We start from the raw sequence: 63,308 nt of genomic DNA, 5'->3' as shown, positions 1-63,308 counted from the left end.
TTTTAATCTAAGTATTGCATCAAATCAGTCAAACATGTGGGATACTGATCTGTTCAAGTAAGTAAAAGACAGGGTTTTTAGTCAGCTTCAGCTTTGGTGTTCATGAAATTAACAACAGATGCACTAGAGGGGTAACAATGAGACAACCCCCAAAACAGGAATGAATTTATCAGTGAAGGCCACTGACATTTTTTTCCTTCCTAATCTTTTCTGACTGTTTTTCAATATTTTTGCATTTGGCTAGTGTCACTGTCACTACTGATAGCATGAGGCAATACCTGGACCCTACAGAGGTTGAAGAGGCAGCCTAACTCCCTCACAATGTGCCATAACCAGAAGGTTTGCTGTGTTGCCCAGCACAGTCTCAAGAGCATGGAGGAGGTTCCAGGAGACAGGCAGTTACTCTAGGAAAGCTGGACAGTCTGCAGAAGGTCCTCAACCCATCAGCAGGACAGCTATCTGCTCCTTTGTGCAAGGAGGAACAGGATGAGCACTGCAATAGCTCTACAAAATGGCCTCTAGCAGGCCACTGGTGTGAATGTCTCTGATCAAACAATCTGAAAGAGATGTAATGAGAGTGGTCGGAGGGCCTGACATCCTCTAGTGGCCCCTGTGCTCGCTGACCGGCACCTTGGAGCTCGGCTGGGATTTGCCATAGAACACAGGAATTGGCAGGTCTGCCAATGGTGCCCTGTGCTTTTCACAGATGAGAGCAGGTTCATTGTGAGCACATGTCACAGACATGGAAAGGTCTGGAGAAGCCATGGAGAATGTTATGCTACCTATAACATCGTTCAGCATGACCGGTTTGGTGGTGAGTCAGTGATGGTCTGAGGAGGCATATCCATGGAGGGACGCACAGACAACGGCACTCTGACTGCCAATAGGTAACAGGATTAAATCCTTGGATCCACTGACAGACCCTACACTGGTGCAATGGGTGGGTTCTTTGTGGTGCACGACAATGCCTGGCCTCATGTGGTAAGAGAATTCATGCAGTTCCTGGAGGATGAAGGAATTGACACCATTGACTGGCCCCAATACTCACCTGACCTAAATCCAATACAATGCCTTTGGAACGTTATGTTTTGTTCCGTCCAACACCATCAGGTTGCTCCTCAGACTGTCCAGGAGCTCAGTGATGCCCTGGTTCAGTTGTGGGAGGAGATACCCCAGGACACCTTCCATCGTCTTATTCAGAGCTTGTCCTGATATTGTCAGGCTGCATACAAGCACATGGAGGTCATACAAACTACTGAGTACCGTTTTGAGTTGCTGCCAACGAATTTCAGAAAATGGACCAGTCTGCTGCCACATCAGTTTTTCACTTTGATTTTGGAATGTCTTGAATTTAGCCCTCCTGAGGGTTGATAATTTTCATTTCCATCAAACAATGTGGCATCTTTTCATTTCTAACACATTAACCAGTCCATATCAATGTAAATATCCAGTTTGTTTTCTTCCCCGCATTGAAATATGATGTGTTTTCAAAGTGTTCCTTTCATTTTTTGAGCAGTGTATGTGTATGTATATATACTATATATATATATATATATATATAGTATATATATATATATATACTGTGTATATATATATATATATATATATATATATATACTGTGTATATATATATATATATATACTGTGTGTATATATACAGTGTATATATATATATATACATATATAAAGAGAGAGAGATTGTAAATCTGACAATATTTAATAATAATATTGATACAATACTGTCAACATTCCACCTGTATGTAACAGCTGAATTATCCATTTGGTAAAGCAGCACTACTCGGGTCTTCAGTTAAGGTCTCTAAGCAGACAAGTGAGTTTCTACTACACAAAATTACGAAAACGGTTTTTTTATGGAGCTGGCTTTGTGAGGGTGACATTGCTGTATTGAAACAGAGAAGGCTTACAAGCAGGTTGTTGCACAGCTTTGAGGTGTTAAAATCAAATGTCCATTCACCTTTAGTTTTAATTACTGGGCTAAAAAAGCATAATTTTGACATTCTCCTTGGGTCGTTTCCTATGGACTTTAAAAGACAGAGTCATTCAGACACAGAGACCAAACATACATCGTTCCTATTTTCCTCCTTGCTTGTACTGTACTCAAAAGCAATCTATTTGATTCTGCTTCTTCGAGATCACATGTACATGTTTTCACCTGTAAAATGAAACTTTACAAATAACTTTACAGGTGAAATTATATTCTATGCTATTATGATCTAATCTGCTTGGGTCTACTACCTGCATGTCAGACAGTCTATGCAGATTATTTAAAGTAGGAAAAGTAACAAAATGCCAGACTCAAATCAACAACTACTCTTTGTACATAGTTACAGATAATCATTATACAGATTACACTGGTACAGGTTTTTTTTTTAATAATAGACATCAGTTGTTTGTAAAGAAGTTAATTTCACTCAGCACTGATGCGAGATTTACTTTAGTTCACGTTGATGCAGACTTTAAGACAATCAAGAGAAAAGTTAAGCTATTTCTGAGTATCACTGTAATAATAACAATAACAGTAACAATAACTACAACAATAACAATAAAAATAATATAGTAATTGTAATAGTCTCAATAATAATGACGATAACTAAATTATGAGTAATTGGAATTGGAATCTAGATGTTATAGCACTGTATGATCAAATCCAGTTAAACAAATAGATGTTTGGTCCCTTCCAATTAAACACACACATGACCACAACAAACACAACTCAAGGAGGTCATATAGGTGTCAGTGACCATGGCTTCTGTCATATGCCATCTTGGACAATGTTACAAAAAACAAAATTTGTACAAATATGATTTAATGACAAAAAGATGACAATCATAATAAATGTATCAATGAAGTAAATTAATTGATAAATTTTTATTGACAGGAAACACTGAATTATATTTTACATATCCATCCAGCACCTGGACCTCACTCATATTTTCAGTTTAAGCAGAAACAGCACAATTCCTCATGCTCTGACACTGAAAGTTTGCACTAGCATAAAATAATGTCCAAAATCATTCTGCATGAACATGCAGTAGCGCTTTGAAATATTGACTATGAGATTATTCTTAATGAACACAATTCCCACTGAAAAAATATTGTGGTGCTGCCATGGTTTTGATAAATGAAAACTGAAGTGAAATCAAAATATGCTGTGCTGTTCAGCTGGACCTGAGTTTATTTCAAGGTCCTGTCCTGCTCCAGTGTCTAAACTTATGGTTTTATAACCTTAATCTGTTCCTTTGCTTCAGGGCCTGCAAAGTTGTTCTTTTTTTTTTTTTTTTTAAATTACGTTTTATGATACATCATGAGGCCCTGTCTTGTTACTCAGAGAGACTTCAGTGGACTGCTCATCAAAATTCTCCAATGATCAGTCACTGTGTTTTATTTTAATGGTGAGCTGCATTTAGGGGCTGGACCTTGTGAACAAACAGGACAGTTTGAAAACAGTGTTTTATTTTTTTTTAAAAAAACAGTTCTTGATTTTCTCTCCAAATACACGCCGACGATGTCTATCTATCGTTGTTTTTTTCCCCCATGCAGCACATCCATTTCCATGAAAGAGTTTGGGGAACACTTGTGCAGTCCTGTGTCCTCTGTCTCCTCCTGATGTCTTTTTGTAGCTCAGTCTAACCTACAAACACAAGAGGGCGTGTTGGTGTATGTCAGTGCTGCTCCTGCTGGTCCTGGCCTGTCACCGCTCTGATTTAAGGCTCACTCATCAGCTGCTTTATGTTGAAAAACAACGCACGTCCATGTTTTCACGATGTTTTTCGTGTGGTTTCAGCACTGGACGCTCCTCTAGGTCGTAACACAGCCTAGTTCTCCCGCATACTCCCGGTTTGCCGTTCACATACATTCTTAAAATTGCGTAGTCACTGAGCCTACAACAAAAGTGTGGAGTGAGTTTCCGTTAGGTTATTTTGGTGAAGATACAATATTTAAAAAAATAAATATATCTCAGAGAAGCACAAGCCCTTTTTGACAGTATTAGTACGAGTCTATAGACAAGAACAATGCCACGTTCTTAATATGTTGTATCCCACCGTTACAGCGAGGTGTAATACTGTTTCTGTTTAGCCATGGACTGTAAATCGAGTTAAACATGAATCTGTCTGATGTGCGACTATTTCAAACGGTGCATATCGAAGATTTTTTTTTCCTGTATGGCCTATTATGAAAAAGTAAAAAAAAAAGTGTGTTTTCTTTATGGAAGTAATAAAGCAATTATTTCCTAAAGTATAACTCGCTCAGCACTAACATCAGAGAAAAAAATAAAAATAAGAGACAAAATATCAGGTCAGAAAAGAGCAAAGCAAAGCTGGAAAACAAAAGATATGCAGCAGCAAGCGTGCCAGTGTGTGTGTGGTTAGCGCTGTCCAGGGTCTGCACAGCCAATCAGCTGCTCATGCAGATGACGTGCTGATGTCCTACGTCAGCCCGCCGCTTGTCAGGATCGGAGCTCCACACACACCGGCGACTAGCACACACACACACTCCCTCTCCAAGCCGGACAGCTCAGCCCCTGGCCCGGCAGCACGGCAGCGGAGGACACATCCAGGCTTCCAGAAACCGCAGCCCGCTGTGACAGTGGACCTAACGTCGCCTTACTTTGTGGACATGGGAGACATGGGAGATCCGCCGAAAAGTAAGACACTTCTTCGGTGTTGGGATGCGATTCTGGAACTAAATTTGTCACAACTTGACAACTGACTTAGTTGTGTTGCGATGCCAGCAGTCAGAACATATTTTATGGCCTATGACCCACTGTTGTCACAAGAAAGAAAGAAAGAAAGAAAGAAAGAAAGAAAGAAAGAAAGAAAGAAAGAAAGACATTTAAAATAGGTGTCAGCACTGCAGATATTTTATTAAGACCATTAAAAACAATATCAAGACTAATAATAGGACTAATCTTGCTACAAGTAGCTACTAATATTAACAACAACTACAATGAAAACAGCAACAACAACAACAACAACAACAACAATAATAACTTTAGTCAGCATACTGGTTTGAAAGAACGGTGAATGATGTGTCCTGCTCATGCTGGTCTTCCAGAGAAGCGGCTTGTGTCTCTATGCGTGGGCTGCGGGAACCAGATCCACGACCAGTACATCTTGCGGGTCTCCCCGGACCTGGAGTGGCACGCCGCCTGTCTCAAATGTGCCGAATGCAGCCAGTACCTGGACGAGTCCTGCACGTGCTTCGTGAGGGACGGAAAGACTTACTGTAAACGGGACTACATCAGGTAGGACGGCCGACGGGACGGGACGGGACAGCCCTGCACAGGACGAAAGCTGGAGTTGCACGGCAATTGGAATTATTCTTTTGTTTTAATATTTTAAAAATATCAGATTTAAATATTCGGGCAAATTTATATTCCTCGGAGCCCATTTTCACTGGATTAGCGCGATTTTGAATATTTGGATAACAGCCATCTTTCGGCTCAACAACTTGTATACAGAGCAGTGCCAGTATTTCATAGTGTTGTTTACATGTGATGCATTTTGAAGAAGAAAAAAAGTCACAAAAGACATTTTAGCCAGACTTATTAACGATTCTGATCAGACTGCAGCATGGTAGGCTACTTTGGGAATAACATGTAGAAAATCCTAAAAACACACTGATCCTGAGCTATTTTAATGATTTAGCCAGTAAATGGCTCACTAATTTGGAGTTATTACAGCGTTTGAACTATTGCAAATTGAGAAACCCTTAAGTTGTAGTCCAACGGCAGAATTCCTTCTTAAAGTTCTTCTAAATTATTTAACAAACGGATAAAAGTATTATCTGGGAAAACGATTATATTACCTCGAGGTGTACGAAAAACAAAAATATTAATAATTGAGAATAAAACAAATAAATAATTATTAACGATTTTTAAAATAAAAATAATGGCCACAATTATTATTATTATTATTATGATTATTATTATTATGATTATGATTATTATTATTCAATTGTGTTATTTTTGGTGTACTGTGTAATTATAGTTACAGACTGTGCAGCCTACAATCAAACTGATCAAGCTGCGTGTGTCTGTCTGTGCGTGTGTGTGTGTGTGTGTGTGTGTGTGTGTGTGTGTGTGTGTGTGTGTGTGCGTGTGCGTGCGTGCCCACACGCGGACGTCCCGCAGGTTATACGGGATTAAATGTGCTAAATGCAACATCGGTTTCAGCAAGAACGACTTCGTGATGCGAGCCCGTTCCAAGGTCTACCACATCGAGTGTTTCCGATGCGTGGCCTGCAGCCGGCAGCTCATCCCGGGCGACGAGTTCGCTCTGCGGGAAGATGGGCTCTTCTGCCGAGCCGATCATGATGTGGTGGAACGGGCCAGCCTGGGCCCCGGAGACCCGCTCAGCCCGCTGCACCCCGCCAGACCGCTCCAGATGGCAGGTAAATTCCCGGGGAGTGGGAGTCAGACTATTAGGACTGTCTCTCTGGAAAACTTGATGAGAATATGGCATATCTGGCTGTGACTTTATTTCTTTTCAGTATGTTGATTTTGGCCTTACGAGCCTTAAACAGAAATTACATTTTCGCGGTGACTTTATGTGACACACCAGACCGAGATTTGATGTTGACACGTACTGCAGCTTTTGTATTTGACCCGTGTTTCAGGCGCAGTGCTCTGCCTAATGTCAGAGTGATTTACGGCTCAAGTTTGGTCTCGGCTATATTTTAAAGTAAATGTTATTCAGTCACCGATAAACTCTACTAGGATGTGGAGCTGTCCTGCTTTGATATTTGACTTGTTGGGTTATTCTGCTCCTATATTGGGATACATCTTTTTCGTAGATCATTGTCAGGTCGGGCCAGGCTCAGCAGGCGGTTAGATAGACCAGAGAACTGCTGTCAGAAATACAGCAGTTTTGTCACTGCTGGAGGAAGATTACTAAACGTTGCTGTGGGTCCGGGATGCGTTTGGTCAAATACTGTGCAGTGCTTTGAATGTTTGCCCTGGGTGAAAGGTTAACGGGTAGCTGCTGCCCTGCTGCTATTTAACGTAATGACCTTGGATTCAATGTGTCAGTCAAAGCTGTGCCGTTCTACGACATTTCAATCTAATATGGAGTGAGGCCCCGAGCTCCCGAAACCACATTAGAACTCGGAAATAATTCAGGCTGCTAATGGAATATTTTAAGCAGAATAGTAATTCTGTAGCCCTTGGGCTGATCTAGAAGCCTCAATAACGTGTACAAATTGTTAGACAACGAAGTCAGTAAGGATTCTGTAGCAGCTGGATGATTGTAATAGACTTCTGCATTCACAGAGTTAAGCATTGTGCGTTGTACGGGTTTTTATGGCTATAGTTGGAAGGGATTTTTAAAAACTGGTGGGCATGTCCGTTCACATATTTTCTCAGAATTGTTTGTGCTTGTAGCCTACTCTACTGGGAGATAAACTGATGTTTCCTTTGCTGGGTTCTTTTCTCACTCCTTCTCAACAGCAGAACCAATCTCGGCCAGGCAACCTGCTCTGCGGCCTCATGTCCACAAACAGCCGGAGAAGACCACACGGGTCCGAACGGTGCTAAATGAGAAGCAGCTACATACGCTGCGGACTTGCTACAACGCCAACCCGAGGCCCGACGCCCTCATGAAGGAGCAGCTGGTGGAGATGACCGGCCTCAGCCCGAGAGTGATCCGGGTTTGGTTCCAGAACAAGCGGTGCAAGGACAAAAAGAGAAGCCTGCTTATGAAGCAGCTGCAACAGCAGCAGCCCAACGACAAGACGGTAAGAGGACGGAGCAGCCTGCTGAGCTCCAGAAGACCTGTCACACCTTTCACTCTGACGTTAGCTGTAACACGCGCGAAAGAGACTACCAAACGCATGTGTTGTATTCTTTGATCAAAGAGAGGCCCTAAATGTCGCTACTCTGTCCTTTCTTACATAATTAATCAAGTTGTTTAACCCCTGACTAAATTTGAGGTAGCCTCTATTAAAGTGACACGACCAGTGGTTTGTAAAGTAATGAAGTCCTTTTTATTCTTTAAATCACAAATTATACATTTGTCTCGGAGTGAAAAACGGCCGCGATGTAAATGTCCCAAGGCTTCTGTTGAAGGAAATGTGTATTATAAAGTAAATGCTGGTGAAGGCCTTAAGCTGTTTAAACCGGTGGGACAGTCAGGACGCAGAGTTTAAACATGCGCCAAGTGTTCACACAGACACGGACATATATGTATTTTATGTCTGAAGTTGTTTACGTGTTTATTGATTGATTGTTCTGCTGATTGACTGATGGATTCATTTAAGAGCACCCCCTCCCGCCAACACACCCACTACACTCACTCACTCATGCGCGCGCGCGCGCGCGCACACACGCACACACACACACACACACACACACACACACACACACACACACACACACACACACACACACACACCTACCTTCATCTATAATCACCCGGAGTATGTGGGTGCTGACCACCACACATCCTCCTCTTGCAGAACATCCAGGGAATGACGGGAACCCCGATGGTGGCTGCCAGTCCGGAGCGGCACGACGGCGGCATCCAGGCCAACCCGGTGGAGGTGCAGAGCTACCAGCCGCCCTGGAAGGTCCTCAGCGACTTCGCCCTGCAGAGCGACATTGACCAGCCGGCCTTTCAGCAACTGGTGCGTCGTTTTCTCTTCGTTATTCATTAAGATAGTCACGATTGAAATGTGTAGCATATATGTATTTGTTTGAAAAGAGATCATTTCTAGATTCAGTTTCCATTCTGAACATCTGACCCGCCGTGGTTCCTCCATGCAGCACAATAAAATTTCATCTGTCTGACAAAGATATTTCACAAATCAATTTGATCATAGACGTATATGATGTTTGCGAAATTTTTGAGTATTATCTGTTATTTCATTTTTTATTCCGTGCGTAAGTTGCTTACAACAATACTATGCACACAATGTAATCTGTTTAATTTTTTGTTACTTCATAGAAAATGAACAGTTAACACTAATTGCTCTTTTTGGTGGAACAGGGACTTCTGGTTCTGGCTGTTTAAAAAAAACAAAAAAACAAAAAACAAAACTAGTATTTAGCTGCACAGACTGATGTCACTCAATATGACGGGTTAGCCAGTTTTCTGGTAGTCATTTTTACAGAGAGGAAGACCAGGTCTCTCGAGAAAAAAATGAAATAAAAAAAGTTGTCCAGTCAGGAATGTGCCTGATGTGAAAAAGTGGACACTGGGCTTTAGAGATAGATTTCATTCTCAATGATTTGTTTTGTTTATTTATTTATTAATCATAGCAACACGCACATGACACAATCTCCTGGAATCTCCTAAATAAGGTACACCATAATGGCACGAATCTGCACAAAAACTTCTTCTCCTCCCAACTGGATTACACACGAGCTGGAATATGACACGCAAGTCATCCGTTCCTGGTTTTCGGGAAAGCTGTGTTGACAAGTTAATAGCTGTAAAACAAACAAACAAACAATAAACACCCCCCCCACACACACACACACACACGCACACGTGTGTGTGTGCGTGTGTGTGTGTGTGTTTTCTTTTTCTAAATTGGATTACTGCAAATACATCTACTCTTAATCTATAAAAGAAACAACAATAAAATTAACGCAGACTGGGAACCCCATGGTGTTCACTGTGAATTATTATTAAAGTCAGACATTTGAATTACAGGTAATATCGTACAGCGTGTTTTCATAGTGCTGGACAACAATAGTTTTGTTAGTGACTAATAAATACAGCGCTACTATCTGCTACCTTTAGTCGCTGCCTACATCTTATAGAACTGAATGTGAGTTTGCAGAAATCATTGTGACACAAACTCTCCTGCGATGTACCCAGAGTTTTCTAACCGCTGCTTCATGTTTCCTGCAGGTCAGCTTCTCGGAGGGAGGACCGGGTTCGAACTCGACAGGCAGCGAGGTAGCGTCCATGTCGTCTCAGCTTCCAGACACGCCGAACAGCATGGTATCCAGTCCCATCGAGGCCTGAGCAGATGCCGCATGGACGGACTGAACTGAACACACAGCCCTGTTCATCCCATTCCTCCCGACTGCACCAAACAACCCCCCTGGTTGTATTTTGACACTGTGAAGACAATCATGGGATTTTACCACAGCCACCCATTCTCGTTTCTATCCAGAAGAGATAGGCGGATGCGTCATCCTGGCCGCTGCTGTCCGGTCACACGCCTGCTTACAGTTGCCAAAAGAAAAGACATCAACCATCGATAAATGGGACCTCTGTAGGAGAGAAATCTAAATCCTGTATTTGCGAAATACTGCGCTCTACTTTGAATAAAGAAACAACAACGACTGATGATTTTTTTTTTAAATTCGATTAACGCACTTCATCATATAATAGACCATTTGAAGGGAAACAGCACTGCTTTTCTTTATCTCATATGATTTCCTTCATGACCCAAGTACTAAAGCATTTGCAACAAGGTATACCTCTATTTTGCCACAAGCTTCGTGGGACATTTGTGTGAGTTAGTGTCCGTTCAAGAATATTTTTTTCTCTCCCAAAGATGTGTAAATTATTAATAAGTTAAAAATACGTTAGCTCTGGAAGAAAATGTTTTGTTCATTCCCGTGCAACAAAAATATTTATTATTTATTGTCGACAAACTTGCCACCTTTTTGTGTAACTTTCTTAACTGAAGTAAAAAGAAAGAAAAAGAATGTAGCTTGGTCTGTGGATTTTGTGGGGGAGAGGGGATGGCCTGATGGATAGACGGTGGTTAATTCATGTCATACTGGTGAACTTGCTGTTCTCAGTTTACTTGAAATTTGCTACCAGCTTTAGAGCATACTCCACTACGAAACATATCAATCTGAACAGGACTTCTGAGTATTTTGGGGGGAAAGTGATCAAATCTGACTGTGAAATTTGATTATTAAGTTTTGCATCTGTTTCAAGAATTTTTCAGAATCCATGGCCTTTTTCTTGCTTCCAGTATGCTATCTTCATTCCTCTACTACAGAGATTGTCCACTGTTTTAGACGACTCCAACACTGTGGAGACTGCTCCAGGATGAGAACAAAAATGTACAAACGTTTTTTTCATGCCAGTTAAAATGACTGCAGCTGTATCTGACTTTAAGGGTTTTTTTGTCACAGACCAGATTGAAAAATATTGAAATCATAAAAACAAATAGAGGGAATATGTAGTCCGAATTTAGAGGTGTACGAACATTCTACTATAGTAGACAAGATTAAAATTTTATTTATTGTTATTCATCATTTATTTTCACTCAAAGATTTGTCAGACGTTTTTTTTTCTTCAGCTAATAAAAAAACAAGAATATTTGGAGTTACAATTTAATCCAGCAACAATTTAATGATCAGACTATTTAGCTTTTTGTTTTTAACTGTTGTATGACAATTTATGTGACCTGTTTCAAAATCACGATGTTTAATCCCTACAAAACACACAAGCAAAAAACAAAACAAAAAAAAAACAACATAGTGTTTTATTTTCTTAGTGTATGTATGCCCTGACAGATGAATCAGTTGTAAACATTACAAATGTAATCTGGTTGGTTAAATGAATGGCTCTTTTCATAATTTTTCGGTTGTTACTTAAACAGTGGAGGAGACGAGCCTTCACAGAGAGTGAAATAAGCTTTCAGTGCATCATTGACAGCTACAATATGTATTTTCAAAGAATTTCATCCCTTCTGAGACATTTAACAGTATGTGAAAGCTTTTAAGGAACGAACACCAGCAAATGAACTGTTTTTGTCATGCCATCCTCATGTAATGAAATAGAAATGCATCTAGATGTCCCAAAAAAAAGTCTGCTTAAACAGAGATTATAACAACTGAATATTTTTTTTAACTTAAATTTAAAATTTTTCCAGCACAGATGTATGCCCAGTGTAGTAGCCTGTATTGAATTATGAAATGAAGAAAAACTGACATACCTCTGCTGTCATCTGGGATTTCAAGAGAAGAACTGGTCAGTGACATCAGACAGGCATCACTGAAAGAACAACGGGTAGCAAAGCAAACATGAGGGTGCAGTACTCATTTTTGGCAGTCTATTACTGCACATCGTTGAATATGCTGAAAATCTGGATATATGTTTGTGTCCTGCTTGGATCCAACTGTAAAAGTGACTGAGTCTGTCCCCCAGTTCAGTTCTTCTGGGATACTGTGTCATCCTCGTTACATCAATGGCAACACAACGTGGACTTTATTTTAAAGAATAATAATACATAAATTCTGAAGATCACAGGTGAATTTATTTTTTCTACATAAATACAAAAGTTAGAAATAGCATTTTTTGTATTATTTATTGCCATTAACTGTACTAGGTTATTATTTTTTGAGTTATAAAACAGTAAAACAATAAAATTGCAAAGATTTTATGAAGCTGACCAGTGTAGGGATGTTTCAACAAAACTAATTGAAAAATGTGATTAGTTACAAATAAGAGTTATTTAATATGATATTGAGTATTTATATTGCAAAAATGTGATGTTTCTGGAGGATTTGTTATGTGGAGTATCATATTTGTAAAATATATATGAATTTCCCCTTCATCCTGATATGGTGTAGGTATAGTGTGTGTCTTCCATATAGGGTCATCTACCAGATGTCTAGGAGCTTGAGGGTTCTGAGCAGTATCTTAGCTGTTCTTACTACTGTGTTTCTCTGGACAGAGACCTCCGAAGTTGTACATGGAAAAAGCCGGAGCCACTCCTCTAGCTGAGGGGTTACAACCCTTACAGTCCACATTCTCACTGGAACTACTGTGGACTTCACCTTCTACTTTTTCGACTTCTCAATTTTCTCATGCTCCTTCCTTCTAATGTTTCTGTACGGGAATGCTACATCTATCACAACTAACCAGCACATTTGACACGTTATCCACCTAAATTTTGTTGCAGGTCAAATACATGGCACATGGTTTGGCAACAGCACCCCTTAGACGGCAATGGCCTTCCCATTTGGACAATGTACAACACCTTATCACAAAAATTGCTAAGGAACTTCTTAAGGCAATTGTCCCCAAATTCCTGTTCAATTGAGCATTCCCGGGTTTATACCAAGAATGAATATGATCCTGGAAAGCTTCAGTCTCCACTTTACAAACCACAGGACCCAAAGGATCTATTGCCATGTCTGGCTAAAGACACCACCAATCCTGTCTCCATGCCTAGCTGATCAGAACTGTTTCGGCATTTCGACATAGGGCACCTACACGATATGAGACAGATGTGCTAATGCTGTTGCTGTTTGGCATATATTTGATACCACTAACTTAGTGTGATTTGGAGTGCAGCTCATGACTGAAGTTACCAAATGGACAAATCACACCAAGGACCTTTTCAGTGACAACTTTTTGTTAGGTGATATAATTTCTGCCAGGAAGTCTTTGTTCTGTCAGCCTTGTGAAAGCATTTAACTGAGACATTTTTTTGCAATCATCTGCATTTTGACTTGCTTAATATTAACCAACCAATGAGGTTATGTTGTAGGTGATGAGGAATGTTATGATCTCATGGGTGAGTATGACATTCAATCACTACTGTTAGCATCTTTGTAAAAACTCTACTTGCATTTAGCATATGTTAAGACTACATTACCAAGTATTGGACAGATATTCAATGAATCTGAATCGGTGCATATCACCATTAAAGAATTCACAAATGACAAACTTATTGAGCCATCAGAAACACATTTGTACAATCACTCTGCAAGGCTTTTTAATGAACAGGAAAACTCAGAACAAGTAAAGAGTGAGCAAGTAGATGTCATTTTTTCCGACATGGAGGAAAATGCCACACTGCACCTGTCTGGTATTTTCATGTCTTGCAATGCCATGTGGAGGTGAGCAGTGGAGAAAGTGTCAGTGGCAATCTAGAATCTTGCACTGTAATTTTGGTGTCAAGATGCACTGCATTGTACACATTTTGCCTGTTGCTCAGAGCAAGTCAACAGCACACTTACCAGCGCACCTGTGCACCAAAATAGAACCACTTTTGAGACATGTGTTTTTCTGCTCTGTTTCACTTATTGCAGTTTTGGGAAACTTCACCAGCATGGTCAGAGTCAATTACCATGGTTGTAGTCAGAAAATGCTAACATTCAGTCAGAAACAAACAATCGACTCCTGTGTGATAGTTCAACAGTTTGTTGATCTATTTATCCACCACAACAACTTCTCTGTGAAGTTTTGAATCTTTAGGAAACCTCCACCGTTAATGTTCATACGTTACTCACAACTCAGAAGACCATTAGAGGTCACTTGTCAACAAAGTCAAACATTTGAAAAAAAAATAACCAATGCAGAAAAACCAAAAGTTCCTCCTTTGTGGCCTCTTTCAGAAAGCAGGTTTACCAAGTTCCAACCTGAACTCTGCATTGATTGACTCTGAGCTGTCAAACTCTGAGTTTTCAATTTCAAAACAGGTGATAACAATTAGTTCAATCAAGTCTGAGTTGACGGAACCTTGAGTAATGCGTGTGCATGAGAAGATAAAAAAAAAAAATGCTCTTTTCAAAGGAATACATTACATGATTCATCATAACAACAAGGGGAAACATCATTCTATTTTACCCCAATACAGTTTTTAAAAAATCAACAAATGAATTTGTAGAATATGAGTACATATTTTATTTTCTTTAAAAAAGCAACACAGTAAATAAAATGATATTCAATGAAAAAACTGTATAAGATACCACTTCCTGCATCAGAATGAAGGAATTGACTCCTACAGTGAATCGGCCAGAGAATTGCTGACTGGTTCAATGCATGACTGTACATAAGATAAATAAGTAAATAAATGTGCTCAGTTTATTAAGCATTTATATAATGCATATGCAATATACTGTAAATACAATGTAACTATTAAATGTAGTGTCTGTACATATAATACATGTTGTATAGGGTGTGTGTGTCTTCCTCAAGCTCTGGTCCTCAACTGGAGACCTGGGAGTTTGCCGGTTAAGTGCAGCATCTTAGCTATTCTTAATGCAGCACTAATCTGGACAGAGAACCCAGATGTTATAAGTAGAATCTGCTGAAGCCACTCTTCTGGATCACAGTCTTAAATGATCCTATTACCACTGGTAGCACTGTAGAGTTCACCTTCCCCATTTGTTCTAGTTGTTCCTTCAGCCCCTGCATGAGACTTCTTAATCTTCTCATGTGCCATCCTCCTGATGTTCCTTTCAGCTGGGATTACCACATTCATAATGAATGTCCTTTTCTGCTCCTGTTTGATCACCATTGGTTCCTTAACTAGCAACTCCTTGTCAGTGTGGCACTTGAAGTCCCACAGGCTCTTGACTTTGCTGTTCTCCACTACATTTGGTGGCATGTCCAACTGAGATTTGGGAATGTCTAACCTATATTAGGCACAGACATACCTGTACACTATCCCAGCCTTCTTGTTAAGCCTCTCAATGTACCGGCCCTAGCTGGTATCTTGCATCCTGCTGCTATGTGCTGGATTGTCTCTAGGGGCAACTTTACCCAGCCCAGACCTTGGGCCATGTCTGCTGTCTGTCCCCTCTTGTCATAGTTAATAGAGGCCTGGGAAGTGGACTTTGGGTTGAACCTTTCATGCACTGTGTGGAGTTTTCATGACTTGACATCAGCAGCATCTATCTCCTCCTGTGCTGAGCTTACTATTCCAGCTGGGTATCTGGTGACATGTAGTCGGTCACATTGCATATTCCTCTGGAGGAATTTGGATGTTGCTGACCTCCTTCTATCCTCATCATGGTTTCCACTGGACTGTGAGTTACAGAGGTACTTGTAGTTGCACTGTATGTCTGCTATCCATATCCACTCTTTGCAGTGGTTTGGCTAGAGGAGGATCAGGCCTGAACAGAAAACCAGTACATCACTTTGCTCTTGATGGTGACTTTTGTAATGGTTTGGAGTTGACTTCCACTGTTGTTTTCAACTTCCACATTGAATTCTTGAGGAAGATGATCAGTGGCTGGTTAAGCTAGTATAGTGCCAAGCACGAGAGTATCCATGTGCAGGGCAGTAAATTGTAGATTTGACCTTAATCTTAGCTCCCAACCTTTAGTCTTAACATGTTGTGTTCTTGATCTTATGCCTAAAACATCTCCAGACATCATTTCCTTGCAGTGGTATATATGATTTAATTCAATGGGAAAATAATAAGCGCTGTATAAAAGCTGTATTTTGGGGAGTCATATTCGGGGCTTGACTGTGTTTACTATTTCCATAATTTTCATCGTCAGCTCAGTGGATAAAACTGTCATAACTGGTGCATGCTTGTATTCGTGAGCATTGTTTTGGGAAGTTATTATCCAGCTACAGCTGTGCTAGTAGTTTCCTTCACTTTAACATGATGTGAAGGAAGCTATATATTAATCAAGGTACCAACATATAAAAAAAATTAAACAAAGAAAACCTTCCTATTCATTCTTGTGGGCAGTGTTACATATCCTTCAAGCTTATGTCCTCTGCCAGAGGTCTGAGAGCTTGAGGGTTCTACGAGGTATCTTAGCTGTTCCAAAAACTACACTCTTTGGACAGAAATCTCAGATGTTGTTCCTTGGAACACCTGAAACCACTTTCTTAGTTTGAGAGCCCTGCCCTGTTACTGTCACTTGGCATTGCTACATTCATCACTATTACCTTCTTCTGCTGTTTATTGACCACCACATTGTCTCACAGTCCCACAGAATCTTGAATTCTTTGTTCTCTACCACCTTTGGAGGTATCCTCCATTTTGTTCCTGAGACCTCCAGCCCATATAGTCAGTGTCAATGTTTCTGAATACTATGCCAACTACTTAGTTGCTCTACTACTTGGGCACCCCATGTATGTTGTCCCCACCTGAATCTTACGACTGCTTTTATGTGCTGTACTCAGGCACATCTTTGCACAACCTACACCTGGGGTCCTGTCTGCTGTAGACCCTGGCCTCTGTCGATTTGGTGCTTAGCGCCTGTTCTTGTGCTGCCATGATTAGTGCCTCTGTGCTGTTTTTCAGACCACTTTTTTTCCAGTCACTATTATGGGTGGGCATCTGTGGCTCAGGTGGTAGAGCAAGTTGCCTACTGATTGCAAGGTTAGTGGTTCAATTCCTGGCCCTTCCACACATCAAAGTCTCCATAGGCCAGACATTGAACCCCAAGTTGCTCCTGCTGGCATGCACCTTGCATGGGATTTCTGTTGTCATTGGTGTGTATGAGACATTGTGAAGTGCTTTGAGTACCACTAAGGTAGAAATGCACTATTTAAGTGTAGACCATTAACCATTTATGTTTTCTAGATATCAGCTATTTACTCTACATGGTGGTGCCACATGCCATGCAGGGGCTTGTCTTTCTACCTATTCCCCCTCTTCATTATCTTGTATTTAACTTAGGTCATCACAGGTGGCTAATGGCTGTGATAATTACAAATCCTCAGCCTCTTTTCTACCACTTTGTGTACAGTATCAGGGTATAGGACTTGAGATGAAACTCTCCCTGTATTGTGAGGAGCTTCCTTGTATCGATATCAGTGTCCTCTATCCTTTTTTTGCCCAAGTTATAATACCAGTGGAGTATCTGATCACCAGCAGGGTATATGTGTTGGTGGTAAGTGTCTTATTCTGTCCATTCAGCTGTATTTTCAGGACCTGCCTCATTCTATGTAGGTATCTGGCTGTGGTTGACCTTCTTGTGGTTACTTTATGGTCTCCATTTGCTTGTGGGGTTCCAAAGTATTTGTATCTGTCCTGAATATCTGCTATGTTTCTCTCTGGGGGTTCAACCACTTCAACAGTTTAACTCCAATCATCTCTCTGTAAGAGAAGGACATGCCTTGTCTGATACTTCCTTCAGTCTGCAGGCTTCAGCTACAGAGAAGGAGAAACATTAGTTAAAGAGTTAGTTAAAGAAAACCCTACAGTGGGCAAGTTAGCTTTACGGAGCATGTTGCACAATATCTGACACAGAATTAAGTTGAACACTCTTTATAAAACCAAAACCCTGAATTTCCTTTAACTGTGAGTCAAATAATGCTGAGCTTCCTGAAAGGGCCCAGGCCCTCTACTCAATTAAATGTAAATGTAAAAAAGCTTTCTGTTCTGCATCATAATTCAAGTTTTACTTGCTTCTTAGCTGTGTTCAGACAAATTAGTTCAGTTTGAACACTGTAGGGTTAACCATCTCAGAATGGTTTGTACAAAACAAAACAAAACAAAAAGTGAGTACTTGGGGGATTTTTTTTTAATCCTGTCTCAATATTTACTGCAGTGGTGAAAAGCATTTTTCGGACACCCTTAAAATTGTATACAATCTCAAATATTATTGTAAAGTATTTGTGAAAAAATATCTTTGTTTCAAAAGTTGTGACTACATTAGACAGACACAAACAAATACAAAGGATTTTTTGTTTATTGTTTACAAGAAAGACTAACAAAACTACATTTTTTTGACAGTTTCTTTATGTGAGTTCTCAACATTATCGGTATCAGAGTCAACAAATAACAACAAATGTTTTCAAAATTGAAAAAAATGAAAAATGAAAAGATCATCACATCATCAAAATAATATTTAGTAGTTCTGCCATTAGCATGCAGTAGAGCTCTAATACTGCCTGGTATGTTCCCCACAAACCTTTCACACCGTTGAGGGGTAATCTTGTCCCATTCTTCTTCCATTATGCCTCTAACCTTTTTTGGTTTACACTTTATAAGAGGCCTTTTCATAATCCACCACAGATTTTCAATGGTGCTCATGTCTGGGGATTGAGCTGGCCACTCTAAGACCTGGATGGATACTGTGCTCCTGCAGCCAAGTTCTTCTGACCCTGGATGTATGGTAAGAGCATTATCTTGTTGAACCATCTGGTTTTGACCTTGACAGAACAGTGCACATGCAGAAGGGAGCATATGGGTTTCCAGAATGGCATAATACGTGGCACAGTTCAATGTGCCATCATAGACAGTGAGATGACCAACACCAGCAGCACTCATGCATCACCAAACCATGAAACTGCCTCCACCATGCTTGACATAAGTACTGTACATGCTGGAGATAATGCTTCGCCTAGCCGTCTGCATACCCTCACATGAGCAGGAGGAAGATAAAGCTGGAAACTGGATTCATCTGACCACAGAATCTTCTTCTAATTCCTGGCTGTCCACCAGGCTAACCCCCAATCTCATTGATCAGGGGCTTCTTGACAGCCTTGTAGGACCTTAAGCCATAATCTAGTGAACCTAGTCAACCATGTACATTCACTATTTTCCCTGCATATGCCGATCAGGATACAGTCATTCCTTGCTGTTCCAAGCTGTTGATTCGTCTGTATTTCTGAAGTGTATCCAAATGCTGAAGGATTGCATCTGCACTTCTTGGCTATCTGGTGGCAGCTGTATGTCTTTGGTTGGTTGGATGGAGTTGAATGCATTTGAAAAATCAAAGAACATGATTCTCACATAAACTCCAGGTTCCTCCAGATGAGACAGGGCATGGTGATGCATGAAGAGGATGGCATCATCCACTCCAGTGTGTTCTTTGTAAGCAAATTGCAAGGAATCTAGTTTGTACTGACCTCAAGCCTCAGTATATATATATATATATATATATATATATATATATAGATAGATAGATAGATAGATAGATAGATAGATAGACAGACAGATAGATACTTTATTAATCCCGAGGGAAATTTAAGTGTTCAGCAGCCTTACATACAACAACATAAAATAAAAAATGCAGGTTAGTAACATTAACTGTCGAGGTTAGTACATAAAACTGAAATTAAAGTTCAATATACAGTATTTACACATTTCAAGGCACAGAAGTATAAAAGTGAATGTAGTGATTAAAGTGGCCATTAACACCAAGGGGGCGCTGCTCTGCTGCGGCATGCTCTGTTTTGTTTGGCGAAGGTGCCAAACATGTAAAACAAATTTTGGGTCTCTGATCTGATCTATCCATCTATCCATCTATCCATCTATCTATCTATCTGTCTGTCTATCTGTCTATCTAATGTGGCTTTGATGAGTAGTAGGAAAAACATAAAAGTTATATCGAACCACCTAAGGTGCATGGACATTTTACAGTAATATTAACATCGGTCCTGATGTGACTATGGCCAACCCCCCACCGGATCACTCACTGATGAGTTGTGCAGTCTGATGGCCAGGGGGACAAAAGAGCATCCCTCTTTTTAATGCTCCCTCCCCAACAAACTACAGCATAAAAGACAACACTGGACATGACAGACCGGTAGAACATCCGCAGCAGTTTCTTGCAGATGTTAAAGGACCCCAGTCTCCTCAGGAAGTACAGACAACTCTGTCCTTTCCTGTAGATGCTGTCCGTGTTGACTGACCAGTCTAGTTTATTGTCCAACTACAGTCCCAGGTACTTATAGGTCCTGACCACCTCCACGTCCGTGCCCCCGATGGAAATAGGCTGGGGATGGGGTCTATTCCTTCTGAAATCCACCACCATCTCCTTGGTTTGGGAGGTGTTCAGCTGTAGGTGGTTTGAGCAGCACCATCCCACGAAGTCCTCCACCAGGCCCCTGTACTCCCCCTACTGTCCACCCTCCACACAACCAACAATCACAGTGTCGTCAGAGTACTTCTGTATGTGGCAGAGCTCAGACTCATACTGGAAGTCAGATGTGTATAGTGTGAACAGTGTGAACAGCCGCTCCAGAGTTTTCATGATGTGAGGTCAGAGCAATAGGTCTGTAATCATTTAGTTCAGCCGGACATTTGATTTTTGGTACCGGTACTATACAGGATGTTTTCCATAGAGCAGGCACCTGCCCCAGCTGTAGACTCAGGTTGAAGATCCTGTGGAGAGGTTGACACAGTTGTGCAGCACAGTCTTTAAGCAGCCTTGGACATACACTATCTGGGACAGCTGCATTCCTAGAGCAAAGTCTCTGAAGCTCCAACATCACCCCTGTCTCGGTGACAGAGAAGGGTAGAGGTGCTGGAAGGGAAGTGGCTGCAGCTGTGGAGGAGAAGGAGGAGCTATAGCGGGGATTTCCATATGTTGAGGAGAAGAAGGAGGAGCAGCAGTGGAAGTAGGTGTGTCCACAGTGTCAAATCTGTTGAAGAACAGGTTGAGTTCGTCAGCTCTTTCCACATCACCCACTATTGGCTCCCTTTTCTTTTTATTGTTGTGAAGTTGTGCATTGTGTGTTGTGTATTATCAGGGCTGAACGTTATGCTGACCAATCAAATTTACACGTATGCAGCCATTCGATTCTCAAAGACTGACCAGCATGAAGAAAAGAGCTAATTTTACTTCTCCATTTATTTATTGCATTACTGAGATTTTCACTACTGTCATCATTTTCTCTATTGCCATGTAAACTAAACTTACAAAGACGTTAGGTTCATTAAAGGGGAACTTCGGTTTTTTTCAATTTGGGGTCTGTTTTCATATGTCATTTCATGCATGTGAGTGATGGAGAAATGAATTTTTGACATAGCTCCAGTATTTAGCCAGGCAGGCAGCTTAGCAGCTCAGCTAGCAGCTCAGCTAGCGAAAAGTATGGGGCAAGTGGCCCCCTCCCCCCGTCAAAGTCCACCCTAACGTGCTTTTTTTCCCACACTGACTAGCTCGGATAGTCTCAACGAGTGTCCCACAACATACTAGAGATGAGAAGTGAATGAAAACCTCCACATTACCTGGCGATCACTCTTTGTTGTGGTCTGTATCCAAAGCTCAGGACGCTAGAAAGCAAATCTCGTTCCTAAATTGCACGATAGCTCGCACCAAAGAGGTCCTCCCGCGTCAAAGTCTGCCCGAACGTGCTTTTTTTTTTTGGCGCGAGCTATCGCGCGATTTCGGAACGAGATTTGCTTTCTAGCGTCCTGAGCTTTGGATACAGACCACAACAAAGAGCGATCGCACATACAAACGTTACCTTACTGTCACGCCCCCTCCAGCTCCTGTGCTTTCCAGCACAGCCGGCGCAAATCTCCCATCAAGCGCAGCATAAAAGCCTGGCTCTCCTCAGCTTCCATTGCTGGCTCAGTGCAACTGCACTCTGCACTCTGCACTAGACGCTGCATTCCGTCTCACGCACTACCTCTGTCTGGACTCTGTTTCTATATGGATTACCCCACCTGCGTCTCACCCCGGAATTCCTCGTCTACTCGTTCCTCCACCCGCTCCCGGTCTGCCTGCTCCTCCGCCAGGTCCCCACCATCGGCTCCCTCGGCTCTGCCCCCCACTTCATCTCCGATTCCCCTGGACACATTTGAGAGTCACCTCTCCCCATTTTTAGTTTAGTAAACCCCCACCACTTCCATAGAACCGTCACTGTTAGTTTAGTTTTTGTTTCCCTGTTCTGTTAAATTCCCTGTGCCTCCCACTGGGAGTGATTTTGCTTTACTATTAAAACTCGTTATTAATTCACCCGCCTGCCTGTTTCTTGCCAGCTGCTTGGGTTCTACACGCCTGTTCATGACACTTACTAAAAGCATTTGTTTGAAAAGCTTTATGTTGTGAAAAACTGAGATTTGGAAATTTGTATTTTTTGTACCTTAACTTGTCATTTTGTAAAGATGATATTTACTTTTGCTATTTTTTTTATTTTATTATTTGGAAATGCCCTAACTTGCACATACTTACATACTTTTTTTTTTTTACTCGTACTTGAGTAATCTTTTGGATGACTACTTTATACTTCCACTTGAGTGTAATTATTTTGAAGTAATATTACTCTTACTTGAGTACAATTTTTGACTACTCTACCCACCTCTGGTTCAATGTTATAATTTGGTAAAAGGTCAACAGCAATGTAAAATGTCTAGGTAAAAGTGTGGTAAAATTCAGGAGAGATTCGGTATGTAGAATCAGTTTGCAGGAAAAAAGTCCTGATCAACTTCATAGATTCCAAAGTTCCTGCATTTTTCCAGGTGCAATAACACTAATCCGCATTACTCATTTAGATCGAAAAAATAAATCAAATGTGATATTTGCTGAGCTGTTCAGCTTCCATGTAATGACTCAGAGACAGACTTCTCCAGTGGTGCCTCTACTCTGTTGTATACATGGGGATCTGGGAAGGGGAAGCTAGGAATCGGGACAAAGAGTCCTGATAACATACCCTGCAGGTTTGTCTTGCTCTAGGACTGTATTCAGAGCTGATGAACAGATGGAACAAAAGCAGCACTGTACCTTGGGCAGGCTGGAGGAAACAATTGTCAGTCTCTGGATGAGACCACATTGAAATGGGATGGGAAATGAGCAAGGGAACTAACCCTCCCAGAAATCTGGCGCCTGATTCCTAAAAGCTAACTATTTATTAATGAGAAGTCTGAGATAGGGGCACAGACACTATCTATCTCCCTATGCCAATAAAGTTTTGGGTTTCTATATAACAGCCAAATTAATTGCATAATCAGACAACTTGCATGTTATATTAAAATTTAAATACAGACTACGAACATTTAGTATTTGGAATTTGGCTAATAGCTCTCTTCTCCGCAGAATTTCAATTTAACTGCTTGAGAATGACACTGTCACTAAAGAGTGTAGCAGTTAAGGCAGAGCAAAAAGTGATCAGAGCTCCACAGCTTAATTACACCAACTTTTTAACTTAGTCACACTCAGATGTGGCATGCCCATTTCTTGACAGCAAATGTCTAAGTACATGGATGCTTGGGAGTGGATTCAGTGAGTTGAGAAGTGACGCTACAAAATTTAAAAGTTTTCGGTGACATAAATAACAAACTTATTGCTGTTAAAGTAGTTGTGGTAGTAGAAATGTAGGGTAAAGTTGGTCCTGATAATAACTGCAAAGTTGAACTGCCAAATGGGCTCTAACTACTCTTAATGGTAGTTCTGTCATCTTAGTTTTTACTTTTTGTCTAACAGAATGTTGCTGTCAGACATGACACAAAAATGTCCTGCATTCAGATATCATTCAACCTCAGTGGTAATTTTTACACGAGGTTAATTTAGCTGCACGTGTAGTGTTCTGATTATTTGAACATAACCTCTCTCTGTCCATCCTACTCACCGAGCATTAGCATTAGTGCTACCATGCATTACTAAAAGTAAGAATCAAAGTGAAGTGGAAAATAATAAAACCTTGCTTGAGAAACAGTGGACACAGAGAAAGACTCCCAGGCTGCTCAGTGCTTAGCTGCTCCAAAGGGATATGGGTTGAAACAGGCGTTCAAGCACACTCACATTCACACCTACAGACAATTCAGAATCACCAATTAATTTCAACATGTCTTTGGACTGCGCTAGAAACCCTTCTCCCTTTCAGGAGAACCCTGTAAAAACCTACACAGGAACAGGAAGTGCATGCAAACTCCATATAGAAAGACCCCATGCCCAGACCAAAGACTCACAGCCACCACTGTATATACCCTGTAGACAGTTTGGCTTCAGAATTTTGCACCATTATTTATTTTCTATGTGATGCAAGTTCAGCTCAGTCTTGTATAAATGATGCTGATTATTTACATTAAAAAAGAAGTACTGAGTGCATTGGATCAATGTGTGCTGATTAGGGGTGTAACGAAATTTCGTGCCACGAAATTTCGCAAACTAAAAAATGATGAAATAAAATTCAAAGACGCACGAAATAAAAGCATGAAATAAAAAACGCTAAGGGGCGCCGCGCACCACTGAGACTGATGATTTTTGACCCTCCTCGCCTACTTTAGCAAAACACTCTCTTCAAAACAGAGGAAGACGAGGTTGAGGAATAATAAAAAATCAGTTGTGTGGACCTATTTTGGCTGCCAATGTAAACGACGAGAGAACAGTGAGAAGATTGTGGAGAAAACAAAAACTGAGTGCAAAATATGCCGATACAGTTCGCCGTATACTGCGGTGAGTACAGCTAGTTCACAGTTTAGACATTTTTAGGTTGAGACTGCAGCTCCAAGGACTGCTATTTGTTTTCCTTTTCGTTCAAGAATGTGGTTATCCTGATTATTACAACAACAAAGCATTTTTTATTGAGGTTTTATGTTTGTATTTGCACTGTAGTCTAAATAAGGGGGAAAAAACTACAATTTTTTTTCAAAGAGCATTTCTTTGTACTGATGCATTTTTTTTGTATGTTTGCATAAGGTAGAAAATAAAGAAAATGAGATTTTTGCATAACTTCCTACTGTTGGGGATTTTCTTTAATCTTTATTTCATATCGTGAGTATTTCGTATCGTGAGCCCTGTTTCGTATCGTTTCGTGAGTTGACGATTTCGTTACACCCCTAGTCCTGATACATACAATGATTCTGTTAAGCAAAACTATGATCATTTAGTACAATAAACTGAGAAGAAGATCAAAGATGCTTCTCATGAACCTACAGTATCTTTACCTGAAAGGAGGAAAGGTGCATGTCATTGTGGTCATTTTATGGATTTTCCAACAATTGAATAGAATAGAATCACTTTATTCATCCCCGAAGGGAAATTCAGTTAGAATTTCAAAAGTATGCTGTGTAAACATAACTAGACTCATCTGTTCAGAATGTTTTATCTTTAATGTTTTCATTAAAATTCATTCTTGAGGATTATATGGTAAGGCTGCTAATAAAATTGTAGTTCAGCTGATTTTACCAACAGCAATCAGAAGTTGTTCATCTGAATGCATGTGTAGCGTATTAAAGGGCCTTCAGTCATCATACAGATTGCATATCAGAATCCATGGCAACACAAATCCAGTGTTGTCTGCTGCAACACCAATGACCAAAAAGCCATATGACTGGGATTTACAGGTATTATTTATTTTATTTCATTTTATTTGTGTTAGGCTGCATCTCAGGGAAGTCTGAGTATGAGCATGTCACACTGAAATATAAATATACTGAGATAAGGCAGAAAACTGGTAAAGTGTTATTTCAATGGAAAAAGTCAAAAACAGCATGCTTATTTGAGAATAAGTGGTTAAAGAGACTGAGAAAACACAGCCACATTTCCTTGTAGCGCACTAGACTTGGAAACACCTAAACAGACTTTTTTTTTTTTTTTTTTAAAATAGGTGAAATATCACAACAAAATTACTGTTTTCAAAATGGTTCAAAATAATTCTTTCATCCAGTTATTCACTCTTGTTTTGGTTTGCTCGGACACACTACATTCTAAACATGGCTGCATCACTACACATTAAAAGTCACATTGTCCATTATGAATCTGCTTTTTCAGCATTCCATTAACAAAAGTTAAAGAATTACGCATGGACAATACACCGCTAACGCGATAGCATGAGCAGGAGGGGTGCAGTGAGAGGGGCGTTCTGCTTTGGTGGTTTGGGTTAGAAAAGGTGAGACTTCTAGAAGGGACAGACATCTTCAAGGATGTAAAATGGCCTTTGAAATAGCAACAAATCAATTTTAAATTTGTAAGTTTGTTAAAAGAATTTAACTATGAACTAGTTTGAACAGCAATTTGACTTTGTATCTTGAGCTTCACACTGGCCTAAGTGATTATGAGTGGATATTATATCGTATCGAGTCGCTGTAAATGTAATATTTTTCACTTTCATAGTATCAGTCTGTCTCTTAATTTCACTATTACTGGCATGGCACTTTTGTATGGTTTATCTCACAGCTGAGTCATGTGTCTCATGATGCTCAGCATGCTCTACCTTCCTCTCTAGTCTGGAGCCTTATGGCTGTGCTGCAAGGCAGTCCATAAATGCACAACTGAAGGTTTGTAATCATAGTATGAGTCTTTCAGTGGGATTTTGTGCACATATATGTACACGTGCTTTTTTTTTTACACTGCATAAAACATTCACGTTTGTAAATGTTCTAAAAAATACAGATACGTATTTGCTCTATTTTCACATTTTACACACATTGGTTTTGGGCTTTTCATTTGCTGACAGAAAAAGGCTTTAACAAGTGCTATCTTTCAAAAATTACATTCCTGTATAACTAAACTGCATTCTCAATCATGTTTTGAGGGAAACCTGTTTTCTCCCAGTTTACATTTGTTTGTGTTGCGTCACAAATACAAAGCCTTTATTGTATTGCTTTCCACCTGTTGATCCTTTTCAGTCAACCAGACATATATTAGATGGGATTCGTCACCCTGGTAACCTGGAAAATGGAAGAGAAGCTTCAAACATGCTGTGAAAAGACGTATTTTAAAAGAAAGCTTGATATTTTCATAAAAATAATCACATAATTTCTGTGACTAAACCTAACCAATCCAATTTTAAGCACCATCTCAGACTATTTCCACTCACAGCATTCCTCCTAATGGAGACCATGCAAGTCTTTGAAAATGGATATGGTCCCTGTTGCATCTTAAACATCAGACAATATGTTTTCTTTAATGTAATTGAGATTACAATTTAGTTGTGTATTCTTCCTAAAGGTGTGTGAATCACAAAATAGGGTCTACTGTCATCAAACATTAAAAACATTGTTGTCATACCACAGTAGTGGATATTAGCTGATGATTAGACGATGAATAAAAATGAAATATTAATGATGCAATTTTTTAATGTCCTGCTTAAAAATAGCATTATCACTGAAAATCTGATAAACTAGTCATTACGTAACAAACAAAACAGAAAACAAGCATTTTATTAATCAACATAAAAATAATGGTTAGGTGCAGCATACTCAAAGTCATGCAATTGTCCCAAACAGTTATATTTTATGCAGACGCTGCACTGGCAGAGCTGAAACATGGAATCTGTTCCTTATGTTTCAGTCCTTTTTACTCTCTGAATAGTAATAGTACATATGCGTACTACAGCCTTGTTTGAAAGTATGTGGTGGTCAACCCAATGAAATTAATTAGAATGGAAACTGGAGTACATCAGCGACTAAGACGAACACCTGTAAAAACCTGACAAACCTCTGACTGGTGACTTTTTCAACGATATACAAGAAAACAATTCAATGCTGGTATTAAAACTTGACTAGTAATAAATAAAGAACTTGGGTTATATAAATATGTTTGGGTGCTTTGTATAAGACTGATGAACGAATGAATCGATGCAGACAAATAAAATATATTTATATACTTATAAAATTCAGAATTTAGAAACCCCTATATGACCCACCCATCCCTCCATCACAACCACCTACACATTGTCGGATATTACTGTATCCCATGGGCAGCAACAGGCTCCTTCAGATGTTACATTGATCCCACTGTGGAACATGGTGATAAAAAAATGTGAGTTTCTGCTTGTTAGAAACTAAATCCATCTGATTCAGCAGAAGGAGCATCAGCGCACTGCTCTCTTCATATGAACGTGCAAAACAAGGCAGAGTGGCAGCGCCACAAAACAAATCAGGTATGGCTTTAAAGCACTCCAAGTGATGTGCTGTCTGCTAACCTTCATCCTCTGCTACGATCACAGCCTCTCTCTGGGTGAAAACGATAACGCACTTGGCTTTAAAGCACTCAGACTAGCACAACACCTGAGAGTTTTGACCTTCCTTGTTTTGATAGGCTGGATTTGTGTGCTCAGGGTCACCACTGAAATTGGCACAACAACACTGGAAACCAAAACAAGCTTGACTGGAAAATCATTGAAAAGGCTCTTACCTGGTATGCATATCACAACAGGAAATGGACCCCCACCCACCCCACGGACCCCCACCCCCCTTTCAGGCAACATGTTTTTTTTTTTCTGTAGCCATAGCACAAAGAAGATGAATACCAGTGGAAATATCTTGAATACTTTATGTTTTTTTAATTATTAATGTGATTTTCTTTATAGAAACACACTTTGAATATCAGTTACATGTTGCTTCACCAATAGAAACAATGACTGGAGTGAAACACATGCTTGAAAGAAATAAAAACAATGTTACTTCTATTGTGGAAGCAAAACATAGAATAAAGGCTCCATGATTTTCTAACACAGCTGGAAATTTATTTTTAATAAGTTTCCAGCTTATATATATATATATATATATATATATATATATATATATATATATATATATATATATATATATACACACACAGCACCCTCCATAATTATTGGCACCCCTGGTTAAGATGTGTTCTTTAGCTTCTAATAAATTCTTTTTTTTTCTAAATAATATAGGACCGCAATAAAAGAAAGAGGGAAGTACAATCTTCAATTCAAGTGCATTTATTCAGTGGGGGGAAAAAAATTACACATTCAGAAATAATTCTTTTACATCAAATTATATGTGCCACAATTATTAGCACACCTGATGTTAATACTTTGTACAACCCCCTTTTGCCAACAAAACAGCACCTAATCTTCTCCTATAATACATTTTTCAACAATTCCCAGTGTGAGAATTTATTTTTAGGCTTTCAAAACATCTTAACCAGGGGTGGCAATAATTATGGAGGGCACTGTGTGTGTATATATATATATATATATATATATATTACAGTACTTTTTTGGACAATTTTAGAGCTCTGTAGCACACAATATCTGTTAATAGCATCAGTTCATTGTTGGTTTGGATTTACACACTTGATTATTTATTAAAATATTTTGAGCATTACTAAACTTTTCCTTTGACGAATTAATTGCTCTGTGATCACACAGAAAGATGCATAAATATGCTCAACTCTACATCCAAAGAACACAGTGTGTAAAATTTACGGTAATATGACCATAAGTTTTACTGAATACTATTATGCTTCCTCAGTGATAAATTTATAAATATGCCTCCTGTCTGTTCCAAGAAATTACTTTCAAAAAGACATGGTCAGAAAAACTGAAGTGAAGCATCAATGACTGAATTATGACAAGCAAAGACTTTTGACAGGGCTTTTAGACAAGAAGTACTTTACATTATATTCCACACTATGAGGAAGGGCGCTCAGTGGAAGATCTCATTGGATGATTGTAGGGATGAGGCCAAGGTTCTTTGGAGTGGCACTTTCCTACAGCTCTTGAGTTGGATGCAAGCTTCTGCTGCTGAATGATGAATGGGCTCCTCAACTACCGAATCTGTAATGAGCCATTCGCAGCCATGACAACTGGAGTCTGCAAAGGTGAGGGGCGTAAAAGAGAGAGGAAAGCTGCACCATTCACACACACCCCCAAACCCCAACACACACACACATGCGCACACACACACACACACACACACACACACACACACACACACACACGCGCGCATACATGCACACACACACACACACGTCTGGTTCTTATATCCCTGTGGGGACTTACCATTGACTCCCATTCATACCTAACCCCTAACCCTTACCCTAACCCTAACCAACACCAAAACAATGCCTAACCCTAAAGAAACTTTTTTGCACTTTTACTTTTTTCAGTAACAACAACATGGCCAAGAAAACACTGTTTCCCCCCGTGGGGACCTCATTTTTGGTCCAAACCGTGACGCGAGTGACATGTCCCGAGATAGCGTGGAGTCAGGTCAAAGTCTCCACCAAGTCCCCACCAGTATAGATAAACATGTACACACACACACACACACACACACACACACACACACACACACACACACACACACACACACACACACACACACACACTCTCTCTCTCACCAATTAGCCACAGCATTTAGACCCTCCAGAAAAATGTGATTATGCGATCGCATGAATTCACTTTTTTTTGGCAAAAGCGACTAGCCACGAATCTAGTGACTTTTTCTGCCGTTTTGCAGACTGACAGGAAAACTCGGATCATTCTGCAGTTACTGTCCTCAACAAGCAGCAGGTGCTGCTGTGAGCTTCTCCCCCTCCCAAAGCACAGGCTGTCAGTCCAGTAACTACGGTGGCTGACAAGGGCATACGCGCCGCAAACAAAAAAAATGCGATACAAACAATCAAAACGCTGCAAACACAGCAATGATGCAAACCCAAAAACACATAAAACAAATGCAACAGAGAAATGCTGCAACAAAAAAACGATGCATTCACAGAAACGCAGCAAAAGCAAAAACACACAAACCGACAAAACAAATGCAAAAGGGAAATGCTGCATACAAACCCCGAAACAACTGCAAGAGAGAGACACTGCAAATTCACGGAAGGTCGCCAGGCCACTAGGGGGAGCTGACCGATCAGAACGGCGTCCCTAGCAACGGTCTGCTAGACAGATGCACGCTAATATTTGCTACGTAAATTTGCTGCTGTTGGATAATACTGTAAGAGACTAGGGCCGAGTGTTTAAAAAAGACGTAAGGGAAAACATACCTTTTTATTCTCCTCTCCAAGTGTTTGCAAACTTTCTTATCCCGCTGTCTTCTTTGCAACTTCCTCCTGGGTATTTCCTGTCGGTATTAAATATCAGTCCCTTCCGTATGGTCAGCTCCCCTCAAGACCTTAGACTTGATTGCATAACCATTGTTTTTGATGACTGCAGGCATGTGTCTTGGCATGCTTTCCATTAGCTTCTGACATTGTTTTGCTGTCACAGCAGCCCATTCCTGTTGCAAATTTTTTTTTTTTTTTTTTTGGGGGGGGGGGGGGGGGGGGGGTGGCCTTGTGGTTCTCCATTTTGAATTTGATGATTTTCACAGGTTTTCAATTGGATTTAGATCTGGTGATTGAGCAGGCCAACACATGGTTGGAAAGTTCTGGTTCTCCATCCAGGCTTTAACTGACCTTGCCATGTGGCCAGGGGCATTGTCTTGTTGGAAAATCCAGTAATTCTTGGCAGGAAAGATTTTTCCAGCTGATGGAAGAAGACTGTTTTCAAGAATAGCCCTGTACATGACCTGGTTCATTTGCCCTTCACACAATTGCATTAGCCCAGTTCCACCCATACTGAAACAATCCCAGATGGTCAGTGATGCACCCCCATGCTTTACTGTAGGTTCAAGATAGTCTGGTTTGTAGGCTTCTCCAGGCTTCCTCCTAACCAGCAAGTTTACTGGAGTGGGCATCAACCGAAAATTGGATTCATCACTGAAGAGAAACTTTGCCCGATCATCAAGAGTCCAAACCTTGTGATCCCCAGCAAAGAGTAACCAGGCTTTCCTCTCCCTTTCGTTGATGAAGGGCTTGTTCCGTGTCCTGTGTGACTTCAGACCAGCTTCAAGAAGTCAATTTCGAACTGTCCTTGTCAAACAAGTCACATTTCATGACAGTGCCCACTCATTTTTAAGGTCCCTGGAAGTCTGCGATGATTCTTGGCACAGGAACAGATGAGTGTGTGGTCATGTCATGGGGTAGAAAGACAATTCTTGCTGCGACCAGCCAGTAATATGGTAGTACCATGCTGAGCTTGTTTTTTCTTGGTGTAATGAATGACTGTCTTGGAGATCTTCAGTTTTTGGCTACCTGTGTCTCACTCATGCCAATTTCTAGCAGTGTCAAGATGGCTGCCTTTGTAGCTTTACATAAATTTTTTTTGTTTTAAGCATTACGTGAGAGCTGACAACTTCTGAGTTGGGCTACGGCTTGAATGTAAGCAGGAAACCATTCTCGGCCTTTGCATGTGCAGTGCTGCTTATGACATGAAATGGTGTCTTACATATCCTGGGAATACAATTTAGCTTAAGTATGTCAAATAGGACATACAGTATTATGTAATCAGCTGCATTTTTTATATGTCTGCTTTGCAGACTCTTGAAATTCTCTCAATAAGCTTCATGAGGTAGTCACCTGAAACAGTTTTCCAACAGTCTTGAAAGAGTTCCCTGAGATGCCGGTTTAGGTCAGGTGACTGTGGCGGTCACATCATCCTATGTAGCACTCCTTCACTCTACTTCTTGGTCAAACAGTCCTTACAAAGCCTGGAGGTGTGATTAGGATCATTGTCCTGTTGAAAAATAAATGATGGTCCAACTAAACACAAACCAGATGGGATTTCGCTGCAGGATGCTGTGGTAGGCACGCTGGTTCAGTGTGCCTACAGCTTTGAAAAAACCCCAACAGTGTGACCAGCAAAACACTCCCACACCATCACACCTCCTCTTCCATGCTTCACGGTGGGAACCATGCTTGTAGAAACCATCCGTTCACCTTTTCTGCATCTCACAATGACACAGTGGGTGGAACCTCAGATCTCAAATTTGGACTCATCAGACCAAAGCACAGAATTCCATTGGTCTAATGTCCATTCTTTGTGTTTCTTGGCCCAAATAAATCCCTTCTGCTTGTTGTTTTTCCTTAGTAGTAGTTTCTTAGCAGCCAATCAAACCAAATGTCTGATTGGAACACTCTCATCTGAACAGTTGATGTAGAGATGTATCTGCTACTTGAACTCTGTATGGCATTTATCTGGGCTCTACTCTGAGGTATTGTTAACTCGTGATTTCTGAGGCTAGTGACTCGGATGAACTTATCCTCAGCGGCAGAGGTGACTCTTGGTCTTCCTTTCGTGGGGCAGTCCTCATGCGAGCCAGGTTTGTTGCAGCAATTCATGATTTTTGCGACTGCACTGCTTCTGCAATACATTCAAAGTTTTTGCAATTTTCCAGACTGACTGACCTTCAGTTATTAAAGTAGTAATATACTGTCATTTTTCTTTTCTTAGCTGATTAGTTTTTGACATAATATGGATTCTAACAGTTGTCTAAAAGGGATGTCAACTGTGTACCAACCTGACTTCTGCACAACACCACTGAAAGTCCCAACCCCATTAAGATGGCAAGAAACTCCACAAATTATCCTCGACAAAGGACACCTGTGAAGTGAAAACCATTTCAGGTTACGACTTTATGAAGCTCATTGAGAGAAGATCAAGGGTTTGCAAAGCTGTCATCAAAGCAAAGGGGGCTACTTTGGGGAATCTAAAATATAAAACACATCCAGTGGCACCTGGTGGTCCTCTGCTGTCTGCCTCTGATTGGGGCAAGCAGTGATAAAATTAAGTCAGGTGAGTAAGCAGGTGCAGATGATTTTTTGTGCAAGGCCATTTTGACATGAGCCGTCACTGTTGATTTGTGTGTGACCACACTGTTTTATGAGGCAAAAGAGTTCCTTCTGCGTGCGAGATGGTGACGTAGCAGTGATAATCCATCTTGGTTGCACTGTCTTCTGCTGTCGGTTTATGGGTTTTGTTTGCAGTTTTTGTTTGTTTTAGTTAGTTTGCTTGGCCTTATAGTACAGTGGCCAACAGGGGCCAACGATCTGCAACTTTCCAAAACTCCTCAGTTTAGGAAAACAGCTTCAAGTACAGAAACAATGCAAAATCACAAACTCAAACACAGGTCTAAACGAGGTACAAAAGAGGATCGTGGTGCAAATGAAATAACGCGCTGAAAAAAACCCAAAACGCCCTGCTGAAAGAGGAACGATGCAAAGGAGAAAACGATCTCTAAACCAAAAAACGATCTGCAAATCAAGTAACGATTCCAAAACAAGAAACGATCTCCAAAACAAAGAAACGATCTCCAAAACAAAGAAACGATCTGCAAACTAAGAAACGATTTCCAGAACATGAAACGATTTCCAAACCAAGAAACGATCTGCAAACTAAAAAACGATTTCAAAACCAAGAAACAATTTTCCAATAAAAAACGCTGCATTACCGGTCACTACGAACGGAGCAGGGTTTCCAAACTTTTGACAGCTAGCAGCTGGTATATGTGTGTGTCTATATGTATATATATATATATACACCGGGCTTTGCAGAAGTTCTGTTACACTCAGTTTCATGATCTTTAGAGACGTTTACATGTCGGAGTGAAAAATTCCATTAAATAAACTGAAAGTTCTACCTTATAGGCAGGTGTCCTTAATACCATTTTTTTTCTCCGGTGAAGTTGTATCAAGATGGAAGTCAAAAGAGTTGAGATATCTGCTCTCCTTTGTGCTGAACATCAGCCGGATCACCGTCCACAGAGTCGTGGAGAGGCTAAAGAATGGTGAAGATCTTTCAGGTCTTCACCATTCTTGAAAGATCACTGAAAGATCTTCACCATTCTTGAGCCTCTCCGCGACTCTGTGGACGGTCATCCGGCTGATGTTCAGCTGCTTGGCTCTGTCAGACTTCTTGTGGCCAGCATGAAGGAGAGCAGATATCTCAACTCTTTTGACTTCCATCTTGATACAACTTCACCGGAGAAAAAAATTGTATTAAGGACACCTGCATATAAGGTAGAACTTTCAGTTTATTTAATGGAATTTTTCACTCCGACATGTAAACGTCTCTAAAGATCATGAAACCGTGTAACAGAACTTTTGCAAAGCCCGGTATATATATATATATATATATATATATATATATATATAACACACACATAGATAGATAGATAGATAGATAGATAGATAGATAGATAGATAGATAGAATTTCAAAAATTCTATTCTGTGGCATCATTTTTCTCTGGTTTAAAGGAGTGAGGACAACAAACAAGGCCTGTATTTTTCCTTCAGTTATGGGTCTGCCCCTTGTGACTGCAGAGCGGTGGGTGGTGGTTGCCTGCTTGTCAAAGGCCCACTAGCCTTGTCCATTTTGACATTCACATGGGAGCAGTAATGATCCTAAAAGCTGCAATTAAGCTGACTGTCGCGTTCTGGGGAAGCGCCTGGTGCCGGCACTGTGCTGCACCTATTATTCCCAGTGGGAATACTCCCTAAAGACCAGTATTTTCTCTCTTCCTTGTTCTTTCTCGTTGCTCGCATAACTTTTATTTGTCAGACAACATATTCAGACAATAGTACATACAGTTTTTCCTAAGGTGGCTGTGAATGGATTTTCATTTATTGCCATCAGAAATCTGTCAACTATATCTACAGCTATTTCAATGATTAATTATTAGTATTACATTTCATCACATATTACATTGTTCAAGTAATTCATTTTAACTGGTTCATTTTTGTTCCAAAATTAGGCTACAGTCAAAAAATATTCTACTGTAGTCATTCCAGTCACATTTGCTCCATTTTTTAATGCAGGCTATTATCAGGTAAAGCTTTTTATTTTTAACACTGACACATTCAGTACTTTTACAAATCTGCAAAGTGAGAAAAAAAGGGCGAAACACATATTTAAATTCATCAATGTAAGGTTTAGTTTCTATCAGTACACAGCCCCAATTAAAAGATCTCCATGTCTTCTCAACTCAATTATGTGCTGTCTTTATTGGAAGTGAGTGGAGTGCAGCATTACTGCCGGCACGATACATGCAATAAAAAATCACTTTTGGCTCTATCCAACATCACTGACTTGTTAAATGGTGATTACTGATTGAGTCTGCTTAGGTTTGTTTGACCAATTAATACCTAGAGTGCATCTGAATCAAATGTAAGTCCAAAACTGCTTATGCAACCACATTATAAAATAACACAGTTTATTGTAAGATGTCTTTAAAAAAAACATCCAGATACAGCCATATGTCATTACCATTTAGAAAATGTATTATCAGGAGCAAAACAGGCAAAGTAGAGCTTATCGATTGTTTATTGGCTAAGTTGATATAGTATAGCACAGCAGTAATCATGCATGGCAGCCTGGGAATAGTAGAACCACAGTGTGGGAGGTGCCTCCACTGGGGAGAAGCTGGAAAACGAGATGTACAGTAAAACAGCAGGTGGGCAAATCCATCAAAGCCCTTTGGCAAACACAGACAAAAAAGGGGAAAAATCATTTTAATTAGCTGAGTGAATGTGATTTGCTGAATGTGAGGGGAGCCAGGCTCTCTGCTCTGCACATTAAAAATGGTCTAATTTTCTGTGCAGAATAAGTCCCATCTGAGCAGCCCTGGCCGCAGTCAATCATGTTAAAAGCTACGGGTGCTTAATTTGATTTACCAATATAAAATGCAAATGAGGTGATCAAGTGGAGTGGAAGCCAGGAGTAGGAGGCTCTTTCAAGCCATCAAGTTAAATAGGAGCAGACAGTAGACTGGCAATGTAAAGAATGTTTTAGCATATTTGTTTGATTAGCACTGCAAAAATTTAATTATTATGGCTAATTGCTTGACAAATTGCTCCATATCCGACAAAAACAGAATATATTTTTAATACACTACAACACCACCAAAGTCTACTTTCTCTCAACCCATATGTTACATTTTCATCCAAATTGGGTCTTTCCAATATGTGAAAAGCCTAATTAAATAAATGGAAGATGGCACAACAGTCCCTTACAATAGTGAATGAGATAATGCCTGTAATTAGGCCTGCACAACCCTGGCCATATGCCCCTGTACAGCACTTAGGCAGGACTAGGCTGTGGTTGCAGGAACAAATCAAATAACTGTGAGCAGGGAATGCTCCTGGGATTCAACCTTCTTACGTTAAGCCACCTAACCACTCACACCACATGTAAAAGACATTTCTACTAAAAAGAAAACAGATGTCTAGCAATGATCAAGCTAGTAACATGGCAGCCATACATGTTCAAGCAATGTGAACATATTTGCAGAGTTAGTTTATGCATTAACTCAAAGCTATTTTGCTGCAACATCAGATTGAAGTGTCTATCCACTGACTAAAATAATAGTCTGTTGCCTGGAGACAGGTCTAAAAACGACAGCCCACATACTGCAGTCACACTGAGACTTATTACATCTGACATTTGGTGTTATCATCCAGTGTCATTGTCTTCTTTTGCAGTTGCCCAGCCATTCAAAATTATTATCTGACCATTGTATTTGTTCAGATCCTTAGTAAAAAAAAAAAAACAACTATGTTGATTATAATAGAAAGAATTTATGAAGATCCCAATGGTAACTAACATTTAGTGAGGGTATTTTGTAGTTAAGGGAATGAATCATGGATAAGTTGCATAATATCAACCTCTATGTTGTCCTTGTTATCTGTGTGCAATTTCATATGTGTTTACAAAAAATCATCCAAACTCTATCATCACATGGATGCACCCTCTGAGCAATCAACTAGGATGAGTAACTTTGGTGCTACAACATGCAAGTGTATATAATTATTGGAAGATGTGACAATCCCTCAGTAGTTGCCAATTACAACAAGCACAGCAGGTAAAATTTGGAGACAGAGGTGGATCTGTTGACTGTGACTGATGACTATTGTCAGGATTTTAATGCTGTTGTTACTTCAACAAAGTCTCCAATTCAGTGCCCCATACATGGATATAACAGCACTTGGCACTGCATGAAGCTAACTGGGCGCTGATCATCAAGAAGTCAGTGTAGCTGTGGAAAACTACACAAGAAGTTAACTCCAAGGCCAAGTCACAAGTCACCATGTGTAACATATACCAAAGTGATGCACTGTCCCCACTGCTGTGCTGCATAGGTCTTAGCCTTACAACTCACACCATTACAAAGACTGGATGTAGAAGTGAGACCATAAGCCATTTTGTGTATATGGATGACATCAAGTTATATGACAGGAGTCATTTGCAGCACATCCAATGCACTGGTGTACGCGTTCAACACCTTCTAACTAACTACCAGTCCATAATGCACCTCTCCACAAAATGGAACATTGTCTAAGGCATCACAGCAGCTACACTGAACAAGCACATAAGTCAAAGCATGGGCAAAACTCTAGAGGACAGTGAAAATAACATCAGAGGATCAAAGCACCACCTGGTTTGACAGAGCCAAAGAGCCAAAGACTGGACTGACCACCGCCTGGTTTTTCCATAGGAAAGTTTAAAAATTCCGTGCCCTGCGCAGGGGTGCTAAAGTTTCCAAGTTCCACGTAGTTTCAATTCCATTAAGTAAAAAATGGACAGAACTCTTAACAAGTCGAGCATCATCACTGAGAATCCTAACATTCAAGATATCAGGTTCTTTGACAATATGAGCAGTCTTGGTGCTTCCTTTTCATACCTATTTAGACAGTAGCTGATAAGCAAAATGTAAGAAGATGTAAGAAATTAAGAGTAATGGCTTATTGCAATCCTTCATTCATCACAATTTCCCTATGAGAGAATACTCAGAGTTGTTGGCTATAAAAGCAATCGCTAAGTTGTGAGATGCCCTGATAATTACAACCAGAGTGCTTTTAAATGAGGATTTCTGGGGTTGTGAATCATCAGTTTCAAGTAGTTTACTAAAAAAACAAACATTTAAAAAACACTTCTAACAATGTCATTATCTGAGCTCAAGCATTATTATTTACAGAGCATCACGAGGGCCCATTCACTTTATTGGTATCGGCCTGTTGATGCACTTGTATGTCTTTGATCATAACAATGAATGTGAACTGTGATACTGCCCTGTAAACAACAGTGTCAATGATGGTTGCCTTTTTTAAAATTTTGTTTAGTGGTTATGTCTAATGATGTAATTATATTTTTCAGCAGATGATTCTGTGCTAATAGTGCATTCAGAAAATGGAAAAGCAAATGTGTGAATTAATATTTTCAGAATTTAATATTATAGTCTATCAGCATCTATCACTATCAAACAATGTGATGCAATGACAAAATAGGTTATTACGCAATCACATTACAAATGAACACCTCTAAACAATGTCATGGTGTTATAAAGGCAGCAATTCTACAGATATGTACAGATAAGCTCAGTTTGGTGGCTGCCTCACATGGATTATACAATATGAAACATCCTATTAATTAAGCTGTTCATGTTATGTCATCATTATATTTTCTACATTAGTGTTATACTCTAGATTTTTTTTAATCATCCAAAATCACAGTGCTGGCAGTGTGCTGCTGGCGTGCAAAGCCATAAGGAAGACAATTCAGGTATACATTCAAGTATACAGGAGAAGACAACAATTTCAAGCAGATACATATTAGATAATTGTTGAAATAACAGTTTTTTGTCCATCAGACTAGACACTGTGTTTGACAAACACTAAACACTGCACATCATCACAAACACACCATCTCCACCATGAAGCAAGGTGGTGGCAGCATTATAATGTGGGCATGCTTCTCAGCAGCACGCCCTGGAAGACTTGTAAAGGTAGAGGGTAAACTGAATGCAGCCAAGTATAGGGAAATGTCCTGGGGGACAACTTGATGCACTCTACAAGGAAACTGCTGGTTGGGAGAAGATTTATTTTTCTAGCAAGACAATGACGCCAAGGCACGCAGTCAAAGGTAAATAGAAATAGTTCAAAGACAACAGTGTGAACATTCTGGAGTGGCCATGTCCGCTCACAATCTCCATGAAACTTGATAGAGCTTGAATAGTTTTACAAAGAAACTGCATACCTACTTTCTGAATTGTTATGTGGTACACTGACAGCATTATTTTTATACAACGGTGAAAACAATTCCCAATACAATGCAATAAATTTCAATATCACTTCAAAAAACACATGCTTAAAAAGTCTCACAATTGAGCTCCACAGGTTAAGCGGGCGACCCATGTACAGGGGCTGGTCTCCGACGCAGCAGCCTGGGTTCGATTCCTGCTCGCTTCTATCTTTCACTGCGACTATCAAATTTTAAAAAAGGCCAAAAACAACTTTTAAAACAAAAACTCACAGTCGAATACACTAAACACTTATTAAAAAGAGCTTCAAAACTGACAGCTTGTAGCCTTTATGAAGGAGGATTCATTAAAGAAGTTTTGAATTGGAATTAATTTGTTGTAGCCTTATCAAATAAAACAGCAACTCAGTAAATGTGATCTGTTACACATATGTGGAGATCAATCAGTCAGTCAGTCAGTCAGTCAGTCAGTCAATCAAAATTTATTTGTATAGCCCTTTACAGCAGCCCAAAGGGTGCTTCACAGTAAGAAACAAGAAAATAACTTAAAATCAATACAGTAACTTAAACCAGGACAAACAATCACACTCACACTCACACCTATGGGCAAATTTAGAGTAATCAATTAACCTCAGCATGTTTTTGGACTGTGGGAGGAAACTGGTGTACCCGGAGGACACCCACGCATACACAGGGAGAACATGCAAACTCCATGCAGAAAGATCCCGGGAAAGCTGGGACGCAAACCCGTGATCTTCGAGCTGCTAGGCGAGAAGTGCTAACCACTGTGCAGCCCATAAAATTACTACAATCACAAATTTATGTCGTAGGTGTATAGTCATTGTTTTAAATCAACTTTCTGCACATAAGTTCTTCTACTAACATACATTTTTTAAGGTTTCCATGGTTGAATAGGTTGAAACTATCAGATTTTGCTCCTCCTCAAAAATGTTTGGCAGTTACTCAGGCCACATCTATAAACAGTAACAAAAGAAGCACTTAAGATAAGATGAAAGGGGATTAATTTAATACCAGAGCAGTTCAGCATTGTATTGATATAAACTGTTTCTTAAAGAGGTGATTGGAATCACAGGTGACCCATATTGCACTTTCTTCATTTGAATACCTGAAGTCATGTTTCAGGGATTTGTCACTAAAGTACATGTGTCAGCATGACTTTGAGTGCACTGAGAACCTGCTCTCCAAAGCAGATAAGAACCACTTAGTAGTTTCTAGGACCTCCTTCTTCCATAAATGCCCTGCCACTGTAGTTTGTGCTGTCCTGGTACAGGAGCCTGTTTAGGGATTCAGATACAACACACAGAGATTACAGCAAGGACTCTTATCCTCTGCTTGTCAGCAGCTGAGCGACATGAGCTGCTAACTTTCTATTTTAAGGATGTGGCTTGGATGTTCTCATCAAAAGGAGCCCCTGAAAAACAGAAGTGATTTTGTAGTTTTCTTTGTTCTGCAGGGGCAAATCCTCTCTTTTACTGTGCATTTGTCTTTTCAAGAGGAAGGCTGAGCTCAGCTTTCACAGGAATCATTGAGAGCTCCCATTCAGCCGCTAAACAGAACTCAGACATCTATGCATGAGATGACAGCTCTCTTCTTTTTGCAGATCGAGAACATTGCATTAATTGTGCCTCGTCTAGATTGCAGGCCATTGCATACATTTTACAGGAAACAGTGAATGTTGTGATGACATCTAAAATGACACCTGCTTCTTAGTTTTCACCTCAACATACCCACCCTTCTGTGGGATGCAAATGTCAATGGACAAGAAGACACAATAGTTTTGTCTTTCAACAGAGTGTGGTTATTGATAACATTTTAAAAAAGGGACTGAGACGACTGGTGCCATCCTGAGCTTGGAAGTCAAACCAATTATCTCCATGTGAAAAGAGAGGAGAACTTCTTTGTATAGAAGAGTATGGTAAGAAAAGAAGAACCAGTAATTGGGACAAGGGCATTCGGTGTCTGTGAGCATGTACAACTTGCTCTTTTTTATATCAACATCTACTGGTGAAAGGTGGTCCATCCTGAATATTTGAAGAGATCAAAACTAAGAAAATCCATTTTGACACTGCCATGAATTTTCTTCCACAGTCCCAATTTAAAATGACTTATGGATGCCAGTGGAACACTGAATGACTATACATTTGTTTCTGATGAAATATGCCCTTTCCGTACAGAATTAAAACTGAACACCCAAGTAGAAACTATGTGTGCAACACACAGGACATAATGTGGATGACAAAAGTTGATATCAGAGCATTTTGAAGCAGGATCATTGTTACTGGTAAATGTCTTTTGTAGCCTTCTTTTTTAATACAATGTGACCTGATAAATCTTATCAGCTCACAGATTGTTTGCATGTGTTCTCAGTCACTTGTCTTCTTTGGTGTTTCTGCAAAAGTAGCTGCTCAAGGTGAGTTTCCTGTCCCCATTTGTCAATATGAGTGTCACTTCAAATTATTTTGGAAAGCTTCTTTGTCCACATTCTTGTCTGTACTTATATTCTTGCATTATCACACATGGTATAAGTACTGTACTAATTCAAAGTCTGTATTTTGTCGAGATCACTTTATGCAGCTTGGAAATGTTCTTGCTATGTACACATTGGTTGATAGCATGTCAATAGGTTCTCAAAACTGAATGAGAAAATTTGCTACCCTATGAAAAAAATGCATGCAGGGCTTGTGATTGTGTTCGAAAAGAATAAAATTTACTTGAAATAAAATAATTCCCTGAAGATACTGAACATAATCTGAGGTTTTGTAGAAATACACCATGCACGTTTTGTTTTATTCCACCAAGCAACAGCAGAGTTATGTGACGATCGGCGTCTGTGCATCTGTGAATCTGTCTGTCTGTGTGAAACATTACTTAAAAATGGAAAAACTGATTTGGATGAAATTTTCAGGGAAAGTCAGAAATGACACAGGGAGCACCTCATTAAATTTTGGCAGTGATGCGGGTTGAAGTCTGGATCCATGATTTTGTTAAGGATTTCCCATTGCCAGATATTGCTGCCGGCACAGCGCCGCTGAAACTATGACGTGAACACTGTGTCAGTTACCTGCTGATGATCGCATGATTGCGATCCCACTACAAAATGACCGTGATTCATCAGTTGGAAATCATGCAGGGAACAACTGATTAAACTATGGAGTGTTTCTGAGTCCCATCTATTCCCACTGCCCTACATACACTCAACAAAAATATAAACGCAACACTTTTGTTTTTGCTCCCATTTTTTATGAGATAAACTCAAAGATCTAAAACTTTTTCCACATACACAATATCACCATTTCTCTCAAATACTGTTCACAAATTTGTCTAAATCTGTGATAGTGAGCACTTCTCCTTTGCTGAGATAATCCATCCCACCTCACAAGTGTGCCATATCAAGATGCTGATTAGACACCATGATTAGTGCACAGGTGTGCCTTAGAATGCCCACAATCAAAGGCCACTCTGAAAGGTGCAGTTTTGTTTTATTGGGGGCGTCCACTCCTCTTCAATGGCTGTGTAAAGTTGCTGGATATTGGCAGGAACTGGTACACGCTGTCGTATACGCCGATCCAGAGCATCCCAAAACATGCTCAATGGATGACATGTCCGGTGAGTATGCTGGCCATGCAAGAACTGGGACGTTTTCAGCTTCCAAGAATTGTGTACAGATCCTTGCAACATGGGGCCGTGCATTATCCTGCTGCAACATGAGGTGATGTTCTTGGATGTATGGCACAACAATGGGCCTCAGGATCTTGTCACGGTATCTCTGTGCATTCAAAATGCCATCAATAAAATGCACCTGTGTTCTTGGTCCATAACAGACGCCTCCCCATACCATAACCCCACCGCCACCATGGGCCACTCCATCCACAACACTGACATCAGAAAACCGCTCACCCACACGACACCACACACAGTGTCTGCCATCTGCCCTGAACAGTGTAAACTGGGATTCATCCGTGAAAAGAACACCTCTCCAATGTGCCAGACGCCATCCAATGTGAGCATTTGCCCACTCAAGTCGGTTACGACAACGAACTGGAGTCAGGTGGAGACCCCGATGAGGACGACAAGCATGCAGATGAGCTTCCCTGAGATGGTTTCTGACAGTTTGTGCAGAAATTCTTTGGTTACGCAAAGCGATTGTTTCAGAGTGGCTGGTCTCAGACCATCTTGGAGGTGAACGTGCTGGTCTGCAGTTGTGAGGCTGGTTGGATGTACTGCCAAATTCTCTGAAACGTCTTTGGAGACGGCTTATGGTAGAGAAATGAACATTCAATACACCAGCAACAGCTCTGGTTAACATTCCTGCTGTCAGCATGCCAACTGCATGCTCCCTCAAATCTTGCCACATCTGTGACATTGTGCTGTCTGATAAAACTGCACCTTTCAGAGTGGCCTTTTATTGTGGGCAGTCTAAGGCACACCTGTGCACTAATCATGGTGTCTAATCAGCATCTTGATATGGCACACCTGTGAGGTGGGATGGATTATCTCAGCAAAGGAGAAGTGCTCACTATCACAGATTTAGACAGACTTGTGAACAATATTTGAGAGAAATGGTGATATTGTGTATGTGGAAAAAGTTTTTGATTTTTGAGTTTATCTCATAAAAAATGGGTGCAAAAACAAAAGTGTTGTGTTTATATTTTTGTTGAGTGTATGTAGGTCATTTGATGTCGCAAACCCCAGCCAGACAATGGTGATTCCTGATGTTTCACAAAGCCTTTATTTACCTTCAGCCACCAGCCTTATTTTGAACACAAATTCACTGTTCTGTCCTTCACTTCTATCTTCAGGAAACACCGTAAGAGTTTGTCCCCATTCCAGCTAGGTGCTTATAAGTTTAAACACATCCTTTGCTGGAAAACAAAGCATGTGAATTTTCAGACTTTTCGCCAGCGTCTTCATCATGTCAAAATGCAGCTTCTTAGATTAACCCTTCCAGTGCCACTGGAATGGTTACAAAATAAAGGCCCATACCATTAAAACCATACCTTCAAAATAAAAGCCTGGAGGGAACATATATTTTAACACTAGCAAAACAAAGGCTTGCCAAAATTGATGAACTGATCAACAGACCTTTATAAGAGTTATTTACACATACCTGTGCTCAGTGCAAGGTCTTTTTTTTATTAAAGATTTCATCCGTCGGAAATGATGTATCAACTGAGCAGCCTTGGCGGAGTACTGCGCTCTCTGAGTGCTTTTCTTGTTGTGACAATAAGGTCAGTCTGCCTGCTTCAGCCCCTTACTTTATTATCTGAGGTAATCAAGTACTATCACTCAGCAACTTACACTCCCAGCCAGATCATTTTATCCAAGACATCTCAGTAGGGTCTTTAAAGAAACATTTACAATCTTACTTTTTCAAATCTCTTTTTGTTTTTAATATTTGTTATTGTACACAGTAGTTAATATCTGTAGAATATTTTTCTCTGTGTTACTTCTAATTGATCTTAGAATTTAATTAAATTCAGAATTATATTGCTATCTATTATTTCTATTTATACTTTTTTTCAAATGCACTAACAATTCTTTATTGTGTTGGAAACATACAGAGGTCCTGTACTTTCTATGTCCAGCTACTCAACTCATTTTCTTTATCTGTGTTTATTGTTATTTATAGGAATGCCACATTTCTTCAGCTAGAAAAAGCATTTTTATAATATGAACAGCAATATTAGGCACTAAAGAAATTAATAGTATGTCATTTTGTTATACATGTGCAAGAAGGGCATAAGATGAGAAAAAGGAAAAGAAAAAACATTCTACAGGAATCTCCAGGTAATTTTCTGTGTGTTATAAGCTCCATGCATCTCTGCTGCATAACTGTGCTGCCTGCGTTCCACAGTAGTTAACACACTGTGCTCCCCAGTTTCCTTTCTTACTCTGGATGCAAGTCACACAATGGATCGAGACTGTGAATACTGTTCAGAGGCTTCAGTACAACATCAGGAAACAACCAGCCAACCCTGTGAATTTGCATGAAAGAAGAGCAATAAAAACTTGTGATATTTAATACTTTCCCCACAAAACCTTTTCTCTGCAGGAGCTCAGGTTTATTCATGTATTGAATTCATTAACAATATGTTGTTATAATACAATAGATTTGATAGATAGTGCTAGAGCCTGCTGTATTCACAGCCTGTCAGTCTTATGCCTGCACAAGGCCGTAGGACAGGAGCATGTGCTGTAAACTGGTAAGTACATTATGCTTCTCCCTTTGTGGAAACTTAGCTGCAATTCTATTTCTATGTTTCAGAATTTTTCTCACTTATGTTTATTTCACTGATTTAGGCAGACAGATTTTATCCACAAAGCAAGTGACCTTTGTTCTCCATGGAAATGAGTTTTATTGTCAGTTGTACATGCTCATTGTTTTGTATGTTCCTATGTTAATGACTGCTATGCCTGTTCTAGTCCATATTTAATAATGACTATTGCCAGCAATTTGACTTTTGAAATCGGAATATACATGCATTTGGTGCAACAACTGCTTCAGGTTAAAAGAATGACAAGTAAATTCAGAGAAGTCACAGAAAATGGTGCATTGCATATATTTCCTACTACTTGAAATATATTAGTGGGGAATGTTCATGTAGATCTCAGGTATTTTGCACTATATGTATGTAGATAAGCTGATCCACACTATGTAACTCAATAGCTACGATTTGAATAAAGTTTGTGCGGCAATTGGCATTTCTGTATTCTCCTGACAGTAAAGATTAACTTTCCAGGTCTAAAATAACAGCACACATTTGGCCTCTTTGAATAATTTTAACCAATAGATTTCTGAAGTCATAACTTCAGAAATAGAGCATGTTTTCACTGGGAAAATGGCAGCTCTACAATAATTTAAAAATATTATCACTTAACACTATTCACTCTTTGCATATGTCTTTTTCTGAAGCTGATGATATGATGTATATAGTGTAGAGAACTGCCAACTGATGCATGAATAAAAACTGAGAGACTGAAATACAATATGTTTGCTTATCAAACCAAGGACAGAAAAAATTCTTAAAAACAATATTTAAAACCATATCATCAGGTCAGTCCTCAAGGAATGATCCTCGTGCTGTTGTAGTTCAGGAGAAAAGGTATTCTCACACAAAGGTCCTCAACTCTGGAACTATTTGTGAGTATCTGAGGCTACAGAAACAGTAACATATTTTTTAAACACATATGAAACTTACATTTTCTCTACTATTTTTTTCATTACTGTGTATACGTTGTTTTGCTACTAACGTCTTTTGAATATACATTTTATCTTAAATTAATCTGAAATATTTCATTCAATTGTATTTTTAAAAAAAATTTGATTTCATTTGCATCGCCGTACTAAAGATTTTTTTCCTGGTTCCCTGGTTAGCCATACAAAGCACAGCGCTTTGTTGTTTTGGAAGGTTTTGTGTAAATATTGATTATTAATCTTATATCGGTATTATTTTACAGTAATAATGTCAAATTCTAGCATGGAATTCAAAGTTCTTTAAGGTCGAGTATTTGCTTTATCTCATAGCACAAAAACTAAGTACAAAAGGACAATTCTTAATTTTGGAATTCACTATTTGAAATCGCTGCTGTGTCTGTAGCTGTATGAAGCAACAGCAGCGTGCACAAAATAACTGTAAATCAGATAATAAAGTTATTCGTATGATAATGATTATTTTTTTGACGAAGATGATGGCACTTATGAAGCTAAGGATGCTGTTGAGATGGATCAACAACACAATTTCTGTCACTGTGTTGTTGTTAACACTGACTGATGCTGGATTTTTGTTGCTAATCAAATACTCTATATGTTTTCATTGTCTTATTTTGGTATGTGGGGCAAACTGTACGTCATGCATAGATATAGTCTGACTAACTGTAATTTGCTTTTCCCAGTGAATATTCCCAGCATTGCAAACAAATTCTGCACAATGCTGGGCAGCAAGCCATTACCTAAATTTTGACATCAGTGTAAAAATGGAGAGGTGCTGGGGTGTAAGCTGTGGTTTGCATGTAACCAGTTTGAAACCCCTCTGGACATGGAGAACCTGTACAGGAAGTGAATGACCTGACAGTGCAATGTGAAATCAAACCAGAAGATGCATGTGTCTTCACACGAATCACAAACATGCACCTCAATTACCACACATTCAAGGAGATCAGAGTTCCATAATGGTTACACCATCTATTGGTGAGTCGAGGGGTGATTCTTCTCAGCTGTCTGGTGAACACTTCTTTAGTTGCACTTTATCAAAATGGAATTACTGAAAACATTTCTTTGATAAAGCATTGATAGTTCTGACTCAGGTCTCCTGAGCTGTGCCTTATTTATGCTGCTATAGATTTAGACTGCTGGGGACTCCCATTATACACTGGGCACCTCTCCTCTCCCCTCTGTCTCCTCTTTTAAGAGTGACAAGAGGAACATGTGGAGCTTAATATGTTACCCCAAGCTACAAATTTCCCAATTACCAATTCAAACCCATATCCAAGAAATGCACTGGAACCAGCCTGATACACAGAGACCAGACTCCATAATTCACAGGACCCAAAAGATCTGCTGCCAAAGTAATGGTGCTAGACAATGTAGGACACCCCCAGGGTCCTAGTGTCATGATCCATGCTGTTCAAGGCAACATAAGCTTTACAATATTAGGCAAGGGCTTTTAAAGTTGTGGCTTAATTATTGTGACTAAATGAAAGAAACACTACTCTGTTGTTAGAAATTCTAATACATTTTCCAAGAAGGAAATTTGTACTATGTTTTGCATATGTGTAAGAGATATGCTAAAAATATAAAACTCATAAAAGCAAACATAATTATTGAAGAGGAGCGACAGCTGAAAAGCGAATAGATTTAAACATATAAGAAGAGGGCATATGTGCCATTTAGATCTTGAAATTGATGGTCAGCATGTAAAAAAAGTTTGAAAAAGATAGTCTGTGAACCCTCTGCGCTTGATAAAACCCATTCTGCCAACGTCAACATTTCATTCACAAGCTATACCAAAACCAAGACTATATGGGGTTTCAATGTAAACAAAGTCTGCTTATGATCACATACAATGTGACAATTCAGCTCAATGATTGAAAGAGAGAATCAACTGATAATCCAACTTTAGGAGGCTTGTGATGCATGGTGGACAGAGAGAAGCTTATTTAAGTTGGTGGTTTCTGTGACAACTTCAGCTGACTTCGAGATTCATTGAGTTTGTAGTAGGCTACACTGTGTGGTGTACAATAAATATACAAATGGACTGAAGATACTGACTCTGTTTCATTTTTAACTTTTCTCCTCTATCTAGCATAATTTGGTGATGGATACTTCAAGAAGTGTGCTACTTTCAATATACACTACACTGTAATGCCTTACTGAACTCAGCCAACCTATATCAGTTTTGGATCTGAAATGTGGTCACGGAAAATGCCAGTGAACTGTATTATAGGAAGTCAGGATTTCAGCAGTTAGCAATACTGTTTTCTTGGTTGGGAATTGAAGCTCACTGACATACAGTGTATTACAAACGCAAAGCCCTGTAACAGATAACTACATTCTTGACTGCAGCACTGAGGCTTTTCAGTATTTTATCAGATACTAAATCAGAAATTTAAAAAACAAACATATTAACTGCTGAAATTTAGAATTTATTAATTTAAAGGGAGTGTATTGATGAAATCGTTTCAAATAACTAATTTTCATGTTTGTAATTAGCAGGTGCCAGATTTATTGTTCCTCTCACTCCACCGCCCATCGTAGGGCTGCACTGTTCCTCCTCCCTGGCCTTTCTCCTAAACTTATATTCCTTTGTGACTAAATTAATTTCCAGTTATGTTAGGGATATTTTCTCACAGTTTACCTTTATTTGCGTGGTATCTGGTACCCCTGGAGGAAGCTTAAAAAAATACTGTGAATGAGTCAACTTTAACCCAAGCTATGATGTCGAGAGGTCCTTTTTGTGCCTAAACCTAACCGAACTTCTTGAGTATGAACCTTGAGTTTAACAATAAGATTGCACACTGGACACTTACCCCCAAATGTCCTAGGTTAAAGTCCTGCAGACTTATGCCATCCATCTCCCCTTAACCTCCTAACTTGGGAAAACTGGAAGCATTTCCTATTACACTGTAGTCGTTTTCTGCGAAGATAGTATAGTTCTTTGTAAAACACTGAGGGAAATGCACTTAAGACTGTTTTCAAATGAAACATAACCTTTTTGGACCAGGTGTTGGCCTCTCCTTTCACCCCTGTCAACTGTGCAGGGGCTCTATGTGCACAGAACATACTGTAACTGTGTTGTGCAGATGAGTCAAAGCCACTTTGTTTCATATTCAGAAAGCCAGAGTTCTTTTGAAAACAAATGCTCCAGATTGCTATTGTACTATGATGAAATATTCACTGAACTTCAGAAAGATTATTAGATTAAAACTGTTTACCTTTAAACTGTCTCTTTCTTTTGCAAATTACAGCAAAAAAAATTAAGCGAAACAGGAACTGATGTCATTTATTCAGAAGAGTGCTCAAGGTAAAGCTCCATAATGGGGCATATGTTTCTGACTAAAGGAATAAAAGGTTAAGTTTTATATATATATATGGAAATAATATATATATATATGTGTGTGTGTGTGTGTGTGTGTGTGTGTGTGTACTGTATGTATATGTATATATGTAATCATAAAATACCATTTGAGGTGTATGGCCATTAACATAGTTCACTAGTTTGTAAGAACTGGTATAAATTAAAAACACCCACTTTTTACTCACAAGCCAGAGTTATTTTTTTTAGCCTTCTTCCTGGTGCAAACCACTTTCATTCAATAATAACAATAGACCAGGTCACCAGACCTGTAGTAGGACTTGAAAATGTTTTCCCAACAGCTTTCTAGCCAACAAATGTTGTAAACTTGACCTATGTGCCAAGGTATCTCATAATTTTCATGAGGTTCATGAGTATAAAACTTTAGCACTTTATTTGTAACATCTGTTTTCTTCTTTAAGACTTTTGGTAATACTCTTTACTTCTCAAAAATACTCAATATAGATTGGTTTTATGAGAAAATTTTCTCAGGCATTTCTGGCTTCAAGTCCTCTATGTGTTTCTATGGGTGTAATGAGCAGCTGTTTGTCAGAGATGCTGGCTCCTGGGCAACGTGACACATACACTCTTTTCATGGTCAGGTGGCTCCACTGGAAACAGGATCTCAGCCACATAAACCACAAGAGGTTTGAATTGGGACAAGATAGTTGCAAGGGAACAGAAATCAGACAGTGCATCCTGTATTCTGATACACTGCAAAAAGAGAATGTGTCTCATGCAAGAATAAAAATGGACCCCTCCCCTTCACTCCAAAGCCTCCTCTTCCTTTTTAAAACTAGTGAAGCGTTGTTATTCTCCATGTGCTGACGCCCTGACTGCTGAGTCTGGGTAATGTCTGCCGTGCAGCTGATCGTCTGTCACTCACTGGTACTATCAGTCTGATAGTGTTCCTGACTGTACATGGAGACTGGACAACTGGTCAAGGAGAGATTATTGACAGGTGACAGCTGCGTGTTGTATTTTGACATAGAACATGCAGTCTTTTCCGCAGTCCAAAAATCTATGATCATATTTAAACTGAAGCAAAAGATACACTGTCATATTACCTCTCCTTATTTTCATTCTCTCTCTCTCTTTTTTTTTTTTTTTTTTTGCTTGGACTCGCTATTTCAATTCTCCACTGTAGTGCCTCAGAAATTCCCTTAATAAGGAAGGTATTTCCTGGAACATCTACACTGCTATTCACTAATACCCATTATTTATGAGTAAAATGTGAATGTACAAAAAATGACAGGGGGATGTCTGAAATGAGGATGAATAATTTTATTTAAGCTTATCACTTGATAGTGTTTATTGTGTTATGTGAGATGAGAAAAAAATATTTAACCTAAGTATTTTTTAGTTACTGTCATTGAAATAATTTTCTTAATATCACAGTATTTGAAAAAAAAAATCAGTTCATCTTTGTTAGTCATAAATATGATCCCATGGCTAATCTGGTCTCTTTTACAGTCAGAGTTAACATCTGACTTTTTAGCTATTTGCAGATTGTTTTTTGTATTGAATTTATTATCAAAACCTTTACCATCGCTCATCCCCAGCTGTTTTATAAGAAAATAATTTAAATTCAAAATTTTCCAGTAGCTAAAGTAAAAGACTGGGATAATTTTACTTGCAAAAACACTGTCAGTGTGAATTTCAACAAATTGTAGTTGTTTACATTTACACAAAATAATGCCTAGAGAGAAAAATGTTTAACAACTGTTTTACTTTTTCTTTCTGGTTTTACCTATTGCCTTTAGTTATGCAGCAAAAATGGTTCATTTGTTTTGTTGTCCTGGAAATTCTTTTTGACTGACTTGTATGATAGTGACTATTATGAATAAAACACTTGACAATCATCATGTAGTATAAATAGTAAAGATTTTCTTTTTTTTTTTTGAATATCAGCAAGTTTTCTGTACTTGTCTTGGATAAGCAAACTATACGCCATAGTACTGGTAATATAAATGCATGCCCGTTTCCGTTAGCAATAAGAAGTTCTAAAACAGTCATTGGCATTTTCCATGAACATGTAGTTTTGTACATTATACCTTTAGAAGAATTATTTGATGATTATATAAATTAATTGAGAATAGTTTGTACTACGTGGATATAGTTTGCCATGGTATGGTACAGGTGCAATTCTGACTATAAATTACTTTCAAATCCAAACAAACATACTGTATGAAGATATTGAGATTGTTAAGGAATAACAAAACAATATGAAGATATTGTGAATAACCAAAATATTGATTTGACTTTTTCCCCAGTTCTTTTTGATTTGTGATTAAATAAGGCAATGGTACTAACTGGAATAGCATTGATATTAACAATGTGTTCCCATAACCATGAACTTTTTCTTGAAATTTAAATAAACCCAAATTGTAATGTACATTTATGAAAATAACATATGTATCAGAAGATAACTGTTTAGAGGCTAGAACATTTGTAAGTTAAATATATGATCAACAAAAATATGAAATGATTGCTTCACTTTTAACAAGACCACCCAACAGCTCAAAGTGACTGATCTGCAAGATGAAATAAAGACTCCAGCAATGAATGAATGTTTGCATCACAAAAAGCAAAATATATTGAAAACAGAAGTGGATTTGCATTTAATCATCATATTCAACAGATATATTTGCTAGACTGAACTGCACTTAGGAAGTATGAACTTGCATAGTTCTTTGTACTTTACATTCCACAGTTTCGCAGGTGACAACTATATGAAGGAAACTCTCCCAATGAACCATATATCTGAACCATAACTGTAACAAACAACCTAAATATTCCCTTGGAATATAGAGGACACAAAAGCTGAAGAAGAAAAAGCGCACAGAGGTTTATAATCATCTCAAATGTTGTCACAGAAAGCTGAATCCAGACCCTCAGTCAAAAAAGTAAATCAGTTTGGCTTACCTTCAACAACAAACACATACGTATACGATTTGTTAGTGGAGTGGTTGGAGATACACAAGGCGCTTGCCCGTAAGGTGCTAAATTGGAATTGGAAACTTTGGGAGAAAAGCAACAAAACCTCATTGGGAATCAGTCCCCCCCCCCCCCCCCCCCCCCCGCCCCCCCCCCCCCCCCCCCCCCCCCCCCCCCCCCCCAATCAAAGAATCTTTCATAAACACATTTAGGACGAATCGCCCACCTGCATGATGTTTTCTCCTCCTACTTTGCCTTCCATTTTTCCAGCCAACTGCCCGGGACAAAGCAAAAGGTGCACCTCCAAGGTGTACTCTCAGTGGAGAGGTTTTTCCTTCTTTATTTCAAACAGGCGAGCCCTTCTCTCCCTCACACCAAATGCAATGCAGTTGGGCCCAGCTTTATTTCCCTCCGTAGGGAAAAACCTGAGCAGGGGACAACAGAAAGTGGCTTTAGAATACAGGTCTGAAAGAGGGCAGCTGTAGTCTGAATGAGACTCTATGTGCTTTTGTGTTTTAAATGAGCATTGTCTGTCACTCAGTCCAGGGCATAGATTCTGTGGCAGTCATGGTGAGGACATCTTAAAGCAAGTGTTAAACCAAGAGGTGAAGGAATATAGCTGCTTTATGCAACAAAATACAATAGATTAGAAGGATGTATGTGATTGTTCTTTCATATAGACATCGAAATAATGTTCCTAATCTCAAAAAGAAAAAATTAAACACATAGATGGATAAATTTTCATTTTGCCAAAAAAGGTTTTGATATGTTCCGTGAATCATAAATTTCTAGTCATTCATGACGGCCCTCTCCAGGTGAAGGGAAGTGTGAAAGGGGCTTGTCTTCACCACCTTGTCCTATACTGTGTCACTGAAAACATAATGAGATTTTCAAGTGTACTACCACCTGGTATATCCACTTTCTTTTTTGCACTCTATTCCTTTTCCATACTGGTTTTGGTTGCTAAAGTATCAAAAAGGAGGGGTTTGTCTGTCCTCAGTTACGGATGCACTTGGCAAGCTCTTTGGCAGATATTTAACCTGACTCATAAGGTGGAACAGGGAAGCAAAGGCAAATGATGCCTCCACTGCTTCTACAATGCATAAAAAATGTCTTCTGCATTGCTTTTACTTTTAATTTGTCATTTTAAATTATCACATAATGTTTACCTCATTGTCTTCTGGTTAAACTGGAAACATCCTGAATTTTTCATAAATAGTTGCCATTTGTCCTGTTGAGTAACCAATCAACCATTAACCAACAGCAACAAGTCACATTAGGTCTGGCAGACTGTGAGATTTATTCAGAAAAAAATATAACTACACATTTATAAATAGCTACAAGTTGTAAACATGTGTAACAAATCAAGAGTTTGGGAGGTTTTTTAAAAAGTTATTAATATATCTGGAGCTGGTTTGGGGCTGCACAGCGGTGAAGTGGTTAGCACTTTCACCTTGCAGCAAGAACATCCCCGGTTCAAATCCTGGGGTGGGCCTGTATATGTAGCCCTGTGACGGACTGGTGACCTGTCCCCTTCCTCCACCTGAGTCAGCTGGGATAGGCTCCAGCGACCCTAGTGAGGATAAAGCCGTGTATAGAGGATGGATGGATGTAGCCAGTTTTGAAGTTTGCAAGGCTAACTAGCTACATTTTCAGCTATTATTACAATTACTATCATTTTAGCTCAGCACAGCTGATTCTCCACCTTGCTGTGTGAATGCTGACTGCTTAGCTAAACTGCTTCTTTCATGACTGCCAGGGTTCAGGAATAAAGTGTCAATTTTTTGATTAGTGGGCAACCCAACTTAGCACCTAAGCCACAGGTACCAAGAGCAGCTCATCGGTGCTGATGTTTTGTAGTTATCTTTGTAGCATTAATACATGCATGTATTGTTAACACGGAGATGAGCCAACATGCGACATTGATCCAGTTTCCTCGACAGGACTGGTGGGTCTACTCTTCACTTTGATGTAATATGGAATTACTACTTCTGCAAGGCTCTGCATATATTTTGCATAAGCTTTCAGGAATAACACCATGAAAATTTTAAAATTCAATTGACTTCACACAAAGTGCAGAGACAAAAGGTTAAATTAATAAATATTTGTAAAGTTTTCCCTTTAAAGCAGTGTGGCTTATCTCTAGCATGCTGTCTGTCAAGGTATTTCATAGGTAAGTTGTTCTGAGTATCTTGGAAAACTATCACCATTTCTTCTGTGGATTTGGGCTATCTCACTGTCCTCATATATCTCTGATCATCATTCCATGGTCACAGAAAGCATTAGATTGAATACAGAAAGCATTATTATTTACAGAACCTCAGCCATCTTTCTAAAGGAGTGGCATAATTGAAACTGGACCACAGATTTTCCTACCCGGAGGAGTAAAAATACCGTTTTTCAGAGATGTCTCTGAAAACAGATCTCTTACTTGACAGTACAGTGACATCTTTTTTTCACTCACACTTGCCGTCTTTCTGCCAGTCTCTGTTGTTAGCTGTAAGATATTAAATAAAACTTTTAGTCTGTTCATAAAAACACGCAAGTTTCATTTTGTGTTTTTGTCTAGAAAAACAAGAAAGCACTGAAGAAAGTACACCAATAATAGCTTTTGTGTTCACGGCTTTTGGGAAATTATGAGCGGACCCCCACAGTCAATCCCTGTGCTCCTCTCAGTCGCCACCTCTGCTGACCTCTGCTGAGAGACGACTCAGACCATTCACCAGAAGGTTATTGTATTTCTAATTAAGCCAGGTTAATCTCTCCAGCTTTGTGCCATTTGCAAAGTGATATGGGTACATCACCATGGCAAAAAGAACAGTTACACGACCCTCCTGTACGAGCAATCTACAATGCAACAGATTATTTGTTTTTTTAATGCAGCAGTCATGAAGCACTAAGACACACATCTCCTAGGAAGATCTAAATAATTGTAAAGGATTAAAGTGTTTTGTATCTTAGTCATCAAGTGAATACATGAATATCATAATAGATCTTAGAGAGATGGCAGGAAAGATCCCTGACAGGAATACAAACGTTTAATTTGTGTGTGTGTGTGTGTGTGTGTGTGTGTGTGTGTGTGTGTGTGTGTGTGTGTGTGTGTGTGTGTGTTTATTACTATGAAAATTTTACATACTTCTTTGAAAGCCTACTTGGTAATTGGATAAATACATATGAGCATATTATTTAACACCTCCTTATCAGTATTTTAACACATATTTTATCTCCCTGGATACCTGGACAGCACTGTGCTACTTCAGTCATCTGAGCTGCCAATTGCTGTAGCAGTGCTCATGTTTTGTTCTGCTTGTGGGTGTGTCATGTAGCCTAACTATGTCTGAAGCCCGCCTCCTCGTTCTGTGAAGTTGAGACACTTTTACAGAGCTGCCCAATGTTTGGGGACTTCTCTCTTCCGTCTGATCAGATTTCAGGCCAGAATAAAGAGACTCAACACTTTTGTCAGTGGAGTGAAAGACTCATCTCTCTGTGGGTCAGTGTGGGCAGAGGCCAGCAATACTGTACATTCAACCTATTTACCTGACTCAGCAACAGATTTCCACAGTTCAAGCAACACAAAGAAGCTGTAAAACAAATATGGCAGCAGGGTGGCGCTAAACAGTTTTTCTGTTCATGATGTCATGCTTGATACCATATTGCCTATTATTGAGAACTTCAACTACTTTTGAAGTTCATTTTGTTTGGGATTTGAAATAAACAGTGTCATTACATTAAAATTAATTAGAATTTGACATGCTCAACCTATAGTGCATTACATTAGAAAATAATTCATTAAAATAGCATCTGCTGAGGACAGAATCAAATGTTAATTCCAGTTTATAATAATAATGGTTACATTTATATAGCGCTTCTCAAGACACCCAAAGTGCTTCACAATGGATCCATTATTCATTTGCTCACACATTCTCACTCTGGTGGTGGTCAGCTACATTTGTAGCCACAGCTGCCCTGGGGAAGAGTGATGGAAGTGTGGCCCCCTCCGACCACCAACATTCACACACCAGTGTGAGAGCACTGGAGGTAAGGTGAGTTAAGTGTCTTGCCCAAGGACACAACAGCACACGACTCGGCCAGAGCAGGAATCAAACCGCCAACCCTTCGATCATTGGACGACCCGCTCTACCACCTGATCCACAGCCGCCCAGTTTAGCATAGCTATTATCACCCAAACAGTCTGTTACTTCTGCTTTAACTTTGACCTACTACATTTCATAATGAGTGTACTGTTTAATAGCCTCACTATGAGTTAGAGCTGCAGATCATGGTTTAAATATTCAATCTTCCAGTCATTTGGCTCATGTTACTTGAGGAGATTCACTTGTCTCCCACATCTAACCTCATACTTCCTTTAAGACTTGATTTTGAAAAAACAACATCATTCAAAGGTCACTTATAAGGTTTTCAGAGCTTTCAGTCTTACCTCAGGGAGGTTGCTGCTTTTACTTCTATCACTTGAAAAGAACAATGAAAATATGATTATTTAGATTCCTATTCCTTAAAGTCAAGAACGGCCTGTGACCTTCAAGACCAAAGTTGAGACAATATGTTATTCCGCCCCCCCAAAAAATTCTAATTTATACTATGCGGGCACACAAATCTTTTCTTTAACCCGCCATCCTCATTTTTGTCAGTCTTTTCTGTCTTGAGTTGGGAGGCATGAATCTGTTGTCATTCAGGAGATATTGCCCACCATAAGATGCACATGATAGTTTATTAAATTAGGATACAGATGTGATGTCAATGGGGTTGCACAGTGGTGTAGTGGTTAGCACGTTCACTTTGCAGCAAGAAGGTCCCTGGTTCATGTACTGAAAAAATACCTAAGAAGGGACTCTTCTTAACCACTGGCAGTGACTATGAATCTGGTTTTTAATGCTAAAATTGTTCAACTCGAACAATTTTAAACAAATTAGACATTTCATAACAGTTGGTGCTGCCAGAACATTTCCACATTCCGTGATATTATTGCACATTGAACACTGCATAACATGTTGGGGCAGGGCTGCTCATTGGTTTGGTGGTTAGCACTGTCACCTTGCAGCAAGAAGATCCCCGGTTCACGTCTCAGCCTTCCTGGGATCTTTCTGCATAGAGTTTGCATGTTCTCCCTGTGCATGCGTGGGTTTTCTCCGGGTACTCCGGCTTCCTCTCACAGTCCAAAAACATGCTGAGGTTAACTGATGATTCTAAATTGCCCGTAAGTGTGAATGTGAGTGTGATTGTCTGTCTCTATGTGTGGCCCTGCCACAGGCTGGCAACCTGTCCAGGGTGTCCCCTGCCTTCACCCTAAGTGAGCTGGGATAGGCTCCAGCCCCTCCACGACCCCAGTGAGGATTAAGCGGTGTATAGAGAATGGATGGATGAATGTGAGGTCAATGCCTGTGGTGTAGTGAACACTTCTCTGGATATCATTGGAAGCACCCAGACTGACAGACCAGTACCGATAAGAAAAAGGAGAGAGAGGCAGAAAAAGAAGGAGCTTCCCTCCTGTGTGTGAGAGACATGAACAAACAGATGTACAGGGCAGGAAGGCATTTAAAGACTTAGGCCATTTCTCAGTACCAAGTACACGAAGTATTGACTGGTCTGACTGATAGTACATACTGGGTAGTATGGACTCGGAAGTACAGACTCCTGAGAATGGAAAATACATCACTGTTCAGTTGGTACCACAGTGTACTTGATGATGTCACCACTCGAGCTTATCTACACAGCTTGTCTTTACCATAAAAAACAAAGAATTGGAATAAAATATAATAACACCACCCTGCCTCTATGTTTTAATATAAAAACACTTATAATATAAATATTTTGAATTTTCTAACATCACTTTACAATCCTTATTTAATGTTTTAGAGGCATTGTTTTATTGACAGGTGTAGTTTATGATGCAGTTGAACAGTAACGTCTCATTCTCAGTTTTATCAGTGGATCGACAAAAACTTAGTAGCAACTGATAGCTAAATTATTACTAAGCCCTTGCTGAGGACACCACGTAACACAAGGCTGTTTTATGGAACCACATATGTTTTTATCTAAATACACCTCCTAAGCAGGGATGGATGGGGTTTACACTAATATTAACTTTACTAAAATAGATTGCCTTACATTCTACATACATACCTGTCATTTGTCCTCCAATAACCAGAGGCTTAATGTCTGACAGGTGGCTAAACAATTACCTGGAATTATCAGCTGTTTTTCTCAAAATCAAAGAGAGGTGAACTCTTATAGGTGAGCTCTTCCTCTGCCTGTCAAGTAATAAAACAGAAACCTTTTCAAACATAAGCAGTGTCTAATCAAACAGGTCAGATGTTAAAGTAAAATTTAATACTTTAATACTAGCTTCAGGGGCAGTAGTGGTGGAATGGTTAAGTTCTGGACTACTAATCCGAAGGTCAGTGATTCAAACCCTGATGTGGCCACTGTAGGACTCTTGAGCAAGGCCCATAACCCTTCCTCCTCCAGGGGCACCGTACCATGGCTGACCTTGTGTTCTGACCACCCGGTTGGGGGAAAATGCAGAAAACAGAATTTCCCTCTAGGGATTAATAAAGGTAGAAAAAACAAACAAACAAAAAATTCATATCAGTCAATTCATATTTAGAATACAGTTGAAAAAATGTTGAATTTAATTTAAGAGAATCCATTTCATAACAAGACTAAAGTCTCTTACAAAACATATACACAGATGAAAACATGCTTCTCCTCCTCCTGATGTTCACTGAAGCTGATCAGTATTCAGTTTTCATTGTCACCATCATGCCGCTGCCTCTGAGGGTCCACAGATGGATGCGGATGTTCTGTCTGTGGAGTTTCCCAGCAGTCAGTGAGGATCTGGGTTTCTTCAGTTGTCTCTTTAAAAAAAAATTGCTTGAATGCTATTTTTCATGCACAATTACAGTTGTCAGAGTAGAACAAAGTTATACGACAGGAAATGAAGACAAAACAATATTCAGAAATACACAGTCAGCAATTGAGTACAACATTAAATAACAATATAGCATTATAAAGCTTAACGTCGACCTCATTCAAACTGATTTCCTGAGAAAAATTAAAAATGCACACAAACACTACAGTGTGATCGTTAAAACCACAAAAACATATCCCTGTTTAACCACTCATCTGGATAGCTTACAATGTGTACTGACTGACTAACCTGGACATACATATACTTAAAATCATTGAAGTACAATTTTAAGCAGGCTTTATCTTAATAATTTGACCACAGATTTGACATGTATACAATTACTTTTTCTTCGTGTTACAATAACAGTAGTATTTCCAAAAACCTTGTACTATTTTTCAGGGTTTCTCCTCTGCCACTGGTTGGCATAAAATGCATTATGGGATACCTGGCTACAGCAAATCCACACAGGTCCATTCCTGATGCATCCTTGATCACAAGTCTGTAATGAACAGTTATATTGAGAAATGGCCATAGAACAAGAATAGGAGGTGGGGTCCTTTTCTTGGTCCTGAACTGCGGAGACCACAGCACTTTGAGAAAATGTCGAAGAACGGCGGCAAAATGTCACAAGTTGGGCTCGAACACACAACCACCGCAACAAAGGCGGAGGCTCATCCTGTTGCGTCAACGGTACATACGGGTTGAGGGGGTCTGTGGGCCGCTATAGTACTAATTCTCCCGGGCCGAAATTTTGCCCCTGCACGCCTCTGGTCGGAGCTTCCACTTGGCACGGGCGCAAATTTTGCATCTGCACGTTTTTTTTTAACCTCACGAAGGTGTGCTGCATGTCTGTGCAACTCTCGGCTGAGTGCGGATGGTGCGTTCAGGAGCGTCGGAATTTTCTTTACTACTGAAAATAACTGGGTTTACAACGGCTTACATGTGAAGAATTTGAATGTGTTGGAGACAAAATGACCCCTGACAAAAAGTGGGGGGACACGTCCCCACCGTCCCCCCCTAAACTGACGCCTATGGACCTTGCTATAGTTGAAAGAAAAGAAGAAAAACATAAACCAGGTCAAAATATCAGGATTTTGACTGTTACCACAGCTACCATTGTAACATAAAAATCTTTGCTGCCCATCACCATCAGAATAAACTATAGAGGGTATGCATATGATAAAACATGCCTGTTAGCATTGCGCCATTCCATCGGCAGCAAAACCAGTGGAATTTCTTAAGTTTTGTTTGAAGGTTCAATTTAAATTGTGCACAATTGAAATGTAAACAGAAAATGAAAACCTTCAGATTGCACATTGTAGTAGCAAATTAATGGAAAAAAAACACAGGCTTTCTGGTTTTTCTGCTGTTCCTATGATGGGAACGCTAACTGCATTCTTTTGCTAGTTTTGGACCTAATATGACTCCAAAAGGTAGTCACCTTCTATAATGCTCTGTTTTCACTGGACTGAACAAGACCAGGAACAGTCTGGCTCCAGAGGAAACACTCTCCTCTATCATGACGATTACAATGGCTGGTTTGGAGCCCTGCCATAAATGGGAACCCACACCAGAGAGATAATCAAGGCTTCAAAAAAGCCACCAGGGAGGAACAACATGGCTCACAAGAATTAATTTTTCCTGTTCTTTTCCTGTTCCTGTTTACAGTTGTGCCATTTATTCTGAGTTAACAGTCTATTATTTATGTTTGGGCCTAGTTAATAAGTTATTCATTCATTAGTCCTGGGTTAGTCCATGTCACCCTGCTCCTGTGGGACAGAGTTAGTGTCTGATTTAAAATTATCCATTCACTGAATAGAATTACAGTTATGAAGATATGTTTGTTTTTGCTGAAGCACTTTTTATTGTGTAGTTAGCTGATGCAGTCAACTTGAAGCTGTTGAGTGTGTGCATTAGAATCTTCCAAGACAAATGTTACAAGTGGTTGCTGGAGTTATTTCAATTATGCCAGATATTTATAGGAAATACTGAAATGTGTTGTGCACATCCAGAAACTTTATCCATATTTTACATGAAGAACCATTTTCGATACTGCCTGCTGTTGCTGGTTTTTTTTCTGCATTTTTTTAAGCTCAATGTTTTTTTATTATCCCTTAATGTTATCTCTATAATACGATTTTAACAAGATGCTTTTAAAATACACAAAAATGCAGGAAATAGGATCAATAATTTTCAAAATGTTCTGGGGAGGGCCCCCAGATCCCCCATCAGCATCCCGCATAAAACCAAATCTCACTCTAAGGTCTGGTAACAAGGGGACAGCCCTGAATTATTGTGTTTGTGAGCAAAAGTCATGGCCACTGTTGGCCTAAATCATTTACACAGTAAAGTATCTCTGAACAAATCTAAATCTGTCCAAAAAGTGGAAAAGCTATTTCTCAGTTTATGTTAGCTGTTTGTGAAATTAAACATTTGCTCACATCCTGAGCATCTCCTGAGGGCTAAGCCCCCCCTGTCCTTAAAACCTAGTGATGCCCCTGATGTTGACAAACTGTTTTTGTTTAGTTTTTTCAGGGCACACTTAGCCTTAGAAGACAGATGTTTCTGAGTGGGTAAACATGTTGTGGAACTGATCAAGACAGAGATACAAACAGAAAGTCATCAAGAAGATGGACTTAAGATGGAATTTTGTGATACTGATTAAAATGCAATGCAAGCCTTCTGATAAGTTGAACAGTTTGGGATTACTCTTGCAATTGAATATTAGCCTTATTGTACTGTCCTTGACTGAAGAAGTGGCTCTCTGAATTGGACAGCAGATACAGGTGCAGTTAAACTTCTAGTAACTAGTGGGTCTGGCAACTCAGAGCTGGAAGCAGCAATGTCACAAAACTGTTGAAAAGAGGTGG

General features: G+C 39.6%; 1 protein-coding gene across 2 annotated transcripts; it reads left to right on the top strand.

Moving 5' to 3' along the window:
• The first annotated feature begins 4,469 nt into the window (after positions 1 to 4,469).
• On the top strand, positions 4,470 to 10,684 carry isl1a (ISL LIM homeobox 1a). Of its 2 annotated transcripts, none has more exons than XM_051950709.1 (6): positions 4,470 to 4,666; positions 5,077 to 5,266; positions 6,155 to 6,414; positions 7,472 to 7,755; positions 8,476 to 8,643; positions 9,876 to 10,684. In XM_051950709.1, exons 1-6 carry the CDS (start codon positions 4,639 to 4,641, stop codon positions 9,990 to 9,992), a joined length of 1,047 nt encoding a protein of 348 aa, XP_051806669.1. In that variant the 5' UTR covers positions 4,470 to 4,638; the 3' UTR covers positions 9,993 to 10,684. The 2 variants fall into 2 exon arrangements, with proteins under 2 accessions (XP_051806669.1, XP_022056773.1); XM_022201081.2 differs by having other exon boundaries at positions 4,472 to 4,666; positions 7,469 to 7,755.
• The last annotated feature ends 52,624 nt before the right edge of the window (positions 10,685 to 63,308 follow it).

This window comes from Acanthochromis polyacanthus, chromosome 7, assembly GCF_021347895.1.
Source record: "Acanthochromis polyacanthus isolate Apoly-LR-REF ecotype Palm Island chromosome 7, KAUST_Apoly_ChrSc, whole genome shotgun sequence".
In the NCBI taxonomy this organism is placed as follows: Eukaryota; Metazoa; Chordata; class Actinopteri; family Pomacentridae; genus Acanthochromis; species Acanthochromis polyacanthus.
The sequence above is the reverse complement of the archived record's forward strand: the minus strand, read 5'-3'. Positions and strand labels throughout refer to the sequence as shown.

Coding starts and splice junctions, on each gene's coding strand:
- isl1a (XM_022201081.2), top strand. CDS start 4,639: ATGGGAGACATGGGAGATCCGCCGAAAA. Junction 5,267..6,154: donor TGTAAACGGGACTACATCAG/GTAGGACGGCCG, acceptor GACGTCCCGCAG/GTTATACGGGATTAAATGTG. Junction 7,756..8,475: donor AGCAGCCCAACGACAAGACG/GTAAGAGGACGG, acceptor CTCCTCTTGCAG/AACATCCAGGGAATGACGGG.